Raw genomic sequence first — 72089 nt, 5'->3', positions numbered from 1 at the left:
CTCAAGTTCCAACCAGTTTTTTTGTTTTTTCTGAATACTAACATAGAAACAAAATAATGTGGGATATACATTAAGGAAAGGTAGACTGAAATACTTTGAAATGGTCATAGATTACATTGCTCAAGGTATATTTCTCAAATTGTTCATTGTTATTCTTTATTTTCCTTGCTAATATATATTTAGTTAACCCAAAAATAAGGCATAAAAGGGGATTAAAAAGGATAGGAGACAGGAAACAAATTCCAAGTGGCAAGCCTCAATCCAATTATATAAATAAACATTTTGAATTAATGGGTGTATCAGTTACTGTCACTTCTTTATTAAATTCAAATGTTTTCTGATGAATAGTGTTTAAATCTTGTCTATAAAATGACTAAATGAATAATTTTCTTGGAAAACATAATTACATTAAAGGAAAAGATTTTTAGATTGGATAAAATAGCAAGACCCCATTATATAGAGTCACAGATAGAAACAAAAGAAAAGCAGATTATGAGAGTAACCAGTATATATAAGGAAGCTGGAATGGTTATATTAATATCAGAAAAAAATTTTCAAGTTGAGTGATACATTTTACAATGAGAAAGGATTAATTGATCATTAACGCAAAATAACTGTAAATATATATGCATCAATTAAGAGAGTCAAAATGCATGAAACAGAAACTGACAAAAGTAAAGAGAGGAATAGGCAAATTCGCAATTACAAGTAAACATTTTCTGGCCCTTTCACAATAAATGATAGAACAAGTACACAGAAAATTAGAAAGAATGTCGATGTGAACATCACCGAAGACCATGCCCTAACTGACTTTTGTAGCACACTGCACCTAAAAACTGTGAAAGAACATTCATTTTCAAGTCCATTTGGAACACTTACTATGTGCTGTCTCATAAAATGAGTCTCAATAAATATAAAACATTAAATTATCACAGAGTATATTCTCAGATAAAACAAAATTAAATTGGAAATCAATAGCAATAAGATATCTACAAAGTCTAATTATTTGAAAATTAAACAGTGCACACCTAAGTAATCCAGGAGTCAAAGGAATAATCTCAAAGAAAACTAGAAAATATTTTAAATTGAGTAAAAAAATTAAAAATAAACATCAAAATTGGTGAAATACAGCTAATGCAGGACTTAGAAATTTACAGATTTAAATACTTCTATTAGGAAAACAGAAAGGTTTATGATCAATTATTTAAATTTACATAATAAGAAGCTAAAAAAGTGAACAAAGTAAATAAAAGAAGAAATAATAAATATAAGGACAGAAATCAATTAAGTAAAAAGCAGAGAACAGTGGAAAAATTAACAAAGCTAAAAATAAATTCTTTCAGAATATTTATGAAACTAATAAATCCACTGTTTTGAAGAAAGACAACAATCACAATTGGCCAATATCAGAAATGAGGGAGGTGATCTTGCAGATACTACATGCACAATAAGAAATTATTATAAACAACTTCATGTCAATACATTTGACAATTTCTATAAAATGAACAAATTTCTTGAAAAACTCCAGTTACCAAAACTCACTCAAGAAGAAATAGCCAAAAATAATATTCTCAACAAAATATAATAGATGGTTATTGCCATCCAGGGTATGCAAAAAAAAATTTTTTTTAATCCAGGAATAGAAAACACAAAACATTAAAAAAAGAAAAAAAAAAGAACTGATAAATCAGACTTAATTAACATTAAAAGTTTTACTCATGAGAAGACACTGTGGGGGCCCAAAACAGCCTGTCCCACAGTATTTCATAATGGCAAACTGATTACTTTGAATTAAAGTTACTTGGTAAGCAGCCAGTGTCAGAAGGGCAACTTGACTTTTCTCCTTGGATACAGTAAATAAATCACCCACATGAAAGATATCCTCTCAAACCTGGAAGACACCCCTTATCACTAGAGTGAAACAACTCAGTGCCAAAACCAAAGAAACAAAAAGCCTGCATAACCAAGCCTTATTGCCTCTTTTCTAATTTATTGTGGTTAGATTCCTCACTAATAAACCCCCAATACTTGCTTAGATGTCTTTCTAGTGAGTACTACCTTTCTCTGTCTTTATCTGAAAATATAAAAAGTGCCTGGTTTGATCATATTTTTGAGCCTCATTTTTATGATCTGAGCATCATATTGTGGTTCTCCCATGAGCACATGGTAAACTGTTTTTTCTCCTGTTAATCTAGTCTTGTGTCAATTTTATTGTTGTATTATTAGTCCTGCTGTAAGAACTAAAGAAGGGTAGAGGGGCAATTCTCTCCTTTCCTGACAGCACTATTAAGACACTAAAATGTATGTCACAGGATGGGAGAAAATACTTGCACAGCTCTTATGTAGCAATGTAGCTATATCTAAAGCTAATGAGGAATTCCTTTCCTAACAATAAGAAGAATAATCACTCAATTAAAAAAAAAACAGGCAAAAGAACAAACATTTCACAAAAATGATGGGCAAAGGCACATAAAAAGTTGCTCAGTGGCATTAATCATTAGCAAAATGCCAATTTAAGGCATAGTGGAGATATCAGTACTAGAATAATGAAAATTTAAAAGGGTGACAATACTAAGTATGAAGAAATAGAGTGTATAAATTAAAGTGTGACAACCCTAACAATGTGAAGAAACTAGAGCTTCTATACATTGATAGTGGGGGGTGTAAAATGATAAAAACCATGTTGGAGAACAGTTTGGCAGTTTTTTATAATGTTAAACATTCACCAATAACCCAGTAATTCCGCTCTTTGTGTTTTCACAAGAAAAATAAACATACACCCTTATGAAATTTGTGTTAGTCATATAGCCATACACTTGGAAAAAATCTAAATGTTAGTTAACAAGGAAGAGCATCATAAATTGTAGATTATTCATATGCTGGAATACTATTCAGCAATAAAAAAGGAAAGATTACTGGATATACACTATCTCACAGACGCTAAGTGAAAGAAGCTGGACACAGAAGAGTCCATATTGGATACTTCCATTTCATGAAGTTCTAGAACAAGCAAAATTATAGAGGGGAAAGTATCAGAAATATGGTATCTCTAGGAAGGACGTAATTGTGTAGAAAGTTCTATGAAGGAACATTTTAAGATGCTGAAATACTTTCCTTTATTTTGATGGGGTATGAATTGCATGGTTGAGTAGAATTATCAAAATTTATTGTATTATACTCTAAAGCATTGTGCATTTTGTTATCTATAAATTTTACCTTTAAAAACCTAAAAACAAAAATTAAAGAAACAAAAAATGGAAAAGTGTGTCTTTTATCATGAAGACAATAAGTGTTTACCGATAGGATATATGGGGTTAAAAAAAAATGTCATGATGCTGTACAAATGGGTTACCAGTAGCTTAGGATAAATATTCAGTGACCACACCACCAATGGATTCAAAGAGCACTACTTCTCAATTTAGACAGAAGTAGAAAATGATGTTATCTGATTAACATAAATGATCCAGAACACTCTTTGAATTGATTTTGTTGATGTGAAGATTTGAATAAAATTGTGTCGTGAAATATAAGTAGAAAAAATCTTTAAAGTACCTATATACCTTCATTCACCCTGTGCCTTCTTAAATATGGAAACAATTCAGACCTTTCAAGATAGAGGAGGGCCAGGTGCTGGAATTATTCAATTATAACAATTATAACCTTTAGTATCCACTTTCCTAATGTTCTATTTTTAGGAGCATGCTCAAAAAAAAAAAAATATCGGAAGAGTGGAAAGTTTTTCTCTCGGATGTTCAAGTTCCTGTCTCCTCCACTCATGCTGACACTGTAGACCTACCTGTAGTAGATCTACAAGCAAGGACCCCCCAAAAACCAGAACTTATTTATAAAAATTTATGTGTTTATTCTTACATGTTTAACTTCAGTGACTTTGAAGTACTCTCAATACATGTATTGAGACATTTTTTCCACTGCTCAAAACAATGTTTGAACTTGTCAATTTTGATATCTTTTAGTGCTTCTGCTGTTTTTTGTTTCACCTCTTCCACATTGGCAAAATGTTCTTCTTTGAGGACTTTTTTCGTTTGGGGAAACAAACAAACAAAAAGTCTCTCAGGGCAAGATTGAGTGAATAGGGAGGGTAGGGCATGGGAGTCATGCTGTGTTTGGTCAAGAACTGCTGAATATGCAGCATGATGTGGGCAGGTGTGCTCGTAAATCATCCATCTTGAAATGGTCAAATGCATTGACAGAATGTTCAACAAAAATTCACTGAAGCCAAATGCAGCCTCTCACAACAATGCCAGCTGTTACACTGATACAGATGGGTTCCTAGAACACTCCCCTAGCAGGGGAAGCCACACTACAAGCCTGACCCCCCTACAGAAGATAATTCTGATTTTTGGGGGGTGCCCCCTTCATACAATGGAAAAGTAATCTAAGTTAGCCTTTATAGGCTCGTCCCTTCCCCATTTCTGGTTTGGTTTCTCTTCCTGCTAGCCAGCAGTGATATTCTAGCATGTTGTACATTTAAGTGCTTGTAGATTATGGACTGCTCAGAGAAAGCTCTAGATCGAGAGACGCACATCACCTTAGTGGTCAATCTGAACTGAGGAAAGCATGTCTTCCTGCTCTAGATTGAGGCTTAAAAAGGTCCCTTCCTGATTGACATACCTTTTCTCACAATCACCACCCTTCCTAGGGCAATTTTCTATTTGGCATAAGTCTACTTCATGCATAATTATTGAAAACTCTCTGTCACCACTGGCAACTCCTTTCACTACTCTCCCACCACAATGCTTCTGTATCTAACCAAAACTGGGACCCGCAGCTGTCGGGAGTCTGTCTCTGGCCAGGGAAGAAGCAGGAGGGTGCCCCAGGTGGAATGCTTTCCAGACTCTCTCACTTAGGAAGTATTTGATTATATCTGCACTGTCTGTGGTGGACTGTCTGTGGCAGAAGAAATATTAAAACCTTCCCCTGCCTCTTCCCCCTTCCCCGGGAATGGGCTGAATTAATTCAGGTTTATTCACACTCTCATGTCTTCAGCTTGAGCACCCCCTGACTCTAAGCCAGCACATCTCAACTAAGCTCCTGTATTTATTTCTGAAGTACTGCCTTTGGCAGGAGGGTGTCTACTCATTCCTGTAAAAGTGCTCAAATCTACCACCCTAGAATGCTGGAGAGTCTTGTTCTCAGAATTTCATAAAATGAAACCCCTTGATCTGCCTTAAAATGCCCCCTGTGCCATCTCTCTGCCCTCTGCCCTGGGAGAGAGGATGGTCGGCCACTCCCCTTCAGCCCCTATCCATCTCAGGCCTCAGGTCTGTTTTGCAACTGAGTCAAATTGTTTCATGATGTGCAAACCCTTGGCCAGGCAACCTGAAGAAACTGATTTGAGGAGATAATGCCACAGCTCACTTCTCTACAAGATGTGATTAATGTCCTAGGGAGTATGTCTCAGCATTGAGCAATCTAAATCTCTCTTTCATTGCACTTGGCATTATAAGAAAGGAAAAGTTACTCCCTCTCCCCACCCCTTATTTAACATAAGAAGAAATTTGAAATTATTGTGGAGGAACAAAGTTGATTTCTTTTCCTTAACAAATGTAGTTTTTCAATTTCTATAGAAAATCAGAGTATCAATTTGTAATCATCTCCTATTCATAGTCTATGAAAAGCTTTAATAAGAAAAGGCAAAAAGTAATCACTATTGCATGCTAACTTGTATTTCTTAACTTCCTTCTTCTATTCACCTTCATTTTAAAACTAATAGACCTGAAATCCCATAAAATTTAAGCTGATCTTTTATTCTCACACCCCATGTGGTTGAAGGACAGGACATGTCATTTTTCCATGAACTTAGCATTTCCTGCTCCTGGCTTCTCTAAGAAAGAAGAAATAGCTGCAGTATTTGATTTTTAAGTTTTACAGTGAACAAGTACTGTTTGTACAAGTCTCTGTGGTCCACGTAGTGATTAATTTCCAGGTAAGAATGGAAACGTGGCAGGTATAAGAAGCCACATGAGTTATTTCTTGCTCACAATAGATAACTATGGTGATTAAACAAGGAGCAACACAGTCTGGCACAAATTAACTTCTGCCTTTTATTTCCATGATGGGAAATTGGCCATTTACATCATCAGGTAATTGCCAAAAAAACAAACAAACAATGCTTTTCAAGTCCTTTTAACAAAATGATGAGTACAACCTGAAGTAGAGGGGACTGTAATACAAGTATATGACAAAGCTTTGAAGTGTGATTACTTCTGAGAAATTCACTTATTCATTCACTCAAAGGATAGTTATTCATTTTAATAATTTACAAATAATATGGTAAGCATTGAAATTTACAAGGAAAAAAACATTAAAAAAAGCTTTCACTAAAAACATCTAAAATTACTGAAACCTCAGAAAAGATGGTGGGGCTGTAGGAAATAATGTCTGGGCACTATTAAATTTATGCTTCATTTCCTTCATCATAAAGTGGTTAACTGATTTATTTAAGAAAAGGCTTCTAGGAATTCACATTTTCAAAAAAATAATTTACAAATTGGTAATCTGTATAAGCCTTTGATGAAGTGACTTGCATGATACCAAGTATAAAGATACAGAGCAACTGGAACTCCTACACTGTTAGTGGGGCTGCCAATTGCTATCATCTCTTAGAAAACAAATTGTAGTTATATTGCAAAATTGAACATGAACACATTTTACAATCTAGTTGTAGCAGAATCCACTAAACAGAATCACTACAGATGTATGCTCCCTTTCTGTAGGAACTGGAATTTCCTGGCTTCCTTGCATCTAGTTTGGAGCATGTGATTAGTTTTGACCAACAGGACATGAACAGAATCTATGAGTGTCATTTCCTAGCTGCATGGTGATCTATTTTCCCATGATCCATTCTAGGCCACTGTAGAGCCAAGCGTTGAAGACTGTGGCAGCATAACTTGTGGAAATCTGCCCAGGAGAACCAGAGACTAATGGGTGATTTTATCAGGTGCCATGTGAAGGGCAGTCTGTCAAGAATTCAAGAATAGATCATCAAGACTAACCATCGCAATAAGAGGTCCTACACTCATTTCTCCATGGTCCTGTCCATGAAGCACAAATGCAATCCCTAGAAATAACATAAGAAACCAAAACAACACTCTGAAAGGTGGTAAGAAGGCAAACTCTTTTGGGAAGCCAGGACTAGCGGGATAACACAGCAACAGCGAGTCTTATGTCCCTTCCACCAAACAAAGAAGACAAACCAGACCCATTATTTCCTGACCTCCAACCTAGCAACAAGAAGGTAGCTCAAGTAGGTTTATTCCTCTGAAGGATTCAATGGAAATCCCTTTGACATCAAGTTATCCTGACACCACCACCAAGGAAAACTAATCAGCCAACTGTGAGTGACTTCTAGGAAAATTATATAACTGAAAAATATAGGAACAGACACAAATAATTCACTGAATGGACTCAGTAGTGACAGAGCATAAAATCAGTAAACATGAGAACAGATCAATAGAATTAACGTAATAGGAAACAGAAAAAATCAACAAAGAAGACAAAGAAGGAGGTGGAGGAGGACAAGAGGAGTGCTTCAGAGACCTGGAGGTCCCAAACAAAGAAAACATCTTGAAAGGAATCAGGCAAAAAGGACATATTGTCATAGGAAATACCAATTGTGTGACAGAGGATTTCTTGTCTAAAATCATGGAAGCCAGAAGGAAGAGGGGCGTTTTTCAGGTGCTGAAAAAAACTAATTTTCTATTGCAAATTCTATATCCAGCAAAATTATTCTTTAGGCAGTAAAGAGAAATTAAGACATTGCAGATGAAGGAGCACTAGTAGAATTTTTTGCTAACCAACCTTCCCTTAAAGACTGGCTAAAGCAAGTACTTCAAACAGAAAGGAAATTACAAAAGAAAGAATCTTGGGTACCAAAGAGAAAGGAATGACAGGAAAGAAAGAAATAGAGGTGTATATAATAGCCTATCTTTTTAGTCATCAGTTTTGTAAATTATATTTAAAACAAAAAATTTAATATCATCTGATACTCAAGACAGTTATACTTAAGGGTTGAGAAAGTAAAAAGACAATTGGAAATGTGCTTTCCACACTTTATTTGAAGGGGTAAAATGTTGATACCAGTAGACTGTTCTAAGTCTCATCTGTATATTGTAATACTCAAAGCAACCACTATGAAAAGTATTCAAAAAGATACACTCAAAAACACCTTAAATACACCAATGTGAAGTCTTTAAAAATGTTTAAACAGCCCATAGGAAGGCAAGAAGAGAGAAATAGAGGAATAAGAAGAAGCAAACAGAAAATAATAAAATGGCAGACTGGTTGTAACATATCAATAATTACCTTAAATGTAAATAGCCCAAATGAGCAAAAGTCAGAGTTGATTTTTTTTAAATGACCCAAGTATATACTGTTTTCAAGAAACCCATACTTCAAATTCAATATATAGGTAAATTGAAAGTAAAAAGATAGAAAAGAATGTTTACTACTTAAACATGAATTTTTTAAAAAGATACATTATTGTCTGAAGAAATAAACTTCTGAGAAAATAAAATTGCTAGAAAGAAAAAAGAATATTATGATTCATCATAATAAAAGGGTTAATTTATTAGAAATGCATAATGATGCCAACCATATGCACAGCAAACAAAATATCTCAAAAAAAAATGAAGCAGAAACTGATGGAACCAAGAAAGAAATAGAAAAAGTGGCAATCATTGCTAGATAACATTCACCAAGATACTGTATCTGAGCCATGAAATGAACATCAATAAATTTAAAATAATTGAAATCATATGTATTAATTTTATTACAGAATTTCTGGTTTAAAATTGATTTGGCTTAATAAACCTTGTTACAATTTCCCCCAAATGGTCACAAAAATATCCATGAAGATACAGAAAAATAAACTCATGATGCTGAAAACTAAAATAGCTGGAAAACCTGTTATCAAGATCTGGAAAATGTTTGGATTAAAGAAACTGGACTGAAAAACAAACTTCTAACCCTGACTGGTATGGCTCAGTGGGTTGGGCATCGTTCAGCAAACCAAAAGGTTTTAGGTTCGATTCCCGGTCAAAGCACATGCCTGGCTTACAGGCAGTTCCCAGGTTGGGGGCCTCTGAGAGACAACCAGTGATGTTTCTCTTGCACATCAATGTTTCTCTTCCTCTTTCTCCCTTTCCACTCTCTCTAAAGATAAATAAATAGGTAAAATCTTTTTACAAAACCCCACAACTTCTATCCACTTGTGCAGCCATGCTAGAAAAGAGAAAACCCCTTTTTATGAACAAAAGATTCTATCTTTTTTCATTACTCTCTGTTTCGTAGTGTAGAGAAAAACATTTTTTGGCTAAACCACCCAAAACTTGTCAAACATCCATATAATTTGTGAGTGCTAATTTTTGAAATAAGCCAAATATTTCCTTCACTTCTATGTTATTTATTGCTCCGTAACAAAGTATCTCAAAATTGAGCAGCTTAAAACAGCTGTCATTTCTTATCTCACCCAGTTTGTGAGTGTTAAGGAACCTGAGAGCAGTTCATCTGGGTGTTTTTGGATCAGCCTCTCTCACATCATTACCACCCAGATGGCAACCAGGGCATCCAAAGCTTGGCTGGTGCTGGAGAATCCACTTAAAAGAAAATTCTCACCCAAGGATATATCCACTGACCCTAAAGAGGCAGGAATATAGATGGACATATATATATATCCATATCTCCATATTGAGAGACAGAGAGAGAGACAGAGAGAGAGAGAGAGAGAGAGAGAGAGAGAGAGAGAGAGAGAGAGCTGCTGCCTCCCATATGTGCCAACCAGGGAAGAAACCACAACTTGTTGGTGCAGAGGACAATGTTCCAACCAACTGAGCCACCCAGCCAGGACTACAGAGTCCACTTTGTTGAGGGGCCAAATGGTTCTCTCTATGCGCTACCTGAATGTCTGTAAGATGTGGAAGTTGGTCTTACCCAGAACGAGTAACCAGAAAGAGAAATAAGAAAGAGAGTGAGAGGACACCCAAGATGGCAGCTTTGGGGATCCCGTCATTTATCCTGTCCTGTTGGTCTGTCAGACCAATCCTAATCCAGTGTGGGAAGGGACAAAGGAGTGAAATGTCAGGAAGCAGAGAATATTGGAATGATCTCAGAAGCAGGATATCACAATCCCTCATTAGCAGCACTCTGTCTATATGCAACCAATTAGCACTATGACTCCTAGCAAACAGCATTGAAGAAAGTCGAGAAGGAAGTGAAGAGGGGTGATCATAGAATGTGGCATCTTGAGAATGTGGCTTTCCAAATAAATGTTGTTGGCAAGCCTGAGAGTGAAAAAACCACAGCATGAGGTTTTTTGTTTTGTCCTTTATTTTTCTTTTCCATGTCAGCATGTCAGAAAGCAGCTTAAAGTGGGAACAAAAGAATACTTCATATCAATCTATCCAATCTATGTCAGTTTATTATCTACTAAACTCTGGTCATTACACTCTGTATATAGATAATCTCTAACTACATGTCTAAGGTGGCCATCTGGGCACTGCACAGAGCGACAGTGAATAGGACCAAAGGAAGTCTACACACATGATCTTAATGGGCTGAAGTGATTTCTTCTCTAACCAAAAGGCATAAAGTGTACAACCAGTGTGGGATTTATGAAAGCACACTGTAAATTCATGTTAAAGGAATATATTATTAAAAATTCAAAGTAAAAGCAAACAGCTGAAAATGAGTTACTATAGGAAAAAGATTTAGAATATAGAATTTATGTATATATGTATATATGTATATATATATATATGTGTGTGTGTGTGTATATATATATGGCCTTTCTGAAAAAGAAGAAATTGAAATAGGTTGAACAAACTGTGGTGAGAAGAGAGAGGTAAAAGGCAAGATGAATTTATTAAGGAAATGAAAAATGAATATCAGAGGAAATAAAGGGTAGAAATTAAACTGACAAAATAAGATGAATAAAAAGGAGGATGAGCTATGTAAGCTTTTCCTGGATGTCAAAAAAAGAGAGAGAGAGAGTGGTGAATAGATAAGCAAGAAGAGAAATACCACCTTAGGATTATAGCACTCCCATGGCAGAAAACCTTAAGTGTGTGGGTGGGAAAGGCTCAGAGATGCTACAACATTAGAGAATAGAGCTGGACACATGCGGAGTTCTTCTCTGAGACACTCAATGACCAAAGTAATCAGATAATGTCTATATGAATTGGAGGGCAATGATATTCCATCCATATTCTTCTTAATATATGAAAACAAAGGAAGACATTCAAACTTTTTCAGAAACTATACATTGATATATAAGCTTCTTGGAAAAAAATATATATATTTGAGATATACTCTACCTTCTGAAGATATGAGATGAATAAAGACCCCAGCAGTGTCAAAACTGGTTATTTTTCCTCTTCCTGGAGCCTATCGTATAATAAAACTAGGGTAAGGTTTTGTGTTTTTGTTTTTTCACAACTACAGGTAGACAGAAAGAAATGTTAAGTATGTCCTGTTCAGGACCTAGGTTAAGAGAAGATCAAACTTAATGCAAGGAAAGCCTGAGACCAATATCTTACAGATACTTTATTAAGACCCATTTTCCCCATCATCTCCTTAAACCTATAGGACCCAAAGACCACTTTCACTTCCTGATTCCTTCAGAAAAACAGCTCTATGCAATTCAATGAATATGAATTGAATCGGAAGGCCAAGGTCAACGTTTGAAGACAACACACTGATGTGGGGTACAAAGATTTTAAAGTAACTGGACTGAGAAGGTGGAAGGGGGCATGGGGGGTGGAATGGTGATGGACGGAGACTTTACTTGGGGTGGTGAACACGCAATACAGTGTACAGATGATGTGTTGTGGAATGGTTCACCTGAAACCCGTATAATTTAGTTCCCAGTGCCACCACCATAAATTCAATCATTAAAAAAGTATAAAAACTACAGGGGAAAAAAGAAAAAGAAAGCAACTGGTCTCTGAGGGGAGGAGTTCTCAGAAAGAAAAGGTTCTTTCTTAGTGAAAACCTGCGGAGGGGAGGCCACAATTTGTGTTCTAAAAGTCAAGAAAGAAGGCCTCCATGGTTGTGGAGAAGCTTGGGCTACCAGAGATCCTCCTGGATGTTTCTTGTGGACCTGTAGGTATTGGGTACAGAGGCAGATTGGTTGTGATGCTATTGAAGACTAAGAATGGGAGTTTTTACTTGCAGGGCCCTGTGAATAGCAGGGGTTTTTGAGAGTTATGGGGTGTTTTGTGGGGAGAGGAAGCCAAGGGCCAATTAGGCAGCATATCTCTATAGGTTTTCTAGAGACCTCAGAAAGAAGGAAATCTAATCACCCAGGTTCCAATATTTTACTGCTTTTTCTTTTTTCAATCAAAAAAGCATTTCTGTACCTAATTTTGAATTTGTAAATTTTCTTCTTTACCTGAAGATGAGCTTGAAAATTCTATAAGCTTCAGAGCTTTCATGTGGAAAATACCATTTAGGAAACCCTGGAAAAACTGGAACTGAAGTACAGAGCTATTCTGTACATTTTGCTGTCTTCACATGGGTGACAGACTGGTTTGTTAGGTACTACCCACTTCACCATCTGTATAACTTCAGCTGTGCAGAAGTGACACATGTTATAGGTATATAGATAATGCATAACTGCTACATCTTTATTATGAGCCATATCCCTTAATATTATATTATGTCCTTCTTTGTCTTATTTAAACCTAGATTTTAACTTTTTATTCTACCATGTCTCATATTAAGAACAACCTAGTTTCTTTTTATTTGCCTTTACTTTTAAGTTTTAACCCAATTATTTTTAGACTTATCTTTTGTATATTGTATAGAGGTATCTTTTTCTTTGTGATCCAATCATAGTGTGTTACATTATTTATTCTGTTGTCAAATTAATAAACTTTTTAGAGCCCGATTTAGATTTATAGAAAATTTGAGCAGACAATACAGAGAGTTCCCATTTATTCCCTTTCCTGCAGATTTTCTATTATTAACATCTTGCATTAATGTAGTATATTTGTTATAGTTGACAAACTAATATTGATGCATTAACTAAATTCCATAGTTTACATTAGGGTTGACTCATTGTGTTGTACAGTTCTATTGTTTTGACAAATATACAGTGCCATATACCCACCATTAGAGTATCACAAAGTAGTTCCATCGCTCTAAAATTTCATTGTGCCCTACCTTCCCTCCCTCCCTCATCTTAAACTCCTGGCAACCAATGATTTTTTTATTATCTATATGGTCTTTTCCAGAACATCACATAGTTGGAATCATACAGAATGTAGTCTTTTTAGACTAGCTTTTTCACTTTAGCGATATGAATTTAAGGTTCCTCTATGTCTTTTAGTGGCTTGACAGCTCATTTATTTTTATTGCTGATAATACTCCATTCTATGGAATGGAACCAGTTTCTTCATCCATTTACCTGTTGGAGGATATCTTGGTAGCTTCCAATTTTTGTGTATAAATAAAGCTGTTCTAAAGATTTGTATGCAGGTTCTTGTGTGGACACAGATTTTCAACTCATTGGGCAAATAACTAGGAGCATGAATGCTGAATCCTATGGTAAGACTGTTTAAGGTGATGATGTTGGGCCCCTCCACCCCAGGAGTTTTTAATCTCAAATTAGCCCATGCTGAGGCCCTAGCAATTAGTCAATTTCTATTTAAATGATCCTACTAGTTGCTGGCTTTACCTCTGCCCTTCTGCTTCTCTCCACTCCTGGTAAGCTGTAATTCTCTGTATTCACCTTTCGTTTCATTTGGGGGATAGCAATTTATTCTGTGGCCTCAGTTTTTTGATATTTCTATGAATAATTGTTAATTTTCAGTTTGTTCAGCTTTTCTTCTTATGAGGACAAAGGGACAGGTCCCAAGCTCTTGATAAACCAGATTGAAAATGGGAAGTCTCTTCTGTTTTTATAAATATATGTATTTCACAAGTTGTTCTATTTTCTTTCCTTTTTGTTTCAGTTCTGTGATATTTCAGTTCTTTTCTACTGGTTAATTTGTAATTTTACTTAAATTTACCTAAATAAAATGTTCTCAGTTCCCTATTGCTTTAATTTCCTACTGTGGGCTACAACAAAATTAACTCAAATCCTCTACTGTCTACCGGTTGTTATTGCATAATTTTAGTCACCAGTATGACCTCAGTGTTTGTGTCTGTGAAACTGTTATTATCCCACCAACTGGATTTCTCAGCTCTTAAGTGATAGCCTTTGACTCCCGGCTGTAACAGCTGATTTGTTTTTCTCTCTCTTTTGCCTCCTGATTTTTTGTTAGTTGTTTCATTTCCACATTGAGCATACAACAGAATCCTTCCATTCTGTTATCCTTATCCCCACCTATTCTTTGGTCTCAGTCCTGCAGTTGATAAGATTGGTAGCTCCTAACAATGCTTTTCCCTTGAGTTTGTTTGTCATGACTGGCTTGGCTGCCAGTTCTCTTCTAGGATTGTGTTTGTTCAATTAAAGATTTCTGCTTTGTTGTTATAAAAATTATTGCAAATGCTCTCATTATCCTTGTCATCTCTATTCAAAGCTGTACTTATTGATGTTTATTACTTTTGGTCTCCTTCCTTTGTTTTCGTTTTGTTAATCCTGCCAGAAGTTTATCCATTTTATTAATATTGTTAGTAGTCAGGTTTTGCTTGTTTGTTTGGCAGTGTTTATTCTGCCCATTTATCTTTGCTTCTACTTCATTAATGCTTCTGTGTGTTTGTTTGTTCGTTTGCTGCTTTTTGTTTTGTTTTGTTTTTGTTTTTATTCCATTGTTCTGACTCTTTCTTGAGGAATAAAAGAGTAAAACAGTGGATTTGCGAAGTATTTACTCTCCTGGCCAGAAGAGATAGTCCCAGAAAAGAAAGGATGTAAATGTCCTAGTCTAACCTCCTGTGCACATACTAATGACAGACTTCATAACAAACAAACTAAATGGTTTTGTAGAGGGGTAGGCTATATCTATGAAAGACTTTTAGCAGGATTGCCTGGTTCTTTAGAATTGCTTAAAGAACCTGGTATCTATAGATTTATAGGACATGATTACCTGGAAAATATCATGTAAGCTGTAACCAATTGAATAAAAAGCAGAGATGGTTCATGACCTCAATGTCTCCTTCAGTGTGTGTGTTCTGGGCCAGAGAATTTCCAATACAATTTAAAAAAACAAAAACAAACCAACAACAACAAAAAAAAAAAAACCCTGAGAATGCCCGGCTCAATGTGCTAGACCTCTCCCTGATTTGACAATGCTCTTTGATTATTTCATCCTTGACATGATTGATAAAGCTTGGTTTCTTACTCGTGTATCTTACCTGATAATACAATCCTCTTTTTAAAATCTCAATTCTTAACTTGGATGCTCAACTCATTAATATAAGTCTTGCATATTTCCTAATGTATGCATTAAATGCTAACAATTTTTCTCTAAGTAAATTCTAAGCTAACTTTTACAAATTTTGATAGGTAGTATTTTAATTATTATTCAGTTTAAAATGTTTTCTAATTTCCAACTGTTTCTTTCTGACCAATGAGGTTTTTACTAATTTCCAAAACAATTTTTTAGTTAATATTTTATCACTGATAATTAACTGTGTCGTTTTCAAATAACACGGCTTATGTACCAATACCCTGAAACTGGCTGAGTCTTGTTTTATGGTTAGGTGGTAATTTTTATTAATATTCAATATATGCTTCAGAACAGGGATCAACAAACTACGGTCCACAGGCTAAATCCAGCCAGCCACTGTTTCTGCCAAAAAAGTGTTAATGGAAAACAACTGCACCCATTTACTCATGTATTCTTTATGGCTGTTTTTACACAGCAATGATACTGTATTAACTTTGAATTCTTTAATAGTCTATATATCCTTAGTGATTTCTTTTTTTCTGTCTTGATCTTTCAATTAAGGAGAGAAGTGTATCAAGATTTCCCACTATGGTGATATATTTGTTCATTTTTTCCTTATAATTCCGGTAGGTTTTGCAGTTTTTTTCTATAAATATATAGGTGATCTGTTCTTATATCCACAGAAATTGAGAATACTGATGAGCACTTGGACTGCTTCCAAATCTTGACTATTGTAAATAATGCTACAATGAATTATGAAATAGATCATTTATTATATCAAAATGTCAAAGGAGAAAAATATCACATTTCTATGCTGAAAATGTAAGTAGATCCATGATCTATTCTTGATATAATGAGAAACCTCCTAGTAAGTTAGGAAGATGATTGTACTGCATTAGTCTGACAAACTATATTAATTTCAAACCTGTCAAATTTTTGTTAACTATCAGACACAAAAAGTTGATAAAATTCAGAAGTAAAGTACTTTCTCATGGTTATCTATCTTTTTAATGGAAATCTCAGTCAATGCAACAAGGTAAGAAAAAGAACAAGGAGTTTAGATATTAGGAACAAGGAACTATAATTATTATTTGCAAATATTGTGACTCGTTCTATGGAAAAGCTTTAAAAATCAACTGAAATAATATTTTAACAAATAATAAAGGCTTGCCCTGACTTACATAGCTCAACTGGTTGGACATGGTCCCACAAAGTGAAAGGTCACCAGTTCAGTTTCCAGTCAGGGCATGTGCCTGGATTGCAGCCCAGTCCCCTATTAGGACATGTGCAAGAGGCAATTGGTCCATGTTTCTCTCACATATAGACGCTTCTTTTCCTCTCTCTCTCCCTTCCCCTCTCTGTAAAAATAAATAAATAGAATAAGATAATAAGAAAGACTTAATATTTGATTAATTGAAAAATTACTAGCTCTAAAGTCATAGCAGTAGTTACCAGTTAGAACGTCTGATTTATGAGCCCTGGCTGGTTTAGCTCAGTGGATTGAGCGTCGGCCTGCGAGCTAAGTGTCGCTGGTTCGATCTTCCAGTCAGGGTACATCAGAGAAGGAAAACTCTGACTCCAAAAAACCTCCGCTGCCTTGCGGCATACCTCTTCAGGGGAAAGGCTAAGGGAGTAAACCCCGACAGAAAATCCGGAGCCGGAGTCCCTAAGGCGGTTCGACGTTGTAGTCAACACCGGCAACTCCTGCGGCGCACCTGAAGCCAAGCTGTATTGACTCCGTCTTTCCCTTGGATCCTTCAGCTGCGAAGAGAGGGGGGGTCTGCTGTATGGGCAACAGCTGGCCCTCCATATCACCCTGCCCAGGCTCTGTAGCTTCAGCGTCATCGCAAGATGTCGATTCAACATGGGAGGAGACAGATACCATGTCACTCCCGAGTCGGACTGCACAGCCATTCTCGGCCGTGCAGATAGACTCTTAAGAAGCTACACCATCGTCTCTCGAGACGGACGGCTGCCGCCGCCGCCGACGTCTGATTTATAAAACAGTTCCACTAACAAAAGCAGCAAAACTTAAAAAAAGAAAAGTTACTTTAAATATAAAACATATAAATAAATAACGATGTATCAAGGAATGATTTTTTTGTGTGTGTTGTTATCCTGTTAATGATGTTCTATGAGAGAGGTGACAGCATGTGTGTTTCACTCCTTTCTTCATCTTTAAGACAGTAAAGATAGCTCGTCTTTGAAGGAAATGGGTAGGATTTTAGGGTGCCATCTCTAGAAAGGAGTGAAATGCATGGATTTATAGCAATTCTCCTTAGAATGTTGGACCTAACTATTTGTCAGCCTTTAATTTCTATATAGCTTAATAAATAAAGAATGGGATGCTGAGTAATTACTGACTCAAAGGGCAAGGGTTCCAGATATGCTGATTAAAGCATGTCTGATTCCCTTCAGAGACAGCACCTCTCAAGAACACCTTCAGAAGAAGGTGGCTGGGGGTGAGGTGATAAGGGCTGGTTGTGCCTGAGTGAGGACTACCCTTGGCACCAACATTAGCAAACAGAATATGGATTCCATGTTAGCCTACGTTCCTTTGTAGGATCAGTTGATTTGGACAAGTCCCTGAACAAAACGACCTTTTTAGCCACACAGAGAAGCAAAGCAGAGGTGCAGATGACTGCTGATAGTACATCCTGTTCCATAAAAGGACAAGTAGGGAACATGGACACAGAGGAGACTTCTCCTTGACTCTAAATTGAATGTCTAGAGCTGTCATTTGTGACTGAAGAAGCCTCCCAGCTTTCAATAATCTAAAACTATCCAAGTGAAGCCAACAAACTCTCATAGGTTGATATTAGAACTTCCCAAGTCTTGAAGATAGGCTCTAGAAAAAAATCATATGGTTTGAGAAAATAAAGATAGAAATATGACCCTAACTGTATTCTTTGTGTTATTGATACTTACTTTAGAGATAATAATTCTCTTATAAATTAAAGTGTATATATTACATGAATCTAATTAATGGAATGGGATTATTTTTACTTGAGAAAACAGGTTTTAAAATTAAGTTGAAGAATAAATGTATCCAAATAGTAAATAAATTACTTTTAAGGAAAAGTAAAATGCTGTGATATTATTACAAAAATTAATACAATTCCTTAGAAAAGAAAGGCCAGAAATAACTATTTCTCTCTCTCTCTCTCTCTCTTTTTTAAGAGCAAATATCTGGCTTTTAGTAGTTAAATGTGTGTTTTAACACATCTTAGGACTATTGATTTATTAATTTAGAAATATCCTGATTTTAAAGATAATTTTCTCCTTGAAGCATAACATTTATTCTTGAGATTAGGCTAGCCTAGATTATTAGTTATGAGAAATGACATTTGCATGCAAAAGTTTGATTTAGAAAATAACATTTACCACATTTTATTATAGATAGCAATATTTGTTAAAAAGTTGTAAATAGCTTTGTTTACTTAAATTGTAGACTATATTTGAAATATCTTTTTAGCAGGTAATAAACCGGTGATATATCATTATTCCAACTAACAGCAATATAGTCAAGAAGCAGAAAAAAAACAGAGACTTTTCCCCCAGACTTCTTGGTAGTCTATCAGTGGGAGGTTCTTGTCACCCTCCAGCTGCATAGCCCTGCGAGTCTCAGTTATGTGTGAGTGCATCTCCATCCACATTGGCCAATCTGATTTTCAGATCAGCAACACCTGCTGGGGGCTCTAATGCCTGGAACATGGCATCTAGCCCAATGGCCAGATAAATGCCAAGTGACAAGAAAATTGGAAGGGGAGATGACTCTTTCAACACCTTCAGTAAGACAGGCACTGACAAGCATGTGCCTGGGGCAGTGTTTGTAGACCTGTAGCTCAGAGTCATTGATGGAGTTCACACTGGTACCCACTGCCAGCTCTTTCACCATGAGCAACTCATCAGAGTCAAGGAAGATGCTACCAATGACTATGTCTGTGGGCACTATACCATTGGCAAAGAGATCATTGACTTCATCTTGAACCCAATTTGGAAAGTGATGGACCAGTGCACAAATCTTCAGGGCTTATTCATTTCCCACAGCTTTGGTGGGGGAACTGGTTCTGGGTTCACTTCCCTACTGATAGAATGTCTCTGTTGATTATGGTAAGAAGTTTAAGCTGAAGTTCTCCTTTTACACAGCGCCCCAGTTTTCCACAGCTGTAGCTGAGCCCTGCAACTCCATCCTCACCACCCATGCCATCCTGGAACACTTTGATTGTGCCCTCATGGTTGACAATGAGGCCATCTATAACATCTGTAGTAGAAAGCTCAATATTGGGCACCCAAACTACACTAATCTTAATCACCTTAATAACCAGATTGTGTCCTCCATCACTGCTTCCCTCAGGTTTGATGGAGCCCTGAAGGTTGATCTGACTGAACTCCAGACCAACCTGGTGCCCTGTCCTCACATCCATTTCCCACTGGCCACATAAGCCCTGTCATCTCTGCTGAGAAAGCCTACCATGACCAGTATTCTGTAGCAGAGATCACCAGTGCATGCTTCAAGCCAGCCAACCAGATGTTGAAACGTGACCCTCACCATGGTAAATTCATGGCTTGCAGCTTGTACTATGGTGATGTGGTTCCCGAAGATGTCAAAGCTGCCATTGCCACCATCGAGACCAAGTGTACCATTCAGTTTGTGGTCTGGTGCCACACTGGCTTCAAAATTGACGTTAATTACCAGCCTCCCATTGTGATGCCTGGTGGCGACTTGGCCAAAGTACCATGAGCTGTGTGCACAATGTTGCTGAAGCCTGGGCTCGCCTGGACCACAAATTTTACCTGATGTATGCCAGGCATGCCTTTGTCCACTGGTGTTTCATGAGGGCATGGGGAAGGAGAGTTTTCTGAGGCCCGTGATAACATGGCTGCCCTTGAGAAAGGTTATGAGGAAATTGGAGGAGACAGTGCTGAGGGAGAGGATGAGGATGAAGATGTCTGCTGCAACATGTCTGGTGTCATGGAACTGTCTTATTTCTGTTGTCCTATGAATTCCATTGTATTCCAAACTTGTCAAGAAAAGTAATGTTTTAATTTTAAAAAATAAGAAAAAAGAAAAAGACTGAGAATATATTTTTGAAAGTTATAGCTGAACAAATCCTCTGTTTAAAAAATGCATTTTACAACAAAGGTTACCCCAAACGATTAACTTTAAAATGCAATGTAGAATATCTGTCATGAGAATTATTGTGCTATGATTCAGGTGAAAATTTTTCAGGAGAGAATGGCAAAGAACAGAGGGCAGACCTCTTCAGCATCAAATATCAAAAGAATGGTCTAAGCAAAAAATATAAGATTAACCTCTATTTTAGTCTCAGGGTGTAACAGTTGGTCTCAACTACAAAACTCTAGTTTAGGACCATATCAATTTGTGTCTTTGATAAAAGTTTCATTTGCATCAAATACTAGGTATCATAGGTTAAAAATGCATTCTTGGGTTAAAGAGCTTAGGTTCAGAAGGTAGTGTCAACATATAATTTATATTCTGTATTCATTAAGAAATATAGGTTAAAAACAAAGAAAAATTGATCTATGGTTTTTAAAACTTAAAATATTATTTTAGTTTTGATATAATGTTTGGAATTTCAAATTTCCCTATGATAATTTGGATACTTAAATAGTAATTTCTCCACATACCCTTCAAAGACTGTACAGAACAATAAAGAAATCTAATAAAAATATCCATTCTAACAGCTAGGGCAAAACTATATTTTAATTTACGCTTACATGCAATTGAGGAAATAGTGTCAAGATTAAAAACAAAAAACAAAAAACAAGAGTTTGTGGGGTTATGCAGTTGTTGAAATATAATGTTACCCCAAGAAAAAGAGGGTTTTACCCCAACAGAAGTCTGAGGTCTGATAGATGAAGGCCTGTGGAGGATTTGGGAGGGAGAAGAGACTTGGAAGTTGGAGAAGCAGAGGTGAGAAAGCATTGCTTAGGGTGGCAGTGAGGAAAAAAATGTGCATGTGTGCGCACATACACACCCCCCCACACACACTCCTTATGCTAAGGCATAAAACAGTAGTCCTTAAAAGTGTGGTGCAAGCGTACATCCTGTTCATGTGTAGACATTGATTATAATGAACACCTTTGAGTACAAACACAAACTCACTAAATCAAACCGCTGGGCATGGGGCACAGGAGCTGCAAGGTGCCCAGCTCCCCAGAGATCACTAATGCATGTGTTGAACCAGCCAACCAGATGTTGAAATGTGACCCTCATGCACCAAGTTTGATAAACACATTATAAACAATCAAACAGTATGACATGCTTTGGAAACTGAACATGATTTTGTGTAACTGAATTGTAGGTTATAAGTGATGGTGACATGAGACAGATGAATCCGGAGAAGAATGTCAAGGTCTAGTTGTAAGAAGTCTTAAATGACACATTAGGGTCTTGGATAGTGATGTGGAGATTCAATAGGAAACCACTAAAGAGTTTTAAGCAGAGGAATAACCTGATAAGATTTTTATTCAGAAATATTACCCTGGCATCAGTGTGGATGATTGGACAGAGAGCTGACATAGACAGGAAGGAAACTTGGGAGAATATTTTAATTTCCCCAGAATAAGATAAGATCAGAATAGACTTGAATTGATATACTTCGTGACTAATTGAACAGGTGAGTGAAGGGAGGAGAAATCATTCTGGATGATTCTGATTCCCACATTTGTTTGCCTCCAACTCTAAGTTTATAACAATATGTTGACAACAAATATTTTAAAGCCACAACTCTGTACTTTTCTATTTTTTCTTATATTTATCACAAGGCCTATATTTTATTAGAAACATAAAACTTGTAAAGACAGGTTCCTGTTACTATAAGAGTCCACAAGGTCATAAGAAGCCCAAAGAAGGATCAGTAGACATCATCCTGATGTTGATTTTTGCACTGCACTCCCTGGGACACGCCAGAAGCTTACCTCTGGGTGCACCACAGCTGCAGTTTATTACAATGCAGGGACAAACATCCCCTCACTGGAGAACGTAGCTAAGTGCCCACAAGACTGGGGTAGATAGCATGTTTTCTTGGAGGTATGTGAGCCAGGCAAACTTGGAAGCTCCATTGCAGTTTCTGTGGTTGAACATATGATGCGTGTGCATAAAAGGAGGCAGGAGGGGAAGTCCAGAGTAATTTTTCTTTCAATAAAAGCCTGTGTTATTTAAAGCCACCCCATTTGGTTTTTGTCTTTTGGTGTCCCAGAACAAGAGATTCCTTTTAATCAGGCTGTTTCTGATGTCACCACAGTAGAGACTTGTCTTCAAGCTGATTGTGGCCAAGAGGAATTTCCCTTTGATAGCAGAATATCCTACAACAGCTTTATCAAATAATCTTTTTTTTAATTAATTTACTTTTTAACAAGGTTACTTTATTTTATTTTATTTATCTGTTTCTAGAGAGAGGGGAAAGGAGAAAGAGAGGGAGAGAAACATCAATGTACGGTTGCCTCTCACATGTCCCCAACCGGGGACCTGGCGTGCAACCTAGTCATGTGCCCTGACTGGGAATCAAACCAGCAACACTTGGTTTGCAGGCTGATGCTCAAATAATCTTCATTAAAATAAAATGGTAGGTCCACTTACTGCTACTGGGTTGTCATTGCTTCAAGGACTTTGCAAATATTACCACGAACTCCAAATTTATATTTTCCTTTGCAAAAAATGTATTTTTCACCCTTCCAATGAAAAGTGTTTTCCACTCTTCCATTTTAACTTAAAAAGTAGTTTCTTATTTCTTTATTTTATATTTATATCTTTTTCTCTTTACACTGAAAATTTTGACTTTTAAAGAAATGTTAATACTTATATTTTCTTACAAAATATATAGCATAATAGAGTATTCTATATATGATAGTTTCAGAATTAACAATATCAATGTTACTAAAAACTAAGATTACTAAATGCAATTTCAGATTTCTTCAGAGTATATCCCCCAAAAGATATATAGTCAAAATACTCGTTTTAAAAGTCCCTGAAAATAATTATATATTCTTTGTGTCATTATGCCATTATTTGATATTCATTTGGTTTCAGTTCTTTTGGTTTGTTTCCAGTTTTAGAGAGAATACTTTTTTATTCTTTTTGTATTTAATTTTTTAATTATGTAAAATACTTACATGGTCTAATATCAAAACTACATAGCAAGATATGGTCACATAAATTTTATTTCATACCTGTCTAATCCTGTTTCTGCTCTCCCCGATTTTTATTACATCTTCTATGATTTGTGTATGTTTATACATTGTTCTAAAATCTTAATGTATTCTGAGAATCAAATGATATCTGTATATATTTTGATCATTTCTCACTCATAATTTTTTCAACCAATGCCCTATTGATAACCATCTAGATTGTTTCCAGTTTTCAGTTATTTCAAATAATACGTCAGTGAATATCCTCAGTCATATACCATTTTATATTTTTGTCACAATACCTTTGGGATAGAGTTTTAAAAGAGGAATTGTTCAAGCAAAGGGCAAATGCATTTATAGTTTTTCTACATCAGGGGCATAATTTTAAACATTAATCTTACTAAGAAAATATAGGAACTTTAGAGTATCTTTTAATTACAAAGAGAAAACTTTAACTGGAGCAACTGTATTTATCAAGAATAACTTATTAGTGGAATTTAAATTATTAAATTTATGCATAGTCTCTGGTGTAATATAAATAATTGTAACTTTAGAGGTCTCTAACCCATTAAATTTTAAGAAATGTAACAAGAAAAGTATTAAAAGCCAGTATCTATATGTATACATAAACATATATATACTAGTGGGGATGGATGGATAGATGGATAGAGACAATGTTTTCCCCTGAGAACATTTCTGAGTTTAATAAATTTACAAGCTTTTCAATTTAGTCAAAAATTTGTTTTATTATCTTTTAAATGACACAACAGAAACAGAAGTAAGTTAACAATGTCTACATAATAGCACTTACAATATATTTGAAACTATTGGTAAATCTGCAAGTTTGTCACCTTGGGCCTAAAATGTAATCCAACTTTTAAATGCAAAATAAAATGTATTAGCTGGTCCTTTTTATGATCATGTGTCAAAAGAACGTGATTCCAATGTCTTATGTTTTCAGTTACTATCACTGTCTGAAATCAGAAGAGCAACCCCAAGAACTGGGTGAGTCATATTTGCTTTCTTTATCTTATGCAGAACAAGAATTCTACTTCATCAAAATAGTTAAATGGTAAATTTAAAAAAAAAGATTCACATTTGATTAGCAGCTATTTATGTATAAAAAAATTTTAAAGAAACTTTGATCCACAAAAACTAGTGAATAAATCATTAATGATTTATTTACTCATATGTCCATATTATTCTTGAGATACACCATCAAGCAATAATAGCATTCACAAGATGAAACCCCCTCCCCCAAAAAAGGTTATAACCGCTTCTTCTGAAGTTTCAATCTTCTATTAGGAAAGAAAAGCTTTGGTATCTTCTTCTTTATTTTCTTTCCCAAGGCTAAAGTCAACAAAATAAAAATAAACATTCATCAGTCTGCAGAATCACTATAAATCACCATTTCCAAAATGCTTACAAACTGCCCTCATCTTCTTTTTTAATGATTATAAAGCCCATTTTACTCACTATCTACTCAGTTAACAGCATTCTACCTTTAAAACACAAGGATATAGCTACTGTCTATTGTAGCTAGCCAGAATTAGCATTTTCACAAAACTGATCAGTACTAAAGTGCTATTTATGTAGAAGTAGTCTAGGAATGGCAATATGCTATTGGTAAAATGAATACATAAACTATAATTTCGCTTATGATTTATAAAATTAGTTTAAATATGGAATAAGAAAAATGCACTACCTTTCACACAAACACGTTTGCAGTCCTCCATGCTAACAAAGTTATTGTCATTCCCCCCGCAGCCAGTATAGGTGAAGGCCTCACAGGTTTTGTGTCTTGGATTAAAATGATAGCGTGTCACATTAGCAGAGCATAGTCCCCCATCTTTTGGACTGTAGCAATATGATGGACCTTTATGAGAAAGAAAATAAAATTAGAAATGCAGTAATACCAAAATTAATAAACTGGTGTTTACTGAAGTAACTGAAGGAGATATGATCCCATAGAAGTTTCACAGTGAATCTAAGATACCACTTTAAACCATTTAAAAAGAGTGCCTCAAATTTCAAGAAAGCTTTACATGGTGTGTTTTGTTAATCTCACATGTTGATAAACTGAACAGAATTTCTTCTGAAGCTATGTCCTTGTATCATGTGAATGAAATTAAACCCCCCAAAACAGATATGGTCAGGTAAAAATGGGCTACGTTTGAAGTGATAATATATGACATACTTTGTAAACTTTTTTATTGATAGTTTTATTTTCAATGTTTTTATCAGCTCTCCTTCCATTATTAATCAAGAATACATGTATCTATCTAAGTACCAGGTAGCCAGTGGAACATTTACATTTATAGAAACAACTTAAAAAATACCAAAATTTTGCATATTCAACACAGTATTATAGCTGTAGAGCTTTATCGAAGTCTCTCCCAAGGCAAGTTTTCCTTTGCTGAATTTACTTACCTATGTATATGTATCTCTGCTGTGCCTAGGGAAAACGCCTGTATTATCTCTCTCTACAAATATTAAATACTGCCCAAGTAACCCATCATTTTAAGGACTATGTGTGGGTGGGGGTGGGGGAATGGAAAGGGGGGTTGTAGATAAAATAAAAAAAAAATGGAAAGGAGAGAGCCCTGACCAGATAGCTCAGTTGGTTGGAGCATTATCCTGATACACAAAGATTGTGGGTTCAATCCCTGGTCAGGGCACATACAACAAGTAATCAATGAATGCATAAATAAGTGGAACAACAAATCAATGTTCCTCTTACACTCTCTCTCCCTTCCCCTCTCTCTCCCTAAAATCGATAAATAAAAAAAAATTTAATGGGGAAGAGAGTAAAGAGGAATAGAGATCTCTTTATGCTCTGCAATTTGTGATTACTAAAGGATACAGAGCTCTGACCAAAAACTTGAGAAAGAAATTTTCAAGTTTCACCATCTTATGTCTATCTACATTCCTCTACTTCATGTATACAATGGAGTCCATGCAAACCTGACATCACAGCATTCATTAATGAATACATACTGTAATTTTACATGCAAATTGAATAGATGAGAACTATTTCTAAAGAAACAATGCAGAGCTGGATGCAAAAACTGGAATCATGGTTTTGTGGTTTGCCAGCCCGGAGAACATGGCAAGTCATTAACTTCCAGCTTGTACTCTCAGAGGTAAAAATGGGAATAATAATACTCCTTCACAGGATAATAATGTGAAGATTGCTATCATACTATATATGAAATCACAACAACACAAACAGTGTGAATTTCACATCAAATTAATTTTTTCACCTTAAAGTCTTAATAAAGAAATGAAACGGAAACACCCTAAAACTAGTGCTTACGTTTCCTTGGTGAACAGAAGTCCTTGCAAGTAGCTTCATCTGGGAACTGGTTCCCACTGCGGGGACACCCACCAGACATGAATTTTTCACATGTCATGGAACTTAGATTGAAGAAATAGTCTCCTCTGGGCTTCCCACACTGCCCGTCACTGACATCCAAACGGCAGATTTTGGGAACTTCTAGGAAAAGGAGGACAAAAAGCAATTAAAATATTAACCTTCTTAGTATTACTTTCAAAACTTTACTGTATTTTCAGAAAAAAACTGCGGGGGGGTGGTGGTGTCAAGAAACAACATCATATTTAGTGCTGGAATAATAAATCTCCAAAAGACTCTATTAATCCAGTTAATTAGCTTCTTTTTAAACCAGTATCTCGGGACCTAACTGAGCTGTGATCTTTCAAATTCAGCAGAAAGACCATTTCCTCAGGGTGTTCTACAAATGAAGTTCAATAACTTATTCACAGGAATATGTATTTCCCCCTGGCTCAGCCCCTTGAATGGCAAAGCCCCATGTTCTGTTCCAGTCCTTGAGAGGTATAATTAACATGATTAAAAGAAGATAGGAAACAGGATTGGAAACCTCCACTATATCCCTATACTCACAAAGGCATGTTTGGTTATGAGGAAACAAAGGTAAGGTTATGGTTAGCTAAATCACAGTTAGATAATAAAGTGCACTAAAAGTATTTTAGATAGATAGGTAATTGACACGAGGAATAGGTGTTCTCAAGACGGAGTAAAACTATAGGTTTAAAACTAATGATAAGTACAGAAGAGCACTTACGCTGCACCTAATACATTAAATCCTTGCGTTTTTTGGCCCTAATGTGACATCTTCCCCTAAGTCTGCACAGGCAGTTAGGAGACAGAAAACGAACGTGCTGCAAACTTGTGAGGACTTTCGGGAAACTGAAAACCAGTGAGCCTTGCTTAATACTCGAGAACATTCAGGCCAAGGCCACATACCGTAGAAAACGGGACCTGGACAGTTAGCTGAGTTACTGCCGGGCCCTCGGGGGCCAGGCGCGCACCGGGGTTGGTGTGCTTGCGACCACTTACTCTCTATCTTCCAGCAGGCTTCCTCGCAGGCCTCCCTAGTCTCGAAGTTGTTGGCGTTGCCCTCGCAGCCCCCATACATGAACTGACGGCAGCTCTGCGTGTACCTGCTGTAGTAAAAACTGGGGATCCGGGCGCGGCAGGGCCCCACCTCGGGGGGCAGGAGGCAGGTCTCCGCGTTGTTTCCTACGGGAGGAGCAGGGGCGTCACGGAGAGGGAAGGAGGGCAGCCGCATCCCCGGGGAGGGGGAGGTTTCCGGGAGCAGAGGGGCCTCTACAGAGAGAGAAAGTACAAGCTGGGGCGCTGGGGCCCTTTCCAGCAGCGCAGGCCTGGGGAAAGCAGGCGGGGGACGCCCCGCCGCCGGGCCGAGAGGAAGAGGGGGGCCTCATTGGGGCGATACCTAGTGGCTCCTGAGCAGCAGCGCCAGGCGCTGTTCCCATCAAGAGTAACTGCAGAAACAACAGCCCGAGGGTACAAGTAGGGTCCATGGTGTCCAGGTTCCAGTGGCCCTCGGGCTAGAGGTCCTCAGAAGGCTCTGGGCAGGAGAAGGGTGCGCAGAGTCCAGCCTCCGGGCGGGCGGCCTGGGTGCTCGCGGTGGGCGTCTGCTTTATGTAGGGTGAGCGTCCACCCGGACGGGGCGGGGCGTGCCTGTGCGGAGCGCGGGGAGGCTGATTCACGCCGAAGGCTGTGATCCCGCTGCTGTCCCGACCCTGGCAAGCGTGTGCTGGGGAGAGGAATTCCCCTCCAAGTTGAACTCGCCACCCCAACTTTCTCTTGAGGCCAGCAGGAATGACCAAGGGGAGCGTTCTGTGTCAGTGATGGGAAGTCGGGAAACTAGAGGAAATAATTGCGTAAGGTTCCAACTTGGTAGCATCACCCTGGAGCTGAATCTACGTTTTGAAAACACGAAGTCCACGCATTTGAAGGGCGGAAAGTCTGAAATTCATTGGGTTGAGGCTCATTGTGATACATCCTTTAGGTTAGAAATTTTAAGTATATGTGTATGTATTTACATTTATGCAATTATACATACATATTTCAATCGAGGTCCACTTAACATTTAATAAAAGGCTGATGATATATCTTAAGTGGACAGTTTCAAGAATTTTTCAGAGCTCTGTATACCCTTGTAATCACCACTCCAGTCAAAAATTAGAACACTTCCCTCACCCCAGAACATTCTATCAGACCCTTTCCATCCTTAGGCCAGAGGCAACCACCCTTCCGATCACCATAGATTGCTATTGCCTGTTCTTGAATCTCATGAAAGTAAAATCATACAGTAAGTACTGTTTTGTACTTTTGTTCCACTATTGTTTTTAAGACACCCATTTGTTGTATAGTTGGTTCCTTGTAAATGTTGAGGAGCCTTCCAATTTATGATTATACCACAGATGTTACTGGACATTTGTGTTGTTTCTAGCTTGGGATTATTATGAATAAAGCTGCTTCATGTGTGCATACAACTTGTACCACTCTTGGGTAAAATATTTAGAAAAATTAGAACCCGCCAAACAGTTTTCTGAAAATAATTATACCATTTTAGAACCCCACCAGGCACGTGTAAGAGTTGTAGCTACGTATTTTGAGCAGGAACATAAAAGTCCAAAGATAAGTGGCCTTGGGGGATTGTGGAGCTTTGATCAGATCAGCCCCTCCCCATACAATGTTAGTGCATCTATTAAAGTTTATTGCTCCTTTGGCATATTAACCTGAATTTTTGTTTTTATTCGCACAAAACAAATCATCTACTCTGGGATTTTACGTGAAAAATTAAAGATATTTTTGGAGAACATTTTAATGAGTTCTCTTGATGAATGTGACTTCTCTTCCTCCTCTTTTTTTCCCTCTTTTTCTGCCTGTTCTATTCAACATTCTCAAGAGACTTATTCCTGGATTCTGAGGATATGAGAGAGAATTTACAGGATTTCTCTTCTAAGTTTCTGAGAATCCCTATGTTCACAGTGGGTTGATAGTTTGGGTTATTTTGCATACTATAGACTCTTCTGCCATTTTCAACTGTCCTGAGGTCATGGCATAGATTACATTCCTAGGGAAATTAGGCTGGTCTGGAAATACTCAGTGTCATTTATGCTGTCAGACTAGATATCTATGGTTAAGAATGACAGATACAAATGTTTAACAACCAGCTCTCCAGGTAGAAGAATGGGGCTGGTTTGTACAGTGTACTGATTTCCATGGTGCAAATGCTCTCCCACTATGGCCAATTTCAACAATCAGTTTGTCAGAGCCCATGTAAGCTGGCTCTAGCACAGATAGCCAGCTGGTTTTAGAAAGACACATTCATAGGAGAATCAGATTAGACCTTCCCAGTACCTCCCATATATTACTAGGAGAGGGAAGTTTTTACCAAATATTTAGCTAGGATCATGTTCAGGAGAAAAGTTAATTAAATTTACTTATTTCCATTCTCCTGAAGATGATTAGATGTATTTTCCAAATGGACTGAAATTAATTGGACTGAGTCTGAGTCAAACTTTTCATTCAGCATTGACTATTGTCACTTCTGTTGTTTGTTTTTAGCTACTGGCCTTTTGTGAGTATCTTTTGCTTCGTGTAAAATGAGAAATCTTTTGAATTAGGGCAGATTATTTTGGTAAATGGTATGATGTAATACGAAAGTCAATTTAAGAATCAGAGGAGACCTGGATTTTATTCCTTGCTCGTTTGGACCAGTTATATAATCTCTCTGAGCCTCCATTTTCTTATTTGTAAAATGATTATAATGATTGTACCTGAGAAGTGTGTTATGAGGATTAAAGGGAAAGTACCTAGGCCCTCCAAGAGATGTGTTCCGGCTCCTCACGCACGGGTGCAGAATCCACCTGGATCATCTCACGTCCCAGTTCCCACTGTGCCTAGGCATCAACCACAATCAGGAAACAGCTACACAAACTGTCCCTGTAGGACTGATATCTATGACTTGGCTCCCATCAGCTCTTCTCTTTTGCTGAACTCAGAGACCACCTGTCCGCCTAGAAGGAGCCACACAATCAGACATCACTTTGTGATGGTCTCTTCTGGAGAAACGAGTTTCAGGGTCCTCTCAGCCAGAGTAGGAATATTCAGTCTATTCAGGCCTGCTGCATGTAGATACATGGAGGGGAAGGAGAAGGGTTGATGGGAAGGGCCCCCAAATCCAGGCTTTTCACCCCCTTATGGTGAAGTCTGTAGACACAGGTCGAAATCATGTCCAGAGGTATTCTAGAAATGTTAGTTTCCTTCTCTTGTTCTATGCTAAACAGGGTGTATCTTTAACACCTCCGAGAGTACAGAGCGAGGATAGGGAAGAAGAAAAATTGAACGAAGGGTAGATAGAAGTTTGAGATTATCATGCCAGGTTATTAGAAAGGAAATCTGTCCACTTATTGCAAATCACTTGAGTTTTTTAATATCCATGAAAAAATATCTTCCAATATAAGGGGAAATCTAAATTTCCTAGGACTACTTTAGGTTACTGAATTTATTTTCAGGTCCGTGTGGAAGGAGCCACATGACCTCCACAATCAGCCTCCACAGGGATGTCATTGTACTTCTATCCCCTTAAACCAGTGTCTAAACCAAAGGTTATGACATAGCTGAGGACAGCAATTCCTTTATCCAAAGTCAACAGGAAATGCAAGGCTGGAAGGAACTGGAAAGAACAATCACTCAGATTGATTTGTCATAGCTATACCAAGTGACAGCTCGAGTGGTTGCAGCTAAAGACAGAGACTCAAAATAGTTCAGAGTTCTGTAAAATAAGGCATGGAGTTCTTATAATTAGAATGACAAAAGGAACTATAAATACCATCTATTCCAGTATTTTTATTTTACAAAGTTACAAAATTGAGACCTAGCAAGATAAAATGTCTGGTCATGCTTACTTACCTTAGTTGTTGGCAAGCTCAGACTAGAACTCAAGTTCTTAATACTTAGCTTTATATTCTTTCTAATACATCCAGACCTGTGCTCTATTCTATCGAGACTTTAGAGTATAGAATTAAAACACACAAAGGCTACAGTGAGCTCAGAAGCCCCTGTCAGATTCCTGCTTCTTCATTCTCACACACGCTCTCCCATCCCCCCACCACCACCGGGCCCCATAACATATGGACATAAAGTTGATTTGGAATCCATTCAACTCCTAGAATTACTAAGTCTTTAGATTGTTGTTCTACCCATTGAGAGCTCTACAGGCTTGGAAGCTAACCTTGAGTTTAAGAAAAAGATTGAGGCAGATGGTCTTCCTCTCTATCAGACACCTTAGAGAGAGGTAACTCATGGGTGAATGAGGAGAATTCATGAGCCCAGTGATTTGGGGATCCATATTATATAAAACATAGTCACTTAAGTAGTTACACTGATAACTCCTTTAAAAAAAAAAAGTCTTGCTGCTAGTTTATGTCCTGTCAAAATAAAGTCTGAAATGAGTCCAGCTGGCACCAATGAGGAGCTTACACATCTGCTAAGAAAGCCAGTTAATCTCTTTGGAGAGATTAGGGATCATGAGGGTTTTGTTAAAGTTTAGGCAACTGCTTCACTAACTAGGCATTTTTCTAGCAAGTTGGGCCATGTAGGAAATGTTTACTCTAACGCGCCCTCTGTCTGACTCAGAGTGCATTTGTGAGTGTTATTATATAGTAAGTTGGTGCCACATAGAAGGATGAGATGTTCCCTACACCTAATTTTATTATTCTCGTTTTTCCTAGGAAGAATAAGGTAACGGAGTGTATAATGTGGCTCTTACCACAGTCATTCTTTTGCCTGTTTAAAAAAGAAGCAGATTAAATATTTACAATGTGCCAAAATCTGCGCTAGGTATCTGTTCTAGGAATTTCATAACATAATAGGGTAAACATAGGAACATGATATAACCCAGTTGCAATATGATGTCCTTAGTGAAATATTAAAAATATTATCAGGTTCTATGGGACCACAGAGGAGGAAATAAATACAATTTAAGCAACAGTTCAAATTAAAAGCCCATCCACACAAACATATCTAACATTACATCTTCAATGCCTGTGGGACACAGGGACTCATTCCTTCATCAGCTAGTTGCTTTGGTTGGTTCTTTTAAGAGCTGTGGTTCTAGCAAAGCATTGTTTCCACAGGAGGTCAGACTCTCTGAAACCCCCTTTCTCCTCTTCCTAGATCTACGTTCCCTTGAATGTCCTGCTTACTTAGGGTGCTGGCCATTTTTCTCTTGCCCAGGTTGTTGCATATTTAACTATGTAGGGCACCCTGAAGGTTGAGACAAATTTTGAATTATTAATCCAAGACCTGTCCTGCACAGTGCAGCCTTGCCACTTACCCAGAATTCAATCCACAGAAGAGTGGCATGTCAAGAATGGGAAAAGGAAGAAAAAATTTTCCCTAATTCCTGCATACCATGTGGGCACTTCAATAGCAGTAACTGAGTAATGAATATAATGTTTATTGAGAGTTTGAATTTTATTTCACAGTCTTTAGCTCATTAAATTCCCCCACAACAACCACCTGAGGGAGGTACTTGATTCTGCCCACTCTGCCAATGAAGAAGCTGAAGCTCTCTAGATTGACATGTGACTTTGGCCAAAGCTATACATCTAGCACAGGTGGTCTGTATCCGGATTCCCTGGGCTCACTTACTGTGTTTTCCTGGACAGCTCTATCTCAGATTTCTTTTTCACTCAAACATAAAGTTTACCATTGAGAACAAACAGGTAGCTGCAATTTAAACCTGTTGCTATTCCTATACCGCTCTACAAAAGACATCTGCCCAAGTTGATAATAAGATTAGAGGATTGAGGGAGTTAAATACTAACGTCCTTATTTTCAGGGTTATATTTAGCAGAAAGAGATGGACCCTGACCTTTCAAAGTATAAAGACACCTTTTCTTGGAAAAATCGTCTTTTTTTATACTCTACCCCCAAACTCATGTTACTTATACATTACTTAAATCATAAGCCCTGCAAATGTTCATTTATTCTAGCTTTACATGGAAAAGTTTCTGTATGTTAAATCACACAAGAGGAACAACCTGTCTTCCAGCAGCAGGAAGAGGCAATAGCTGTAGTTTGAAAGGGGCACGCTTCCCTTAGGCCTCTCATTATTTTTTCCTCTCTTTACTATTAGCTGAGGGGGAAATGGAGTTGAACTGACAGGTCTGTATTAGAGGAGAGTTGAGTACACTGTCCTGAGCTGGGTATCCCAAACTATACCAGAGAAGGAAGACTTGTTCCTGAAATCAGAAAAGCTAGTGTTCGGGCTGCCTGTCATCTCGGAGACCCAATAAGCAGAGACAGGGATTGAATCTTTACGGGAGCTTTATTCAGATGGTCAGCAATCTGAAAAGACAGTGGGTTTGTACCCTAACATACTATCTTTAATTCTATTTTAAAAGGACCCTTTTTATAAGGAGAAGAATAGTAGGTAAGGGGTTTGAAATTCAGGGAAAAGGTTAATCTAATGAAAGCTGCAGGGTTCCTGCATCTGCGTCCTGGGCAGTGGTCCTTGTGCCCTGGGTGGTGGTCTTTGTGTCCTGGGCAGTGGTCTTCTCTCCCTGGAGCACAATGGCTCAGATACCGTCTTGATTGCTTACAGGCCTTCTGAGGCACAAAGGTGGGACAGCTTATGGTTACCTGGAGCCAAGGTGGGTCATACCTCCAGTTCCTGAAACAATAGCTTTCTACATACATTGATTATTAAGCCTATTAGCTGTTACCTGAAACTAAAATTTTTCAACATTTGAGTGCCCCATCATTCCTACTGACCAACTGAATCTCAGTATTTTCTATCTTCCTTGCGTTTACAATGGAAGTCGTGCCCTCTTCCAGAAGGGAACCCTTTGGCTACTTCTCTTGCTCCTTTCTCCTCTGGCCTTTTCAAGATCTTTCTCACTCCATCACAACAACAGCTCTGTCCCTCTCTTATTCTTCATCACCCAGGTTTTAATAGTTTCTCTTTAGAGTGATATATCTCTAATTTTTTTTCATCTCAAACTTAACATTCATAATGGAGTCTACATTTCTTTCCTGTTAAGGCCACATTTAACTGCTTCTTTTTCCATGAAGCTTATCAGAAATGTTATTTTCACTATCTGTCTCCACTTCCTTGTGTTTCTTTTTTTCCACATTTCACACCAATTAAACTTCCTTATTGGGAAGAGGAAGAACAGGAAGTGCTCTTGTCAAGGGCAATTCATCATGTTGCCATATCTTACTGGACCTCTCAATATATACAATCCCCAAAGCAGTTTGCCCTACGGTCACCCAAGACCACATTTCCCAACTACATTCTCTCTAAGCTCTCAGAGTATTTAACCATTTCAAATGCTTCCTCATTCTTGAAATGCTTTTCTATAATCTTTATGCCACATTCTTCTGATTTTCCTCTACTTGGTTGATTACTACTTTATCAATCTGTTCTTCTCCTCTGCCTGCCCTTTAAAGGTCGGGGAAACTCAAAGCTCAACCTTGGGAACTTTTCTCTAACTATACTCTCTTCTTGTGTGATTTTAAGTATACATACATGTAAACCTTACACACACACACACCCATACACATATACATATATGTAGTTGTATTCTTAATCTCACCCCTGAATTCCAAACACTTATGTCTATTCAGCATCTCCACTTGGATGTCTAATAGGCATTTCAAACATTATATGCCCTAATTTGAACATTTATTCATATACCTCAGTCTTTCTCCTTTCTGTAAAAGATGCTTCTACTTAGATTCTTAAGCCAAAAACTTTGGAATCACTCTTAATACCCCCCATTTTTTCATTGTCCAATCTATCAATATTCCTGTTGATTCTACCTCCAAATTACATTTTTAATCTTTCTGTTATGAACAGAAAGGGGCCACAAACTAAGACTAACAAGCTCAGGGGGGGCTTGCATGGTGGTCTTACAAACTTGGGAGACCTAAAGTAACCACATAGAATGGTCTGAAATTAAAACGTTTTAACTAAGAACAGTTTATGGCAGATAATCTTGTCGGAGGCTAGGATCTTCCCTGACAAAAGTCAATCTTCACCTTAATTGAGCCTGTCTATTGTCTTTTTGCAGGTATGATAACGTACCTTTGAAATGTCAAGGTAACTTCCTTTTTTTCTAACCCCTGGGGCACAATCACTGCACTGAAGCAAAAGACCACAAACTCCTCATTCTTATTGTTATTATGTTAATTTTGACTGATAACTATCCTGTACCCACCTATGTAAAAAAAGTATATGTCTATCATTTTACTTTTTGCCCAGTCCCAGAAGTTTTCATTTTACTTTCTCCTGCCTCTCGAATCTATCACCAGTGGATTTCACGTTAACCACTTACACCTCCTCTTTTGATTATAATGTAAAAATAAGGTGCAAAACTGCCATTTTCAGGGGCATTTTTAAGTCTATTGAGGGTTTCCTTCCCAGCAATTGTCATCAGTTTTGTTATGGAGTGGGGGTCCCCCAAAATCCCTGGAGCATGTGGGTTGGGGGATGGGGAGAAGGGAACAACTTTTAAGAAGCCTTTGCATGACTATGGCTAGTAGCTAGTGTCTCAGTTATGCAAATGGCTTTGGTTCTTCTGAGGCCTGAATAAGAGAAGAGATCCAGGTGGTTTGCAAGGAGGGCAGAGGAGAACTCCATGCAGCTTGGAAAGGAAAGAGAGAACTCTATGCTGCTTTGAAAGGGAGAATATCATGTGGCTTTGAAAGGGCAAAGCACATGTTTTCCTGTTATATGGAGGCTGATGACATTGTACCCCAGATCCTGAAGGACAGAGCTGACAGATAAGGGATGGGGAACTTCTGGGAATATTTTTGGCTTCTAGCCTTTTGGGGAGCAGAAGAAGTGCTGGGTCCCATGGGAGAACAGGATTCTGAGCTGAAGTGCTCACTGCCCTCCCCAGGTTGGAATATTGTAAATAAATACCTGTTTTCCTTAATATTAGTTGTTGGGTTTTACACCAAGGCACCATGTGAAAGAACCCCCTTTCTCTCTATAACAGTTTTGGCGACCCCAGATGGGACTAATGGAACCTGTAACCAGGTTCACTCTGTAACAGTTTGACTCAAATAAACTTATAAAAATTCATAGAGGTTTGGACATTTCTTTCATTGACACTGTATCTCTTTATATCCAAGGCCACTGATACAGTTCAACTCTATCTGTTTTTAAAGTAGACCATTACATTAGATTCTTACCAACACTCCCAGTTTCCTTTTTTTCTTCCCCCATACAGTAAAGTATTTTTCACACATCAGAACATATCACACCACCTGACTCCTCCAAAATAAAATTAAAACCCTCCATTAGCTCCTCATTCTATTCCTCACCACGCAAGGTCACTCATTCTGACTCTCTGTGATCTGACCCCTACCTCCCTTATTGAACCCATCCCATCACTCTCCCTGGTCTTACTCTACTCAAGTTACACTGAATTTTCTGTTTTCCTGTGACAGAATGTTTGTTTCTGAAACCAGAAAAGCTGGTGCTTGTGCTGCCTGTCAGCTACCAGACCCAATAAGCAGAGACAGGGATTGAATCTTTATGGGCGCTTTATTCAGATGGTTGGTGATCTGAGAAGACACGGGTTTGTACCCTAACAGACTGCCTTAAATTCTGGTATAAAATGGGCCCTTTTATAAGGAAAAGAGTAGATAAGAGGGTTGGAATTCAAGGAAAAGGTTAATTGGATAAAAGCTGCAGTGTCCCTTCATCTGTGTCCTGGGCAGTGGTCCCTGTGCCTTGGGCTGTGGTCTTTGTGTCCTGGGCCACAGTCACCCTGGAGTACAATGGCTCAGATACCGTCTTGATTGCTTGCAGTCCCCCTGAGGCACAAAGGTGGAACAGCTTATGGGTTCCTGGAATCAAGGTGGGTCATACCTCCAGTTCCTGAAATAACAGTGTTTTACATACATTGATTACTAAGCTCATTAGCTGTTACTCGAAACAAAAATTTTCCAACATTTGAGTCTTCCATCATTTCCACCTCAGGTCTTTTGCATGAGCAGTTCCCTCTGCTTATCCCTTCTGCCTGCATGAAATGCTCACCTTCTGACCTTCACTGTCTCCTTGGTAGTTGGGTCTTGGTTTCACTGGCAGTACCTCTACTGAGTCTGTATGACATGCTCCACACTTCAGTCACTTCTTATGACTGTACTGTTTTACAAACTATCATTAGAGCATTTGTCATATGAAATCTCTATGTTTACTAGTTTTATTTTACTTGTCTGATCCTCTCACTATTATATATAAATTCTGTGATGGCAGGGAACTTACCTTTCATATTTATCATTGCATCCCCGTGTTGAATGTAAGACCTGAAAAGTAGAATCTCAAATATGTCTGCGGAATCAACAAATTACTTATTATTACCACTACTCCTCTTCTTTTCCAACATCTTGAGAACCTAATTTGCTCAGTAGAAACAGAAAAACAGAGTTACTCTTGGGAAGAAAATGAGTTACAGAATATATTTGAATCTCCGAAGTCACCTATACCTTAATAAAAACAAGTTAAGAGAGAATGGTATTCATGTAATAAAATAGCAAGAGATACAAAAGCAACTGGCTTTCAAAGACCAAATATGATAAAATGTGTGGTCAATTTGATTAGAGAAAATCCAAAAATACAAATTATCTTTTATGTGACCAGGGTGGGGGGGTTGGGGGCTCAACTGGAAAGCATGATTTATATAGTGATGGAGTATGGACACAGTAAAAAATGAGAAATCTGATTTTGTCTTCTGCTGCAACCCCTGGCTATTGAAAGAATGCCTGGTCCATGGTAGTTACTCAATAAGTATTTGCTGAATGAATGAATGCTTGTTATCTGTTATCCTTTTATTGGCCCAAGCAGAAGGATGAAAGGAAAGAGTAGATACATAATATAAAATAATAGAGGCATTGCATACATGTGTTTGGCAGTGTCTGACACACAGTACATGCTCAAAAGTTGTTACCTAACATAATTTCATTTAATCCTCATCATGTTACAGAGTAGGGTTCTCCAAAAATCCCCAGAGCCTGTGGGTTGGGGGATGGGGAAAAGGGAACAGCTTTTAAGATGCCTTTTCATGGCTATGGCTAGTAGCTAGTGTCTTAGTTATGCAAATGGTTTGGTTCTTCCAAGGCCCCAAGGAGATGGGAGGGGTTTTGACCATGGAATGGTGCAGAAAGAGCATACAGGGCCCGTGCAAGTTTCTGTGAATGGTCAGAACCAGTTACCATGCCCACTGCATCACAGGATTTAAAAATAAGGTGGCAACCATTTTAGAGAGAGGAGGAGAGAAGATCCACATGGTTTGCAGGAAAGGGAGAACTCCATGCAGCTTTGAAAAGGACAGAAAGAGAGAACCATGCGTGATCCAGTGCAACATGGCACATGTTTTCCTGGACTGTTATACGGAAGCTGATGACATCGTACCCAGATCCTGAAGGACAGAGCTGACAGATAAGGGATGGGGAACTTCTGGGAATGTTTTTGGCTTCTAGCCTTTTAGGGAGCAAGGGAAGTGCTGGGTCCCGTGGCAGAACAGGGCTCTGAGCTGAAGTGCTCACTGCCCTCCCCAGGTTGGAATATTGTAAATAAAGACCTGTTTTCCTCAACACTAGTTGTTGGGTTTTACACCAAGGCGCCACGTGAAAGAACCCCTTTTCTCTCTGTAACAGTTTTGGCGACCCCAGATGGGACTAATGGAACCTGTAGCTGGGTTCTCTCTGCAACAATCACAGTCAACTCACTCTACTTTGCTTTTTCTTCTCATCTTCCTAATTTTAGAATGCTCCAGTGTCTACTCCTTTGCTTTTTCTTCCTTCCTATTTACTCTGGTTGTTCTCATCTGTTCTTGTGGCTCTCCTAAACTCTGGCCTCTCCTCTAAAGTCCAGACTACACATTCATGTGAAATTTAAGACATCTCACTTGGGACCCCACTTCCTAGTCTTCCCAATCTCAAAAGTAGCATATTCCTTCTTTCACTTCTTCAGGCTCAAATCATTAGAATTATTTTGGCTTCGTCCTTTCTTTTTTCATTCTACATCTCTCATTTCTCAGAGCATCCTATTTTCACTACTTTCAAAATATATTTAGAATCTTAGCACCTGCCCCACCTCCTTCCACTCCTGTTACCCTGGTGCTGGCCACCATCATGTCTCTTCTTAATGATCAAAATTGTCTCTTCTCTGCTTCCACCCTTGCCCTCCATGGTCTACTCTCTAAATAGCTGCCAGAGTAATGCCACTAAAAGATGTAAGTCTATTTATGGAGATGTCTTTCTATTACTTGAAACCCTCCAGCATTCCCTAAGTCACTCAGAGTAAAGCCAGAGTCTTTACAATGGCCTGCAAGATCTCCATGGTCACTGATACTTCCCCCCACCCCAATATCCCCCTGGCTCTTCGTATTCACACTGGCTCACCACTCCCTTTTCACTTATTGTTTCCTACCACATTCTCTCTTAGTTACAGACATGGCCCATTCCTTCCTCTCCTTCAGGTCTTCCTTCAATTAGCATGATCTCAGAGAACCCTTCTCTAGACACTCTCTCATTAATTGAAACCTTTCCCTTGACATTTCCTAATCCCATTTCTCTCCTGTTTTATTTTTCTTCTTAGCTCTTGTCACAATCTGATATGTAGTACATTTTATTCTTTATCTTATTCATTGTTTTATCTTCCTCATTAGAATATAAGTCCCTAAGGGGCAAAGTTTTCTATTTTTTTCTCTGCTTTACCTTCAAGCAACTATCTAGAATAGTGTCTGGCACATAATAGCGCTTAGTAAATATCTGTTGAATGAATAAATTAAATATTAGCTGTTATTTTTTTATAGTCCCAAGTACAATGTCGGGATGAAAAGAAATAGTGCAAGAAAATTTATATGTACATGGTTATAAGTTTACTGTACATGATACAGTGAATTTGTTTCTGGGAAAAAAAGGCTCAAAATGTGAATATTTCTAACTCAAAATATTTAAAATAATCTAGCAACATTTATATTTCAAAGAATCTGTGATTGATCTTCTGTCTAAAACAAATGACTTTAAAATAATTTAAATAATTTTCCCCTAATATAGCTCTTATAAGTTAAATATTTTATTTGTCAAATTTTTTTCAAAATGTGCTGATGTATGGTGTGTAAAAGCATGTAGCCTTTGAACCCTATACTAGTCTATTTTAATTCTAAAATAAATTAGCCAAAACCTAATGGAAACTCTGAAGGATGTTGGTGAGACACTTAAGCTAACTGTACATAGTTCTATCCTCCCAACATCCTCTTACCCACATCCACAAAAACTAGTGAAAACTATAAACTACATAACATATTTTCAAAAGTCCCTCTAGGGGGCAGTATTGCCCCCATTGAGAACCATACTCCAAAAATGTGGTAGGACTGTGAAATGTGTCCTCCCCAACCCCCTTGGACCTCAGCTCCTCTAAGGATAGTATGGAGGAAGAGGTAAAGACAAATATCTTCTACTTAGTGGGACTATGTTTTTCTCCTGGATTAGCTGTAACTGCTACCTTAACTTGTTGGCCCTTAGTCTTCCCCTTATATTCTGGTGGAGGTGGGGTTCAAATGCTTGGTAATAGGGCCGGTAATCTGATCTAGCTCCACTTAGGACCTCCATGGAGAGAGTTGGCCCAACCTGAAAGCACAGAGTAGAAACAGCCAGGTCGTGGGATAGGAATGGGGGTAGTGAATTCCACTTTTTTCTTCCCCCTTATGGAATTGTAGAGTATAAAAAGATAAATTTCTTTTACACTAATTTGAAGAAGGGTAACTGAGAGAAGTGTGTGGAGTAGAAAACACCTCAGACCAGAAAACAAATACCTAAGTTATAGCACCGCCACCTCTGTGTGTGATTTTGGATATTTTAATTCTCTAGACAATCTTTGTTTCATCTGGAAAATGGGATAGAGGGTAAATTAGAGGATATTGTATCTGAAATCCTTAAGCCCTTGAACTTAGTATAACTGAGCATTTGGACTCTCCATACAGACAACATATATAACCCTTCTCTGTGTGTCCACGTGGAAAGTGAGGGTTTTGATCTTCGCTCTTTACATTTTTTCATACAAGACCTGTGGCATTGAATTTGGCAAGCATTCTTGAATCTAAGAGTCAAGTGTGTTTATTATTAAACATGGTGAATCACTGCATTTTAGAGTTAAGAAATTGTAGAACTTGTTTGTTAATGAAATGAAGTTAGGTACCTTGCACTTTTTTCTGTGTCTAGGTGAATATATGACATTACAAGTGACTTCATGATTCTCTTTTGTATACTGAACACTATACAGAACAATAGGCAATAGTAAGGACATAAAAGTTATGACAGATATGCAGGTTCTTGTAAGGATCCTTACAATCCCTAGTGTCTTAAGTTTTTTAGAAGAACAGCCAAGATAGATCCTTGACCAAGTGATTCATGGAGGGTGAGCTCTCAGGAGAAGCATCTGAAGGAAGGAGGAAAGCTGAAGCAGGAGAAGTTAAGCAAATGAATGGTTTCAGAAATCTAGCTTCATCCTGAATTCATGGGAAGCTCTGGAAGGTTCTCAATTACACCATGGTTTTTCAGTTCAAGGGCAAGTGGTCTTTGCTATCAGGACCCCAGTTCAGCCAGCTTTTTGCTACAGGTCACCTACAGGGGCCAGTTGGCAATATAATCTCCCAAACATCTGCAGTTGAAGCAGTTCCCATCAGCCAGGGACAAACCTATGCAGAAGGTTTGCTCTTGGCAGCCAAAACCCACAGCTCTGAGAGGGTGAGTACTCTGGAAAGGAGAATCTAGGTAGAACACCAAGGCTTTCTACTATGCATGGTATCAAAGGAGCCAAATCATATTTTTATGATATCCTTTAAGAGCACTTATAAAGCCACCTATCTGTAAGTGACATGTAAGACAGCACAGTATGAACATCTAGAGGTGCAGAGTAAGTAACCCAGCCAATGTGCACCAAATGCTTGCTGTGTGCTACACAGTTACGCAACCTTTATTCTCTCAAGAAATCTATCATGTCAGTAGTATAATCGCTTTTATTTCCTGGTAAACCAAGGCACAGAGAGGTTAAGTAACTTGCTCAGGGCCACACAGTCAACAAATGCCAGTGAATGATCATTTCATTGGCAATAATGTGGTATGGCTTCTGTGGAACAGAGAAAATGAAATTCTAAGCTCTGCTTTAAATCAAAGGTTTAATTTGGGCTTACATTTTAACAAGTTCCTAAGGTGATTCTCATACTAAAGTGTCAGAGCCATTGTCATGTGAAAGAAGTTTTCCAAGTTGGAGAGAATTTATGTAAAGAACATTAGCAATAGGTAAAATGATCAGCAGAAACAAATGTGCATGTGAATTTTGTAGATAGTTTGAAGGGAAAAAGAAGGAATGTCAGAATAAAATTGAGAATGGGCTCTCAAATACCAAAAAATAATTATACAGGAAGAAATAACCTTCTTGTCACCATATTGTTTCTTAAAATAAAAAGAAGAAGAACAAAAGAGTAAAAGTAAAAGGTATAAGAAACACTGGCTTTTATGTTTCTGTGCTGCATTCTGTAGGCATTTATCGCTAAAAATATGCAAAACTACCTCTTTCCCAAAGAACAGGATATTATATAGTTAGGAAGGGAAATAATATTTCCTTTCAGGTTTTGAAAATAAAAACACTAAATAAATATAAGAAAATAATTGCTGATATGTGATTAGCAGAGTGTTGTTATGTAGATGTATAAATTGTTCTCTGAAATAGCATGTGACCTTCCATAAAAATACCATTATAAAAATTGGACCATAGAGACAAAAGAGAAAAAAAGTAGAGATTTAAGCATGATGCCACTCAGTTATAATGAACTATTTTTTCAGGCAATTTCATGTGGGTACCACCAAGCTACTGTACCATCTTTCCCATTGCTGAGAGTGCAGCAGAGTTTATTCTTTTATGATGAAATTAGTAGATCAGACTCACTAGGTCCCCCTTATCCTGCTATATCAGCTCATCACTGCTATTCAATTCATTGTGACAGTTATGTACAAATCCCAAATATTGTTTGGAGAAACACTTTGAAGTAATATGCTAATTATTTTTATTAACTAAATTGTTTATTTTATTTCCACTTTATTGATACATATTTCAATGCAATATTTATAAAGAACTTATAATGACACTTTTTTCTTTGGTTCTCTGTTAACACCAGATTAAACACTCCAGCAGCTTAGGAGATTCATGGGCAGTCCTCAGAATGACCTTTAACTAACTTAAATGGCATAAATCACATGATGGAGGGCCTTAGAGCTGCAGATGAATGTTGAAAATGCAAATTTTTACACTGTGGAGGAAAAAAAAAAAGCAAGAAGAAGGAGGAGGAGCTTTAGGTATTCAAGATTACCTGCTGACGACACTGACCTCCTCACATAAACCTACTAGCAGGTGTTTAGAGTCTAGTGCTTGGTTTAATCATATTAGTGAAGATTATAAAGAAGCTTTAGAATCCCAAGGCGAGTGCTCAGTGCTAGAATTGTTCAAAGAGCTTCCGTGAGAAACTGATTGTCATAGGAATTTAAAACAAACATACAAAGAAAGAAACAGTTCACTAAGTAAGTTAAGAGCTGAAGGCAGGGCTGGCTAACATTGACTTGAAAGCTAGTCCAGCAATTTGGGTGTATGACCTAACTTGCTACCTTTTAGCAGGTAAAAGATGCCGGTAATCAATATTGAGGATCTGACAGAGAAGGACAAATTGAAGATGGAAGTTGATCAGCTCAAGAAGGAAGTGACACTGGAAAGAATGCTGGTAAACCTGTTTTCTTTTGAATTCTATTTATAACTAGAGATGCTGTAGGATTTACCAGATTAGAAACCATTGAACGGGTGCAGAATTGGCTACCCCCAAATACGCCTTTTTGGCATAAGGATTACTTTAGTCTGATTATTTTTAAGCAACATCTAGGAAAGGCTCTGGAAACCTGGTAGCATTTGCCCTTTTTGTAAGAGACTTTTACATATATAAGGGAAATCTCCATTTGTGAGGGTGTCTTCCTCTTGGTACCAGGAAAAGAAGGATGACTGAATCTCTAGAAACTATTATCAAGGAAGAAGGTGAGGACTGCAATCTGCTTCACAACCTTAATGCTTTTTTACTGTGCTTTGCCTGGGAACCTCTCATGAATGGCCCCTCAACCCCACTCCTCCCACCATTCTTCCTTTGTCTTTAGCTGGAGGTGGTATTTAAGGAGGTGTCTTGGGCTGTTTGGGGGAGTTACTCAGTTTTCCTGGGTATCTCTCATGTATACAGAAAATATACATATGATTAAACTTCTGTTGTTGTTGTTTTTTGTCCCTGTTTATCTGCTTTTTTTATTGCAAGGGGTTCTGAGCCAAGAACCTAGAAAGGCAGAAGAAAAATTATTTTTTTGGTGCCACACTATTCACCGGAGAGGCTAAATATAGTTAAAAATAAATTGTGCAAGTAAAAGTTTATCAGGGATTAAGAAAATTCATAATCACAACTTATCTTTTGATTTAGATCCTAAATCAAAGAATTAGAAAATTATTTTCTGTGAGCTAAATTTGACCTTTGCCTGTTTCTGTATGACCACTATGCTAAAAATGTTTTTATATTTTTAGAGTTGTTGAAAAGAACATTTAAAAAAATGAAAAGAATATGAGACAGAGACCATATTTTAGCTAAGGAATAAAATAAAATAATGCATGTTGGCCTTTTGTTTTTATCTTCCTAAATGATAAGCTTCTCTTTATTTGATGCAATACTTTGATGTTGTTCAAATACTTTTAGTCAAGACCTCATCCCCTCTAGCACAGTCATGGCCAGTAATAAATGAGTACATTCTATTCCTTCTTTGGAAATACGAATTAGTTCAAGCACAAGAACTCACTGGTTCCTCCCAAAAACATCTTACAGGCCTTAGGAATGGTTACCAAGAGTTCTCTGACCTTAAAGGACAATAAATGGCAAAGGCATAAAAGTTGTCACCAAAGAAGCAGTAACTGAAGCTCAGAAAATATAGATATTTTAGATTTCTTTGTTTTAGGTAAGTTAGTAGAAACAAAAACTCCTTCACAAGTGATAAAAGTATATTTTACAGACTTTTTAAAAACTCATTTTATCAGGCCAAAGTGAGAAAAGGAGGGTGCTATTTTCATACTTTGCTCAAAAATCTTACTCCCAGTAAAAATAGGAATTTTGGCTTCTTTGATGTTTACAATTGCCTCAAGCTTTCCTGTTGGTCTTTCCACATAGGCAAAACATGTTTTGCTGTAAAGATAAAATTAAATCTATAAACAGAAAAAAAACTTGGAACACGCACCATAAAAGTTCAAATCTTTATCTTCATAATTTGGGGAATATAAAATATAATTTGGGGGTAAAGGAGAGTTGCTTTTTCTTCTATAGTTGAAGCACCCAAGGGCCATTTGTTATTTATAGACTCAGGATTGTGGTTTTGTAGGCAATTTGGCTGCCTTCATGTTTATTATTCACTTGTTGCAAGTTCACCTGGGAATTTTTACTTTGAGTAAACATTACATGCATCACCATCTGTCAGGTTTGGGGTTCCTTTTGCTATTATTCAATGTCTCCTTGCCCTTAGAAGTTAAGCTAATGTAATCTGACAAAATCACACACACACACACACACACACACACACACACACACACACAGGGCACTTCCAGGTCCGGAAGTCACAGCTCTGACACAGAATGGCATAGTATCACTACAGCATGGCTAAGTGGATAGACTCTGGAACCATACCTCTGGTTCAGAGTGACTCCACAACTTTCTCCCCGTGTAACACTCACCAAAACCATCTAACTTACCAGCGCCTCTGTTTCTTCTTCTATAAAATGGACAGAGTAACAACATCTAATGCAGAGGGTGATTGGGAGGAATAAATGGGAGAATACATACAAAGCTCTGAGTGCAGTGCCTAGTACCTTCTACCATTATTTTTTTAAGTTACTGTTGATGTCTGTAAAACAAACTGGTTCATATCATGCCTCAACCTATTCTGTTGTCAAGGCTGTAGTATTGTCAGTGTAAGAGAACTCTTTGCATCCAGTTTCTAAACCTGACAGATAAATTTGCAATGATGATAAGCCAATGTAATAGGCAGACTAAAGATAATCTTTGGAGTAATAGCTAAAAATAGCTACCATTTGACTGAGCATCTTTGTATGCCAGGCCTTCAATGCAGCCAGTGTTGCTCTTGCTGTTTCATAGATGAAGTAACTGTACCTGAACTAAGATATACTCATAGCTGGTCAGTGGGCAGATCCAAAATTCAATCCTGGAGTGGCCTGAATCCAACGTCGATGCTTTCCACCATACCATGTAATCCTGAATTAAACAATATATACTTGTACGGAGCCTCACTCAGATAATTTTAAACTCATGCACTCACATAGGACGTTAGGTAATTTATTGTTCTTTGTGTCCTGAGATTCTAGCCAGACACAGTCAAACTCCTGAATTAGGATAGCAGTTTAAACCTCTATTCCTGACATCTGGTTGGGGCCAAAAGAGCTGGTGTTTGGAGGAAGGGGAAAAAAGGTGAATTTAAGTCTCAATTTTGAATTTTTAGGAAAAAAAAAAAGAGCAAACCTAAATGACTGTGTGTTTCAAAAGTGTTCACAAACTCCACATTTCATCCTGTGAAGTAGCCACCTAACCAATGCCTTGCTCCAGTTAGAAACAATTTGTTCTAATATGTGAATAATGTTTGTAGAGTTGTAATCTTTAGTTTTATGACTAATGTTGCTTGGAATTTGCATACAAAATTGGTATAAAGATTTTATTAAAAAACAAAACAATAAATTGGTTAGGTAACTAATGGAATAGCCACTTAATGGACTGCCAAAAATGAAGGGTTTGTGTGTGTGTGTGTGTGTGTTGTGTGTGTGTGTGTGTTAATGTCATGAATGATGCATTTAGTGAAAACAAAACCAGTTGAAAGTTCTATATTTATAGAACATTGCCTCTCTCTAAAAGGTATGTTAAATGGTACATTAGCAGACTCTGGCTGAGTCCATTAAAACACTAAAGCCTGACTCTTCACATAGTTATTACTATAATGGTGAAGATGAGTGAGGAGCAAGCTCATAAACAAAACTAATGATTCAGTTAAGCAAATATTTATTTGCCGAGTGCCAACTAAATGCAGACTCTGTTCTACATGCCTGGGATACATGTGAACATATCAGCCAAATGTCTCTGACCCTTTGGAACTCACGTTCAAGTGCTTTTGCATGACCAACCATTGTAGATGAGTTTAAAATGAAATTATATGTGTATATTTCTGAGATTTAAGGAGTGGTGATAAGCCTGGAATTTAACAATGATTCATTCCCTCCCACCTTTACAGGTTACATTTTTGGAATGAGGAAAAGTATGTAATTAATGTTCCTTCTGGTGACATTCTTGACTTGTGTTACCTGCTGTGTTCTCATCCCTGGATCCTTTTAAAGGAGCTGGAGGCCGTGTCTGCTGGGAACCCTTAGCTGGAGTGTGGCCAGCTCTTTACCCTTTGCCTGGAGATATCCAGGAGGAGAGGGGAGGGAGCAACTATTGCCTCTTGTCTTCTAAAAAGTACATATGCATGGGCAGAGAGCAGAATCACATTAAAAAGATAGAACACAAAAATTTATTCTAATACATACATTTTTGGATTCTGCGATATTGTATATGAAACCAAATGAGTCATCACTTTCTCCTTTCCTTTAAGGTATCCAAATGTTGTGAAGAAGTAAGGGATTATGTTGAAGAAAGATCTGGGGAGGATCCACTAGTAAAGGGAATCCCAGAGGACAAAAACCCCTTCAAGGAGCTGAAAGGAGGCTGTGTGATTTCCTAAAAATTTAAAAATAAAAATTCTTGGAATATCTTCAGCTTTAATGACACTATTAATTTTTAGTGATGTGTAATATTATTAAGCATGTATATGAATTTTTAAATTACTAAATATAAACTTTTAATAAAAATTGGGATGCGATGATGTTAAGTCTATTTTTGTAAACATATTTATTTAGTACAGGGTTTAACACATAATTGACAATACGTATTGATTGAGCTCTTTCTTTAACAATATTACTATGTTTTATGAATAGGTCTGTCTTATTTTGGTTGCCAGCATCTAGTTAATGTTTTATGTTTCTTTACTTCCCTTCCAGCACTCATAATATTCTACTTGGAAATTTCATAGACTTACATTTTTCCAACCTTTCTCTCGCTTACCAAATTAGGAAGTCTATTCTTTTGATTCATGGAAGACTTATCTTTGCAGGTTGTGCGCTCTGATGATTTTTGTTGTTTTGTTTTCTGTTTCCGTTTCTCTCTCAGCCTCTAGTCAGCGGTGATGGTTTTAACATAACTTCTCCCTTCATTCTCATCCATTCTAGTTGTCACCAATGATGTCACTTTTTCCCAGAATGCCAACTGGATGAAGGGTTCAGTGTCAGGTCACAGAGCACAGTGGATTTAATCAGCACCAGGATAAAGATTATGAGAAGCCGGAGTGTTCTGGTTCTGGCACTTTACTGCCTAACTGACTTTAGATAAATTAATTAATTTTTCTGAATCTCAGTTTCTTCTACTGTAGGATAAGATAATAATGGTGCTATTCACTTTTTAATGGGAATTAACTATTATACTAGGGTGACTAAAGCACTTAGCATATTGCCTGGCACATAGTAAGACCCAATAAATGTTAATATTATTTTTGGGAAAAGAACTAGACAAAATGTCCAGAATCCTTTAATAAGGCACATGCTATTTCATCTCATCCCCATGATGACTCTCACCAGTACCGTTCTTTTTCTGTAGCAATGTAAAGGCAAGATGATAGAAAAATAGCTATCATCTGCATCATCCTGCAAATCGGTTTCCTCCTGGCATCGTATGGAGCTTGCCTAAGCCAGATTTCACTCCCTTTGCACTAATGACTAATGCCTCTACTTCTGTAACAAATGACGTGTTGATGACCACAACGGGAAAACTATTTTTGTTGTTAGTGTTTCTTTGTTGCCCTCTTATACCTACGGTACTATTTTTAGATATCTGTGATCAAAAATGCGAATTGATTACCATTCTTTTAAGAAGATAAGAATTACTTATTATTTGGTCTGGAAGGGAATTTAAAGGTTCGTTGTCCCAAGTTTGGCTCCTAGCACAGTGCTCTCCCACTCTGGCCACAGTAAATGCTCAATGAAGATTATTGACTCTTGTCCATAACCTTTTTTTGGAATGAAGAAAATCAAGGCTCAGAGAAGTGAATTGGTGAATTTTTAGGTCTAGACTCTGAATATTTGGCTAAATGGTTAGCAACACACTCTACAATATATCAAAAATGCTTTGGGTATCAAGGATTTCCAGGATACGCTACTGGAGTTTCATCTCTTTTTCCTTAGGAAAAGCTCTTTTCCCCTTATTTAAAATTACAAAAATCCTCTCCAGCCTCCCTCCAGCACTTCCTATTCCCACTCTATATTCCTTCATAGTACCCATTACCATCTAGTATACTATTATCATTTATTTGTTTGTTTAATTGTGGTCTATCTATAGGGGTTTTCCATGTACAATTTAGTGTTTAAGTGTTCCATATCTTCTTTCACTGCTTTAAAAAAATACAAAGTCTTAACTGTGGCATTTAGTAACTTATATAGTCCTAATCAACACCTCTAGCTTTCATTTTGGAGCCAGACAATTCTAAATTAAAATCTTGGCTCACCCACTTTCTAGATGAGGGCTATGGATAAGCAACTTCAACTATTTGAACCTCAGTAATTTTTTACATATAAAATGGGGGATTAGGATGAATTGTTATATGAATACTTAAAAGCACGGGATCAAAAATGAGCATATAGAGGAAAATAAATGTCCTCTATTATTTTAAACCCTGTAGACTTCTTTTGGTCAACAGACCTAAATATTAAGTAATCTCTGACATTACCATCTCATTGTCCCATCTTCTAGAGTTCAGTCATTCTAGTCTTGCCACCTGAAATGTTCTTCCACTCCATCTCATTTCAGCCTTTTGGCATCCTATTTTTCTTCTGAGGCTTAATAAAAACTTTCTCCTCTGTCCCTTACTTCATCTCAAGACTATTGCAAATCTCTTAAGTCATTTAACATTAATTCACTTTCTCTTATTATAATTTGTATGGTTGTCTTCATTTCAATAGTATATTGTAAATTTCTCAAGACAGAAGTTCTGTTCATCTTTGAAACTGCCATACCAACTAATAAAATGTCTACAATCTAATTGACTTAATGTGTTTAATTCAATTCAAAGGAGGCAAAACAGTACTTTTTATATTGGATGACTCAGAATTCTTACTGGCTTATTAATTAAGTCAATAGTAGGGTAAAATTCCTGCTGCTTTAAAATACAGATTATCAGCAGGATTTTGAATGAGATAAAAATCATAGGAGGAAGTATAGAGAAAGATGGTCCAGGAAGAAGGAAATGAAATCATGACACTCCCACAGCCTACACAGCTACAAGTGGCAGTGAGTGACTCTCTCTCCCCACCCTCTACCCAAAGTTGTTATTTCAGGGACATACATTACTAGATTGAGTGGAGTGAAGTAAAACTACAGAGAAACAAAAAATGCTCAAGGCATAGCTTTAGCATTTGGCTGTTAAACAAAATTTCCTGATACCAATAGTAAAACTGTGTGAAGTATACATATTTACTATATCATCTGAGATACTTGCACATTCAGGATGTTTTGTACACATAGGTGAGTTTAAGTTTTAGTAAGAAAAACTGTTATTTCATTTGGATTGATTGGCGTTAGCAACATTTCAAAAACAAGGCTAATAACAAACTTCCTAAATTCCTTAAAAAAATGTATTAACATGAGGGAAACAATAAACTAGTAATGAGATTGATCAATTATATGTAATGAAACTGGTCATTTTGTTACTTCCCATTATCTCCATGTAGAAAGAGAATCTTATGCACCCAGTTACAGGAAATGAGTCAGTTCATGAACCTTTCCATATGATAGTTATGATAAATTGAACCACATAGCAAATGAACCAAGAGTGCATGGAATGTGCGTTCAAACTTCCCTTAAAGAAACCATCATTTTAATGTCCTAGACAGTCACCATTTACTTTATAAATTTTACAAGAACATAATTTGGGAGGTAACCTAACTTATCTACACTAACAAAGACAGTGGCAGAGAGAATGTATGTCTTGAAAGAATCACAAGGTAAAATAAGAACCCTGCTCTTTTTTGAGTTCAAGTTAATATAAAATCAACTCTAATATAACTGTCCTCAAACTTCTCTTATAGTTTTCTTTATATGGATTTTTAACAACACACCACATCGGAAAAATCGCTTTTCGTTTCTTTGCATTCCAAGGTAAATATTTAATGGCCTTTGTTCTTCTATACTTTAAAAGTGAAAATAACTAAATGGTTAATATTATTTTTAGAAAGCAGATTTCTTCCTTTTTAAACTATTATGTAACCAGTGACTTTTAAATTTTTTCAATTATAGTTGACATACAATATTACATTAGTTTCAGGTGTACAGTATAGTGACCAGACACATATAAGTTACGAAGTGATCACCCTGGTAAGTCTAGTACCCACCTGACACCACACATAGTTATTACAATTTTATTGACTATATTCCCTATACTGTAATTTATACCCCTATGACTATTTTTATAACTGGCAATTTCTTTAAAACATTTGTCAAACAATGGTAGGATAATAAAAGTTCATTTCTGATTACACCTGTCATTTGCACTGCAGAATGGTTTCTACAAATATTATTTTGCATACTTTTATTAGGGGTAATATATATAACATATGTAAAATGCTAAGAGTACAATTGGATACAACTGATATGGATTTTTAAATTTGTTTATCCCCATATTTTTTCTTATAAAGTATTTCTGCAAGAATACACAAGAAATTGCTTATTTTGGTTGCTCTCTGGGAGGTAAACTCCATGACTGGGAATAGGGGGCTCATTGTGTGTTTATGTTTAAGCACTTTCATCATTTTACCATTTAAAATCAAACAATAAAATATTTTTCAGAATCCTATGTGATCATGGGATTTCAGCATTTCCCTGTTTATTTTAGTTCAATTCATTTACTTCAATATGATATTAGCATGTGAATTATTTGTTAAGAATAAAACCTTAAAAAAATAGACATGTATTTCTTCTCTAATTTAAGTCTCATAACACTGGATAAGCAGTTAAAAAAACATTATGGATTTAGAAATATTTTTCACTGCTTGCAACTAGGTGGTTTCACAGGAAAGAAATTTCCAGACCAAAATAATTCTATTTTTATGATTTGGAACAGACATACTCACATTAATTCACTTAACCAACTAATTTAATTTGGATGCTGAACTTCTTTAATTTAGCCACATTAACTACTTTCACTAACTCATTTAAGCTATTTTAAAGCAACCTTTTAAATTTAAGAAATGGAAAAAAAAATTTTTAAATGCATGGGTTCTGGAAATGTGAGTTTTTGTCTTGGCTCACTGCTTACTAACAGGGAAAACTCTGGCAACTGATCTGACTTTTTTGAGTCTATGAGATTCTGGAATGTGCGATATTTTTAATACAGAAAAAGGATCTTCTAACATTTTTCTTTGTGAAAGTGATTTATCAGATGTAGATACATAAATACAATTAGAAACAAAAGATACCTTAGCTAATTCACCTCTCCCCTGCCCAATCACATATTTCACAAATTAGAAAACTAAAATCCAGGAAAAGTAAATAACTTTTCCAATGATGGCTAGTGTCAGACCTAGGACTAGAACCCAAGGGTACTCAGCAAGTAGATCATTGGTTTTTGTTTTCTTTTTTTTTGCTTTTTGTTTTGTTTTTTGACAAACAAAACCTCTGCTTACAACGTGGGGAGTGGTTATGGATGTCTAAGGCTAACCACCCTGAAATATTCAATTCATTGCCTCCATTCTTAACTTGAATTTGAGTCTATAAACAGTAGGCAATCCCCGGAGAGAAAGAGAAATATCTGACTGGTTGGGAAGGTACCTTACATTCATGCTTTTTCTTCTAATCTTTTAAGCATCATTAATAAGGTTTTAGTTTATCGTCCAGAGGACTATAAACTAAACATTTTTCACTTCAGACACTTTTCTTGGCTTTGCGAAGTGGCAGTTAGTTGAATAGTGCTTTCTGGAGAGTGGAGAAACCAATACTACATGAATCAAGAATTCAACATCCTTGGTGTCAAGTGTCACCCAAACGTTGGAGGACGGGGAGTGGAGAAAATCTTTTCGGGGAGAACATTAAGATCCCTGCTCTCTTCCCTGGCATCATCAGCTTATCCTCTAATCATTACAAAACACTGCCCTGAAAAAGGAATACAAATTCTGCTGTTGAGGACCCAGATGACAATTTAATGTCAGAAAATGTCCCTGCAAATTGTTAATAATCATTCATACCTTCCCAGGCATTTAACATACAGGGTGGCTAGACATCTACGGACCTGGAGGGTGTTTTTGAGATCACAGCTGTTTCATATTCCATCTGAAACTTTTCTTAAGTGTCCACAGTTCCCACAATAATTGTGTATGTAAGTGGGGGAAAGTTATGTGCTGTATATTTTTGAAACTCTTGGAGAAGTGGGGCCGTTATTTCCTGCCGGGTAGTGTCCTCATTTTCTTGCTTCACAAACAAAACCCGGATATGACTTGGGAAAGGAAAAAAAAAAAAAGTTTGGGGAGAGGCAAAAAGTAAAAACTTTTTATATTTCTCCAGGGAAGTGGACTAAACGCAATTCCCAACTCTTGGGCCCCAGCCCAGGCCGGTCCCCCGCGGGCGTGCTGGGGTCAGGATCCAGGCCCGGAGCCAACATCCCCGCGGGAGACCCGGCAGCGCGAAGCTTTTCAGGGTCCTTGGGCTGAACCCTCCCGAGCTGCCTCGGACAGGCTTCACGGGGTGTGGGGACTCGAGACGGATCTGAAGTTTGAAGATCCTGGGACGCTGGGCTGGGCTGGCTTAAGGGGACTGTCCAGAGGCAGCTGAGCGCTCAGGGCACTGGGGACCCCTGCGCGGGGAGGCGTTCCCATCCTGCGCCCGCGGGCGGGGTGAGCAGGCACAGCAGTTATTTGGGGACGCGCCCTGGTTTGCAGCATTTCCAGCCGCTCCACTTCCAGAGCTGTCCCTGGGCCCAGTTCTGGGGCGAAGATGCCGGCCCTGCATATTGAAGATTTGCCAGAAAAGGAAAAGCTGAAGATGGAAGTTGAGCAACTTCGCAAAGAAGTGAAATTGCAGAGACAACAGGTAAGTTGGCTATCCCAGAATATTTCCTTCACAGAAATATACCAGGGTCAGCTTTTCCTGGTTTGTTGCAGTAAAACAAGTTCCTGTTGTTGTCATTGCTTTGTTTAGTTTTGCCACTTCTCTGGAAGTAGGGCTTTGGTGGTGCCTGGGAAGCGCCCGTTGATACCGGGAAATCATAGGAGGTAAAGGAGGGAGCAGGGGTCTGATGAGTAATTTCAAGCCAAATGTCAGAACATCCGAGGAGCCTAGACTAGGGGAAACAGACAAGAAACTTAGCCTGCTTTTAGACAGTTGGTTTTAAAAACTCAAAGCTGTAGGAAAAAGGCAGATGGCTACTTAGTTCCCTGATATTCTTCATTATGGGAAGAATGGTATTTGAAAAGTTTTTTAAATTCACAATTTAAAGTCTTGAATTATAATACCTAGTTTTAAATTTCTCCACATCTCTCCAGGGGAGTGTAATGAACAGTCCATTGGGACTTGGGAGCAAAATATTACAATTTCTGTATTTACTTGTAAATCTCACCCCTTGATAATGTCTAGTTTATAAGTAATGAACTACTACAGTAACAGCTATTCATTTGTTAAAAATTATACATATGAAAATTATTTTTAGTGATCATGATGAAAAATTATAGACAACACCCAAGTGGATTACAAATTCAGTGAGAATATATTACTCCAGTGTTCAGAAGTTTCCACGAAAATTTGTTGGAGATTTTCTAATTTTTACTTTAATTTCTTAACAGTAATAGGGGCCTTTGTTTCTTCCTTTTTTTTTTTTTTTTCTTTGTCAATTAGGCAACCTATAGTCTGGGAATAGGTTTATATATATATATATATTTTTTTTTTTAAAGAGAAAAGATCTAGTCCTTTCTCAACAGCAAGATAATTTAAACTGATCTTATTTTTCTGTGGTTTTAATACTAGAAAAATTAAGAAAAACAATGGAAATGAAACAGGTAGGGTAAAAACGCTCCCTTACTTTTTCCTGCTATAGTGATGGTAAGTCTGTTCATGGCAAGAGTCTTGCTACTCAGGACACACATTTTGAGTGATGTTTAGAAGATGCAGGCCTTTTTGAGTTTTACTCTTGACCCATTTCTTTTCTCATATTTAATCTTTCTAGATTTTGAAGTGCAAAGTCCTTTCTATCCATGTTGAAAGTTATCATAGCTTTAAAAATACTGCTGTGTTTAAAGGGAAAAAATGAAGTTATGGGACCCAGTGAAGAGACTTGTTTAAGCAACTTTAAGGGACCCACTTTGTGGATGACAGTGCCCAGCAGTAGAGCATGTGTTGACCACTTAGTTTTTTCACACAATGAACTTTAGAGGTTACATATTAAAGAGTTGCATACACTGAAGAAAAGCATCATCTGCAAAGTTGGAATATCTTTAATATCTGGTATTGCTATGCAGAACTTACAGGGGGAAAAGGAGACAAATACCTTCCAGTTATTTAAACCTTCCATTTAGAAATTGGATAGGGCCTGGATGCAGCTGACTGGAAATATCGTTCATTAGCAGGTCCTCCCTGCCAGTTCCCCAACATCCACGTCTAGGACACACCCCACTTGATAGGCTTTCCAACTTCAGAAATTCCTATTGTATGCCAGAGGGAGAGAAAATTTCAAGGATAGCCATAGTGGAAAGAGGGGGAGGTATGAAAGTCCTAATAATAATATTCAAACATTTTATAATGCACTTTGAATTATAGAGTATTGTTGCTAGACAAATACTGAGGCTCTTAGAGCTCATTCAACCCTCTTGCTTTGAAGAATTAAAAAAAAAAATCCTGAATCCCAGTGAGGCTAACTAGCTCCTCATTTAAGGCCCCAGAGCTAATGATAGGGCAGTTAATAAAACACAGTCTGATGCCCAATGCCTGTTTGTTATTCTGTCGATCAGTTGTTCATGTCTGAGCTGTGTGCTCTGCTCAGGCTAAGGACACAAAATTCACAGGCTGAATTCTGACTCCAGCTAATTGTAGTTCAAACATATCCTCTTCATCATGGAAGGAAATGCATCAAGGAGTACTTTGAAGGTTCCAGATCTCTTTGGAAACCAAATGAAGAAGCCTCATTAAGAACAGACACAATTTAGGGGAACGTGAATCTTATCCATAAATTTCTCTGGGGCCCCAGACCTCATGTTATGGATACTTGCATCATCACTTCTGAGAGTTCACTTGAAGTGCGCACACTTTGAATGTCAGCAATGATGGAGAGCAGATGTTACCTGAGAGAGTGGTAGTTGAGAAGATTTTATTTTGCCACATTTTAAGCTAGATGACTATATCACCTAGTTTTAAATTTTTAATCAGTGGCCTCCACACTGGTGTGCAAGGAGTCTTTGGGGTGTAGGAGTAAAATATTAAAGTTTATATTTTTGTTAGTTTAAAATCTCTATATTTAAATAATTTCTAGGTTATGTTTTATAATTATGAATGGTATTGACGCAGTACATCTGCATTTATAAGTAAATTACAATATGCATTTGAGGATATACGTGCAAACATGTTTTAGCAGTCACTGTTAAAAGAGTTGAAGACTACTAATCTAGATTACCAATTTAGTGGGAACATTTTTGTCTAGTTTTAAGTGGTCTCCACTGGAATTTGCTTGATTTTTCCGTGCTAATTTCGTACTAGTAACGGAGGCCTTCATTAAGACACGAATATTTTTTTACTCACTCTTGCAACCTCTCTCTTAAGGATAGATTTTTTAAAGAAACTATTTCATCTTTCTCCATTTTAGATAAAGTTTAAAATGATGACATGCACACAGGAATCTCAGATTAGCATAATGAGTCTCAAATGTACATCTTTTATTACGATCATTGCCCTCAAGCAGCTAACGGGAAAGATTCTGAGCAGAGAGACAGCATGGGACGACCGGGCAACTTCAGCCTTTCCAGAGCCAGACTTTCTCCAGTACTTCTATCTTTTTGTGAAATTGCAGAACGTGGCACACACCCATAATAAGTGAGACTTTTGGCAGGATATACCTGCAAACATTGGGGAATTTACTACAGTACCTGTTCATTAGCGTGGTAAATTGAAAGCAGGGTACGGTTTAGTTCCTAAAATATTGTGGACACATCGTAACTGTTTTAGCAGAGGAAGGAAATCATGTGAGGCACAATGGCTAGAAATTGCTGACAATAATTTATTTAATACAGTGACTTTCAAACTTTTTTACCCTGATCATAATGAGAAATATATTTTACATAGATGGTATCATTTATTAAGTTATATATGCTCTGTGCTACACTCTAATAATTTTTTAGCCTCATTGTAAGTTCTGGTTGTATCCAAGTTTGAACAATGCTGACCTAATTCATTTTGTTTCCCCCTTAAGGTGTCTAAATGTTCTGAAGAAATAAAAAACTACATTGAAGAACGTTCTGGAGAGGATCCTCTGGTGAAAGGAATTCCAGAAGACAAGAATCCCTTTAAAGAAAAAGGCAGCTGCATTATTTCATAAATAACTCTGGGGAGAAACGTTATCCTCAATGGAAGAACTAGCTTGTTTTAGTTTTCAGAAATAAAACCGGCATGCTTTTTAAAGAAGGAAAAACTAAATTTAAAGCGGACTTTCTCAAGCGCATACATAGATATGGTTTTGTATTGTATAAAAGCTATGTGCTTCTCATCTTTGCTTACTACCCACCCTTTTTAAGAGGGCAGAGAGTATCAAATGTACAATTATGGAAATAAGGACAATACTTGTGCATGACTCACCTCTTTCAGTGTATTGCTTGATGCATCAAATAAAGTTTTGTCTCAGAAAATAAGGATTGGCCATTTAAGAAGGCTTTTTCTTTTTTGCATTCACTTTTATATTTCTTCCCATAACTTTTGGGTGTTTGGGACATGTATCAAAAGATTAGGTGTTGGATATAGATCAGATCTCCAATCCAGCATTCTCTGCTTCAGGGGTTGTATATCACTTAGTTCTGACTTCCGGAGTGTTTTCGATCTAACATTAACTGTTGCGGAACTGAGAGAGTAGAATTCCTAATGCTGACAGAGTCAGATGATCTGAATCAGGAAGGAACCAGGCCAAACCACATTTGCATTAGCATTTCCTCAGTTTATCACCACACAGATCTTGTTCAAAGAAATGCTGCCTTGGTGCCTTGGGAAAGTGAGTGGGTTAGGGGTCATGAGGAATACCCCTTGGACCAGCTTTGTATGTTCGCCCTGAGGGAGCTGCATCTCCCACGTGATTTCCAGGCCTTGGGCATAGGAACCATCCAAACCATCCAGCTGTGCGGCTTTGGCACTTGGCTCTGCTCCCGTGCCTGCCAGACTTTTCCAGTGGGCCTGGGCCAAGCATGCTTCTTTTCCTTCTCTTCCAAAGGGGCCAGTTAATCTTTTACTCATGTCTAAAATTAACTTGTCTTTTTCCTCATTGACTTGTAGGAATTACTCATATATTCTGGTCATTCATCCTTGGTTGTTAATAGGTGTTGCAAATATCTTTGCCCAGCCTGTGGCTTAACTGTTCACAGTGGACCACAGCCGTAGTGGTTTTAGCCAGACTACGTGGTCTGCTTAAATCCTCTGTGAAGGCACCTGCAGGTTGGACCTCAAAGAAAGGACTTCCTTTTTTCTTTGAGCATTTTCCCCCTCTTTCTGAGTTTGGATACAGATTGCTCCAGGTTTGAACCAGTAGAAAGACAAGCAAAACCCTTGCAAATGAGCTTCAGCTCAAATGGGCTTAGTCACTAACTCGCCCTGCAATTTTAAGTGGGGAACCAGAAGCCTGCTTAGATGCATAGGTGTACCTTATCAAGCCAGAAAGGTGCTGTTGACTTCTAGCAGCTTCCTAGAGTATATCAGTACCCTCACTCCGAAACTACTTTCCTCTTTCCCTCTCTGCAAAAGAACAGGATACGCTGGCGTTTGAAAGAGCAGGTTACAGCAAACTGAGAGCAAGGACTATTTCCTTAAGTTTCCTGCCTTTTACCAAGTTCTGACGTCAATTGGAATTACTGAGAGCCCCAGGATAATTTTAGCCCAAAACATGATCTACTCCAAGGTAAGGTTGAAGGACAGTAGAGGTGTGCATATTTTCGCCAACAGCTATGGGACATTTACTATTTGAGATGTATTGCCACTGTTAATCATTGAAAATTTGGGTGGCATGGGGTTTCTGTACCTTAGTGCTTGTTGAGTTTTACTTGAATGAGCTGTTCCATTTCTTTCAAGTCATAAAGTTTCCTTCTGTTGCATAAGAAAACAAACATCAATTCTGGATCTTGGTACAGCAGATTAAATAATGTGCTTCCTTCATGGGAGTCCAGGTAAATGCAGTAATCCTCTGTCCTGGAGAGTGGTAGATTACAAAGCTGTGCCCTGAATCATTACTAGCCACATTCAACTATCCATTCGTGTGCACCTCCAAGTCCTAGCATTTGCTTTTCATGAACTTTCAACCATATGACAAATTAGCCCACTTCCGGTTTTTCCGTACTGAATGAATAGCCAGTCTTGTAGATGTTTCTACTAAATCTAATTTTGTTCTCTTTTTCTTATTGTTTCATCATAGTAACTAGGCAAACCTATAAAAGTGTAACAGAATCCTTTTGATTTTCTGCTAAAAATGTATTAGCTTGTATTATGAAAAAAATGAAAAATATAGTACTTATATATTTGGATATATTATAAAAGCAAGTGGAAATTTGTTAAGGACAATTTAAACCATGTGTTCCGTTTCTTCCTCCTAGGCACAGCGGTTGCGCCATTGTTTGGTAACTGGTAAAATAATTACTATGTTTTGTGTATTGAGACTTAGACTCTATGAACTCATATTAAAATTTTTTATTATTTTAATTTTATATGGTTTGCAACATTTAGCAAACATATTTTTATCGTATTTTTTCCATTACCATTTATCCCCCTTATATTATACCCCATCCCTGCTGCAATCACCACACTGTTGTCCACGTCCATGAGTCTTTTACCCTTTTTGCTGATTCCCCCACCCCCTAACCTACCCCCCATAGCTGTCATCCTGAACTCATATTAAATTAGCAAAATTTGCTTTACTCTTTCTAGGCAGAATCTACAGTACAAGCTCACCCATACTTGGTATTTTAAGGAAGTTTATTTTGTGTGTTGCAGGCAAACCAACACCTCATTATTACCTAAATTTGCATTTTCTTGATTTCCTGTGATATTTAAAGTCAGATTTTCATGACCTTTTGACCATCTTCACCCATTTCATCCATCTCCAACTCCCTGCCTATAGCAACCACCACTGTGTATCTATGAATTTGGTTTCCTCTTTTCTTTTAGATTCCACATATAAATCGCACAGTATTTGTCTTTTTCTGTCTGACTTAATTGACTTAGCATAATGTGTTCAAAGTTATTCGTGTTGTTGCAGTGGCAAGATTTCCTCCTTGTGACACACACACACACATATTTATCACATTCTCTTTATTCGTTCATCCATCAAGAGATGTTTAGGTTGTTTCCATATCTTTATTATTGTAAATAATGCTGCAGTGGTCATGGAGGTGCATATATCTTTTCAAGTTAGTGTTTTTATTTTCTTCTCATAAATTCTCAGAAGTAGAGTTGCTGCATCATCTGACAGCTCTATTTTTAATTTTTCTGAGGAAACTCTATGCTGTTTTTCATATTACTGCACCAATTTATGTTCTTATTAACAGTGCACAAGGATTCTCTTTTCTCCAACTCCTCACCAACACTTGTTATTTCTTGTCTTTTTAATAATAGTCATAACAGTCATAATAATATAGCCTAATAATACCCTGACTGGTTTGGCTCAGTGGATTGAGCGTCGGCCTGCAAGCTAAGTGTCACTGGTTCGATCTTCCAGTCAGGGCACATCAGAGAAGGAAAACTCTGATTCCAAAAAACCTCCGCTGCCTTGCGGCATATCTCTTCAGGGGAAAGGCTAAGGGAGTAAACCCCGACAGAAAATCCGGAGCCGGAGTCCCTAAGGCGGTTCGACGTTGTAGTCAACACCGGCAACTCCTGCGGCGCACCTGAAGCCAAGCTGTATTGACTCCGTCTTTCCCTTGGGCCCTTCAGCTGCGAAGAGAGGGGGGGTCTGCTGCATGGGCAACAGCAGACCCTCCATATTACCCTGCCCAGGCTCTGTAGCTTCATCGCAAGATGTCGATTCAACACGGGAGGAGACAGATACCGTGTCACTCCCGAGTCGGACTGCACAGCCATTCTCGGCGGTGCAGATAGGCTCTTAAGAAGCTACACCATCGTCTCTCGAGACGGACGGCTGCCAACAACAACAAGTAGGTGTGAGGTGATATCTCATGGTGGTTTTGATTTACATTTCCCTGACAGTTAGTGTTAAGGACCTTTTAATATACCTATCTGCATCTGCTTTTGTTTAAAGTAACATTGGAAGGTTATAAAAGAAACTAATAAAAACTGCTACCTCTTAGGGCCAATGTTGGGTATAACCAGGTGGCAAAGAATGAGATTGAGATTTCTCATTGTATATTTTTCTGTAAAGTTTTAATTTTAAGACTCTAGGAATATATTATCTGATTTTAAAACCAAATTAATTTAAAAATAAAAGATAAAATCAAAGTTTATATTGCTATGTTTAGGCTTTGGAAAGTAACTATATTTTGTTATTAGAATTAGAAATAAGTTTGTATAGTCAACATATTTTGAATAGTAGTATATTTTGATCTGTTAAGCTTATCCTACCAAGTAAGACAAAAATATTGAGTCAGTATTAGTTATATTTCACTATTATCCTCTCTGAGTATTAGAAGGATGATAATCATGGAGAAAGAAGCCCCTATTTTGAACATATAGTCTAGAAAGCAGCAACTACTGAGAAGGTGTCTGACTTAATAGAGAGGAATGGGATGGTGACAGAAGTAAAGTGCTCTTGGAGCTCTCCTGTTAGCATGAGCCCTGATGTCCTACTCCGTGCATTGGGCTGTCCTAATGGGAAGACCATTCAACAACAGAAATATGTGGAGCTCACCCTGTATGGACTAGGCATTTGTTTAGTCTTAAAGGATGTAGAGGTGGATTAGACAAAGTCATTAACATCATGGAATTTGTAGAAATTAGAATTAATCAGATATCAGTGGAAATTATAGAGTATATTATGATATATGAGTTAAGATAAATAGAAAAGTCTTTTTTTTTTTTTGTATTTTTTGATGATGATGATAGCTTATACATATGCTTAATATTTGACCCTGGAATAAGCTTTTTGCTTAGATTATGTATTTCAATTCTCACGAGTACCTTATGTATCAGCTAAATAATTTACATAGTCATATAGCTAGAGACTGTACCTTAAACATTATGCAATAGTACCTCTCTTGTAGAAGCCAATGCGTATGTAGAGTTAAAAGAACTATTAGCTCAATAAATTACTGAAGTGGTTTTCGGCATAGCTAAAATAAGCCAGCTACTATATCCTCATAAATTTTTAGCCCTGGTGTATGAGACAGAGCTTTATAGTAGCTTATTTTAGTTGTTATTATTTGTTGGTTGATTTTCTATAGTCACAGCCTAATATAACAATTTTAACTTATCACAACTTTAAATTGTTATAACACTGATGAACTTTAATTATATATCAAATAGCTTTTGCTCATTTGCTAGAAATATAACCTCTCAGTTTAGTACTAGAATTTCATCTGTTAGAAACTACATGAATCATGGTAGAAAGCCTGGAAGAAATAAATCAGGCCCTGTAAGGATTTTCTTGAAAATATCAAAATTGTTAAGTGACAGTCAGCCCTAGAGAATTTCCTAAAGGTACTAAACAATCTTTTCTAATAAGTGATTATACCCAGTCTATATAAAAACCTGAATGTTTAATAAGTGTAGCCATAGGCTTTGCTTGTGTCCCCTCAGCCTTTTCTTATAGTCAGCCTGAGGCATGTGCTGTTAATGACCTACATCACAGACTTGGTTTGGGAATTAATGGGCCTGATTATCTAGACTATGACTAGAATGCCTTAAATTCATAAAAGGTCCTCATGTATCAGCACTGATCAATATTTACCAATGAACACCTTCAACCCCCCTTTGGAAGTAATCAGATTAAATAGAAATACATAAAAAATATATCTACAGAATCAGTGTATTCACTTGAACTTCCACAGCTGTTTGGTACTGTGTAGGGAAGTAAGGGAGTTGGTCTTGCCTTACTGAGTGTTTTGAAATCATAAAAATGTCCATGTGTCTCAATCTAACAGAGGAGGAATGAAGAAGAAACATTTATACCTATATTAAACAATTTGAAAACATAATCTAAAAAATGCTAACACTTATGTAGTTTAGTGATTACTTAAAATATTCAAAGGCCATTGTTGCTATATGTTTCATTTTTATAACTAAAGTTAAGTGTCAATGAGGAACATCACAACATGGATGTGCATGTTCTTTAGTTGCCAATATTCAGACTTGCTTTCTCTCTCTCTTTTTTTAAAATTAATCTTTGAAAGATTGTATCAATTGGGTTTTCAGCTGATTCTTATTTACATAAATCATTTTAATATAAAAACAGATATAAAGTAGAATGGATTAATATTTATTCATGTTTGGGGCAGGGAGAAATTTAGACATTTAAAAACCATTTGTTTTAATTTGATTCAACAAGTCTGTAAACATGATAGTCTATGGACAAGTTCAGCCAGGATTTTTACTCATTTTAGAAACTGGCAGTTGAAAGAAATAGTAGTGACATTGTACTATTTTATGTACAAAGTATAAGTGAATTAAGTGTTTGAGAAATGGAAGAGTAATAAGTGAACAATTTAAGTAAGACTAGAACATTTTCTACCTTTTTTATGGGAAAATTTCATGGAAAGAGATACAGGAGCTTAAATGAAAGAAAAGAATTCGTGAAATATTAAATTAAAAGGAAGAAATTTCACTTCCTCAGAGTAGTTTGTCAGACCAAGAAAGCATTTATCAGATTTATGTAAAAAATGCAGAGGAGACCTATAGATAATGGGTCTACTGTCTTTGGTAAAAAGTCTTTGAAATGCTTTTTAGCTATTGTGGGTAACAGACTACCCCAAACTCAGTGACTTAGAACAATGAATTACTATTGCTTATGAGTCTGCCAGTCAGTGTATCTGGGACTGGCTCTGTTTATCTTGGCTGATTTCATGATTGTCTGCAGTCCCCTGATGGATTAGCTGGAGGCTGATTGGTTAGCTTGGTGTTGGCTAGGAGTTGGCGGGGGCAAAGTTGGTGACAGGGTTATATGTCTTTCATCTTTTAAGTCTTGCCTGGAAGCAGAAAAGCTATCTTAAGGCCTAGGGAAATAACCAGGACACTATCCCTTCCACTGCATTCAATTGTACAAAGCAAGACACAGATCAATGCAGGGATTCAAAAGGAAAGAAAATAGATGCCCCCTCTTGAGTAACAGAGCTGCAAAGTCACATGGCAAAGGGCGTAGATACAAAGAAGGGTGGAAAGTTGGGCACATTTTGCAATCTATCCACATTATTGGATGAGGATTTTGGTTTCAACCTTAGGCAGTGGAAGACAATAGGAATAAGCTAGGGATGTGCGAATGAAGAAGCTCCACTAGGATAAACCAGAAGATCCTGATGCTAAAGGTGAACTGTGGGGATCGTCAGGACAAAGACAGCAATTCACAAAGGTGGGCAGGGGGGTGGACATTAGAACCTGATATGAGAAGAGAAGCATCAAGATGAATGTGAGAGAGTTTCAGTAACTTGACAAACCCTCAGAATTAGTACAGCAAAGCTGAACTGCACCTAAGAGAAAAGGAACAGCTTCTTGAAAATTACCTTGACTAACTCAGTTTATAGACACCTCAATGTCCAGAAAGCAGAAGACGGCAGGTTCTGATATATCCTTTTCACATGTTATAGAATAGAACAAATTCCTGCAGCTGGATTGCCTCTCCATGCAGGACTTGTTTTCAATAGAGCCAGAATCCGTGAAGTCATGAGCTTCTATTCTGTTCCTAACATTGGTCAGTCAGTCTGGTGAGGGTAGAAGTTATGATAAGCCAGTGCTGTCAATATTCCAGGAATTAACAATACTGTACTGCTCCTAACTCACCCCCTAGGGCAGCCTGCATTTTCTTCTAGTCTTTTCCTAGCATTCTGCCTTAGATGGCTGAGATGAGAGTGATATCTAGAGAATTTGGGTTTGCTATTCAATTTATTCCTCACCTCCCAAATTTATTTTTGTTTTAATTCCTTTGTACATTCTGCCTGAATTTGGACTTTAGAGGGACTCCTGTTGATATTTCTTTGAGTGTTATGTCTGTGTTGGAAGTTTTTTCATGGTACAGTACATTTCTCTTTTTCCTTAATCTTAATCAGTATTCCTCAGACTTCTGATTTCTTTTACTATGCCAAACGTTTCTCACATAATTCCTTTGGTATAGTTGAAAGGGTGCAGGTTATCTGGAAGGGAAGGAGTTTGTGAATACTTTTTGATTAATGAGTAGCACAATCACACGTCTGAGGGCATTCATCTCAGAAGCTTGAAGCATTACACAGCCTCGGTGCATCCGTTGACTTGGCAGCTGACCCTGGAAATATACGATTCTTTTATCCTTTTTAGAAGAAAGTCCCCAAAATAATACTAGAGAGTCTCATTCACAAATTTCATTTGGGAGCTTGGAATCTAAAATCTGTGTTATTAGCATGCATTTGTATAAACTAAAAAAAAAAAAAAAAGGTGGGTGAAAGGTTATGCATGTGTCATAAATTGGAAGGGATATAGGCAACTTTATGAATATGTTTTCCTGAGGCCCTAAGTCATAATGATTTACTAGATCAGGGATTTTCAAATGTTCTCTATAAAAAGCTAAATAGTAAACATTTTAGCCTCTGCAGGCTATGCTATCTCTGCAGCAACTACTCCAATATGGAAACAGCCACAGACAACAAAATACATGAACAAATGGGTATAGCTGTGTTCCAATAAAATAATTGTTATAAAAACAAGCAGCTGGTTGAATTTGGCTCACAAGGCCCTGTTCTAGATCAGTGTTTTCAAATTGAATGTTACAACCCATTAGTGGTCAATTTAGTGGAACATTACCAATATTTTTAATAAAAATCAAATAAACTAAAATATCAGCATGTATTCCAGATAGTAAGAGGGTATCTGTCTTATATAACATGTGTATGCTCAAGTCAACCTGTAAAATTCACTTTTTTTTTTGTCAGGCCCAATCATTAAAAGTTTGAAGGCTGCTGGTCTAGAGTGTTAGAGCTGAAAGTCCACCTTTTGATAATATATAGTAAAGAATTAAACCTTGTCCATTGAGAGGTCAGGCCCTTCCCTCCCCTCCCCTTTGAATGGCTTGCCTGATAGGCATGTCTTTGTTTCCCTGAGGACTTAGGGCCATGTCAGGAAGTGTTGCATTGTGACTTATGGTGCATCTTTGAGGCATGTGGTAACAGCTTGACCTCTGCTGAGGCTGGAGACTGAGGCAGCCATGTGGGCAGCTGACCGAGGAGTCTCAAGAAAGAGTTTGGATACCAAGGCTTCCCTGAGTTTCTCTGCTTGGCAATACTCCATGCGTGTTGTAACATTGTCTCCGAAAGAGCAGCATTGTCCATGACACCATGGGAGAGGGCAATTGAAAACTTGTCTTTGGAACTTTCCTGCACTCAGCCCCGTGCATCATTTCCCTTGGCTGATTTTAATGTCTCTTTTACCTGTAATGAACTGTCATGGTGAGCAAAACAGCTTTCAGTGAGTTATGTGTGTCATTCTAGTACATTATTGCCTCTGAGGGTGGTCTTGAGGACCTCTGAACTCACCATTGGCAGCAGAAATGAGGTAGATTTCAGGGACTGTGTCCTTTTAACTTCTAAGATGAAGAAACCATGGGCCAGCGGCATTTATAAAGGTTGTACAGAAAATAAGTGGCAAAGCTACAGTGAGAGTGTATTACCAATTGGAGGTATTAATAATTTCTATCTTGAGCTATGCCCAGAGATTATTAAAAATGGGAACAAAATGACAGCAAACTTTTTAATGCAAAACAAACCTATGGTGTTAGAAGTCAATATTATGGTTGCACTTAGGTGTGTGGTGTGACAAAAGGGAATAGGAAGGGGGCTCCTGGGACGCTGGCAATGTTTTAGTGTTGGGTGAGGTTCCCCATTATACAGATGTGTTTACTTTGTGAAAATCCTTTGCGCTGTATACTCAAGGTAGATACAATTTTTGCTACCATATAAAAGATATTCTGACTTCCTTTATTCCCCAGGAAGCTAGCTAATGATATTGTTCTGTTTTAATTCCAATTTCCCAGGTTATGAGCTGCACAGCTTATGTTTTAGTCATTTGTAGTTCCCCCAAAGGCCAGTTTGTCCCCCACTTTCTGAAGTTCATAAGATCTTAATAATCGTGTGTATATGTTGGGTAGGGACAATGAAGAATAGCAGAGTGTGTGGCAAGGGGATTTCAGGAGCAGAAGACAGTAATGGAAGGTCAGAGGTCATTACCTTGTCCAATTCCCAGACCATCTCAGCAGGCCGATTACTGATGCACTTTACTCTCCTTTGCTTCTTATTCTGAGCCTGACAAATTGCTGGGGGCCTGACCCCAGCTGCTCTTAGATGATTTATTTAAACCAGGGCTTTTTTCCCTGGATCATATGAGCCAGAAGGTCAAAAGCACTTCAGCCTGGACCCTGACCCTCTTTCAGGGAGGAGCAGCACCCTGGGGCAGAATGTAGAACATAATGACAGCCACGTCCTGCTTTGCAATAAATTACCAATTTATATATCAAAATATTAGTATTCTCCATTTGCTTTAGTATTGCAGTTGCAACTGTATTTCATAATCTTCTCTCTCTTCACTTTTGTCAGCACTGTTTTAACTTAAAATTCTGTCATCTTCAACCATAAACCTGTGAATTTCCTAAGCCTTCACCTCTCCTTCTCCCTTGTATAAATCCTGATTTATACACATCCTCCTTCATAGTCCTTCCGCTTTCCCTAATATTCCCCCACATTCTGATTTTCTTTTCTATCCAGCCAGGACCAGGTAGCCAGCATTTTAACATTATACTTGTCAGATAATTTCACAACATCCTTGAAGAGTCTAACAAAAATCACTCAGCTCTCTTGCTGTTATGTCCTGTGGGAAGCCAAGTTCTGTGTGTGAATTCCCGAGATTTCCTTTCTCAAGGTCCCCTCTGGTTCTGAATCTGCACAACTCATTCCTCCAGCCCACTCACACATCACCCATTCTCTTCTCTGAGTCTTTTCCCAAAACTCTTCTCCCAAGGCACTTCTATATGTAGCAAATATTATTTTCCTAAGTGAAGAGGAGTTTACAAGGTAAAAGAGGAAACCAACTCGAGCTGAGTATGTTGTCTCTGGTACTGTCGTTCTGACATGCTCTGTCCATACCTTGTTATCCATTCCCATCAGCACTTCTCCTCCTCTACTGTCTGTTCTATTTTACCTCCAAATTCTGGCTAATTTTTAATGAAAATTAATATTCTGCCAAGCTAGTCTGGACTTTATCTGCTTCAAGGATGTTGACTAGGTATGGAGAAAATGGGACTATCATTGCTTAGAAACTTTGCTGCACGGGGATGGTTGTTCTAGTCATTTTTCCTGTCTTTTACTTCTCTCCTAAATTCTCCACTGCATCAGTTACCAACTGTCTTTCTTGCCTCCAAGAGTCCAGCCTTGCTTCAGCCTGCTGTCTTGTTGGCAAATGTCCTACTCTTTAACTCAGTAGAAAGATTTGAAATATCAGATGTTCAGACATACACTTTCTTTTTCTCCTTCCTATGTGAGAATGTGTCAAATGTTCATTTTTCTTTCTGTCTTTTTTTAAAAAAAATATTTGTATTTATTTATCTATCTATCTATCTATCTATTTATTTATTTATTTTTAGGCAGAGGGGAAAGGAGAAAGAGAGGGAGAGAAACATCACTGTGTGGTTGCCTCTCACTTGTGCCCCCAACTGGGGACTGGACGTGCAACCTAGTCATGTGCCCTGACTGGGAATCGAACCAGCGACACTTGGCTCACAGGCCGACGCTCAGTATTTTTATTCCTTTATCTCTCTCTCGTCTGATGCAAAAGCAAACATTTTCCTTCTTTTTTTCCTTTTCTTTCTTATTTTGCTAAGCATAGCTCCTCGAGCATTTGTACCCATGGCTCTCCTTGGATGTAAAACTACAAGTTAGGCTATATCCCTTAGATCTTCTAATTCTTGCCCTTGATTGATTTCCTCTTTTCTGCCTAAAAAATGTGTCTTGCACTCTCTATCCAAATTGATCATAACAACAATTATAATAATAAAACAAAAAGAGAAAGCATTCCTTGTTCCTACTCCTTGTGAGAGCAGTACCCTCCATGGCTTATTCTATTTCATTCCCACATCAAGAGTACCGCCTGCATCCTCTGCCTGACTCCATTCCTTACTGATTACTCATTCTGTGAAATCTGGCAATCTCACTCCCTTCCCTTCTCACTAACTTTCTCCACATGACATTCCAGCTGTCAAAACTAGTGCATTTAAATTCTCATTCACTTGTGACCTTCTATATCATTGGGAATTGCTTTCCACTCAAAGCTTGTTTCTTTGAAACCACACTCACCATGCTTCTCTGCCTGCCTCGGACTCTTGGAGCTTTTCAAACTTGTTTGGTAGCAACTCTTTTCAGGCTCTTATACACACACTTGCCATGAGCCATGCCCTTCATACTTCTCTCTTTACTCCCCACATGAAGAATCTTACTATTGATTTAATAATATACTTCACTTTTCAGAACACTTAAATGACCTTATTTTGCCTGCTTACAGCTATAAGTATAAACTACTAAGGTTGGCTCCAGGGTTCTACACTACACTTATTGAATCTACCATGTTAGATTTGTCTTCCATTGTTCTTCAGTATATACCCATCCAGGGGACTGCTGGTTGGTAGTTAATTAACCTTTAAGTTTTTCAGCCTCCTAGTCATTGTATTGCATACATCTTACTTCCCCACCTTACCCCCTGTCCATGTAGCCCTGAGGCTCGAAAGCACACTGAGCAAGGGTGCTCACAACCACTTCTGAGTTATTCAACTATAAAACTTGTTTAGCAACTGGCCTTTCTTAAAATGTTATTCATATATATATATAGGGGTACCCCCCCAGAAAAGGAATTATCTTCCAGATGGTGGGCTCCTTGTAGTACAGGCTTCCCCCACTAGGCAAGTGTTCTAGGAATCCATATGTATCAGTGTACCAGCTGGTGTTGTTGTGAGAGGCTGTGTTTGGCTTCAGTGAATTTTTTTGAGGACTCAGTGTGTTTACCCATTTCAAGATGGGTGGTTTACCAGTGCATCTGCTCACGCCACACTGAGTATTTAGTAGTTTTTGACCAAAAATGGCATGACTCCCATGCCCCACCCTCACTATTCATCTGATCTCACCCCAAGCAACTTTTTTTTTTTTTGTTTTCTTGGATGAAAACAGTCTTCAAAGGGAAACATTTTGCCAATGTGGAAGAAGTGAAACAAAGAAAGGCAGAAGCACTAAAAGGCATCAAAATTGATGAGTTCAAAAACTGTTTGAACAGTGGAAAAGTCTTGATGGGTGTATTGCATCAAATGAATAGTACTTTGAAGGTGACTGAAGTGTAAATGTGTATGAATAAGTTCTCAATTTTTTATAAATAAACTCTGGTTTTTACACACAGAGACATACACACACACACTTCTTCTTCTTCTTCTTGGGATGGGAAAGATATTTCTAAGTGTGAAAACCAAAGGCAAAGATTGTTAAGAAAGATTAATAAATTGACTATATGAAGAGAATAGCTGTTTGTACACAATAAGTACCATAAACATTAGCATATTATTCTTAAACAAGAAATTAACTTATTTTCTTCCAAATGTCTTAAATAATTCCCCACTTG

At 37.6% G+C, this 72089-nt stretch overlaps 3 protein-coding genes across 4 annotated transcripts; 2 read left to right on the top strand and 1 right to left on the bottom strand.

Annotated features, from left to right (window-relative positions):
* Nucleotides 1–24223: 24223 nt before the first annotated feature.
* TFPI2 (tissue factor pathway inhibitor 2) lies at nucleotides 24224–28584 on the bottom strand. Its single transcript, XM_090287849.1, has 5 exons — nucleotides 28280–28584; nucleotides 27883–28065; nucleotides 26821–27000; nucleotides 25210–25380; nucleotides 24224–24854 (listed from the first exon to the last, which is right to left on the bottom strand). Exons 1-5 carry the CDS (start codon nucleotides 28365–28367, stop codon nucleotides 24772–24774), a joined length of 705 nt encoding a protein of 234 aa, XP_090143975.1. The 5' UTR covers nucleotides 28368–28584; the 3' UTR covers nucleotides 24224–24771.
* Nucleotides 28585–44299: 15715 nt separating this feature from the next.
* Nucleotides 44300–48806, top strand: GNGT1 (G protein subunit gamma transducin 1). Of its 2 annotated transcripts, none has more exons than XM_090287848.1 (3): nucleotides 44300–44457; nucleotides 44552–44654; nucleotides 48601–48806. In XM_090287848.1, the coding sequence occupies exons 2-3, from the start codon at nucleotides 44559–44561 to the stop codon at nucleotides 48727–48729; spliced, it is 225 nt and encodes a 74-aa protein (XP_090143974.1). In that variant the 5' UTR covers nucleotides 44300–44457; nucleotides 44552–44558; the 3' UTR covers nucleotides 48730–48806. The 2 variants fall into 2 exon arrangements, with proteins under 2 accessions (XP_090143974.1, XP_090143973.1); XM_090287847.1 differs by having other exon boundaries at nucleotides 44549–44654.
* Nucleotides 48807–54641: 5835 nt separating this feature from the next.
* Nucleotides 54642–58969, top strand: GNG11 (G protein subunit gamma 11). The gene is made up of 2 exons (XM_090287846.1): nucleotides 54642–55172; nucleotides 58534–58969. Exons 1-2 carry the CDS (start codon nucleotides 55077–55079, stop codon nucleotides 58657–58659), a joined length of 222 nt encoding a protein of 73 aa, XP_090143972.1. The 5' UTR covers nucleotides 54642–55076; the 3' UTR covers nucleotides 58660–58969.
* Nucleotides 58970–72089: the final 13120 nt, after the last annotated feature.

The sequence above is a fragment of the Furipterus horrens genome, unplaced genomic scaffold (genome assembly GCF_987537825.1).
Source record: "Furipterus horrens unplaced genomic scaffold, mFurHor1.1.pri manual_scaffold_9, whole genome shotgun sequence".
Classification (NCBI taxonomy): Eukaryota; Metazoa; Chordata; class Mammalia; order Chiroptera; family Furipteridae; genus Furipterus; species Furipterus horrens.
Note: the sequence above shows the minus strand (reverse complement) of the source record. Positions and strands in the feature narration are given on the sequence as shown.

What these genes read in the sequence shown, in the direction of transcription:
- TFPI2 (XM_090287849.1), bottom strand. Translation starts at nt 28,367, where the DNA reads ATGGACCCTACTTGTACCCTCGGGCTGTTGTTTCTGCAGTTACTCTTG. An exon ending in AGCCTGCTGGAAGATAGAGA is followed by an intron (nt 27,001 to 27,882) that starts GTAAGTGGTCGC and finishes TCCTTTTCCTAG; the next exon opens with AAGTTCCCAAAATCTGCCGT. An exon ending in CAAACGTGTTTGTGTGAAAG is followed by an intron (nt 24,855 to 25,209) that starts GTAGTGCATTTT and finishes TGTTGACTTTAG; the next exon opens with CCTTGGGAAAGAAAATAAAG.
- GNGT1 (XM_090287848.1), top strand. Translation starts at nt 44,559, where the DNA reads ATGCCGGTAATCAATATTGAGGATCTGACAGAGAAGGACAAATTGAAG. An exon ending in TGACACTGGAAAGAATGCTG is followed by an intron (nt 44,655 to 48,600) that starts GTAAACCTGTTT and finishes CTTTCCTTTAAG; the next exon opens with GTATCCAAATGTTGTGAAGA.
- GNG11 (XM_090287846.1), top strand. Translation starts at nt 55,077, where the DNA reads ATGCCGGCCCTGCATATTGAAGATTTGCCAGAAAAGGAAAAGCTGAAG. An exon ending in TGAAATTGCAGAGACAACAG is followed by an intron (nt 55,173 to 58,533) that starts GTAAGTTGGCTA and finishes TTCCCCCTTAAG; the next exon opens with GTGTCTAAATGTTCTGAAGA.